At 44.6% G+C, this 72,089-nt stretch overlaps 1 protein-coding gene across 1 annotated transcript; it reads right to left on the bottom strand.

The window, feature by feature from the left end:
- Positions 1-25,381: 25,381 nt before the first annotated feature.
- Positions 25,382-32,290, bottom strand: LOC141105217 (homeobox protein zampogna-like). Its single transcript, XM_073595104.1, has 2 exons — positions 32,081-32,290; positions 25,382-28,042 (listed from the first exon to the last, which is right to left on the bottom strand). The coding sequence occupies exons 1-2, from the start codon at positions 32,259-32,261 to the stop codon at positions 27,633-27,635; spliced, it is 591 nt and encodes a 196-aa protein (XP_073451205.1). The 5' UTR covers positions 32,262-32,290; the 3' UTR covers positions 25,382-27,632.
- Between the last annotated feature and the right edge of the window lie 39,799 nt (positions 32,291-72,089).

Genomic DNA, 72,089 nt, shown 5'->3' with positions numbered 1-72,089 from the left:
AGATGAGCTCATCAGTCTGCCGCTTCTCCTTTCATTGTCAGTGAAGGGGGACCTGTATGTGAAAGTGAAACTGCAGCAAAGTTTAGCCCCCCTACCCTGATAGACAGGTCTATGGTGTGTGGCCGAGCTGTGTAAATCTCAGGACTGGGTAGACAGTAATTCAAATCCCTAATCAGTTCAGCTGTAAAATGACATTCACATGAAGTCTATGAAAACCCAACAACAGCAACGTTGTATATTGCAGCTTACCAGCCCTTCAATGTGGCGGCTGCATTTGTTTTCTTTTTTAAGCTCAATACTGATTATCTGCAAGTACAGAAACTTCCTGCTGATGTTGGTTGAACACTAAACTGTTCTCAGCACATCTGTGGACTACAGAACACCTCCCACTAGGTAACGGGGATGAGGAGGGGAGAGATGTTTTCCAGTCAGACTTCTAATACTTTTTGTCCTGATATGCCCATGATGTTCCCCTATAGAGACAGTACAGTGAGTGAGGGGTTGTCACCCTAGGACAGGAAGTGCGTTACTGGCAGGATCACCAGGTAAAAATAAAGGTTAAAAGCCCTCTCTCCATCTCCCCGTGCTAACTGTATGCCTTTCCTCAAGAGACTGCTCCAAGACACTGCTCCAAGGGACTAATCCAAAGAACTGCTCCAAAAAGGCTTCTCCAAGGGGACAGTCCAAGGAACAGCTCCAAGGGACTGTTACAAGTCACTGCTCCAAGAGACCACTCCAAGAGACCACTCCAAGAGACCACTCCAAGGGACCACTCCAAGAGACCACTCCAAGACACCACTCCAAGAGACCACTCCAAGAGACCACTCCAAGAGACCACTCCAAGGGACCACTCCAAGGGACCACTCCAAGAGACTACTCCAAGACACCACTCAAAGAGACCACTCCAAGGCACTGCTCCAAGAGACTGTTTCAAGAGACTGTTTCAAGGAACAAATCCAAAGAACTGCTCCAAAAGGCTTCCCCAAGGGGACGTTCCAAGAGACTGTTTTCCAAGGGACCACTGCAAGGGACTGTTACAAGGTCCTGTTCCAACAGACTGCGCCAAGGCACTGCTACAAGTCACCGCTCCAATTGACTGCTCCAAGGGACTGCTCCAAAAGGTTTCCCCCAAGGGGATATTCCAAGAGTCTGCTCCAGGGGACTAATCCAAATAACTGCTCCAAAAGGCTTCTCCAAGGGGACATTCCAAGGGACTGCTACAAGTCACTGCTCCAAGACACCACTCCAAGACACCACTCCATTGTCATGTTCTTCTCTGATATTTTTCACTGCAATGGTTTGTACTGCGATGTGCTACACTGTGACGTTTTGCTCTGTAATGTTCTACATTGTGATGTTCTGCACTGTGGTGTTGTATTTTGGGCAAAATAAATGTTTAAAAGCACAATAGAACTTTCAGTTTAAATCAGCAAAATAGATTTTAGGTGACCATAACAAAATAAGATCAAAGAATTATGGCTCTAATTTTCTTCAAAAAGCAGCCACAGCATGAGAAAGAAAGCCTATCCCCCGCCAGCATGTTGCAGAGAAGGACACTTGCTTGCTATGTGGAAGCAGTGGTCTCTCTGCAGAGGCAGAGCATACCTGAGACAATGTAAGGAGCCTTCTTCCCACTGACCACCAATGTAAGGGACATTCTTCTCACTGATCACCAATGTAAGGGACATTCTTCTCACTGATCACCAATGTAAGGGACATTCTTCTCACTGATCACCAATGTAAGGAACATTCTTCTCACTGATCACCAATGTAAGGAACATTCTTCCCACTGATCACCAATGTAAGGAACATTCTTCCCACTGATCACCAATGTAAGGAACAATCTTCCCACTGATCACCAATGTAAGGAACAATCTTCCCACTGATCACCAATGTAAGGAACATTCTTCTCACTGATCACCAATGTAAGGGACATTCTTCTCACTGATCACCAATGTTAGGGACATTCTTCTCACTGATCACCAATGTAAGGAACATTCTTCTCACTGATCACCAATGTAAGGGACATTCTTCTCACTGATCACCAATGTAAGGAACATTCTTCTCACTGATCACCAATGTAAGGAACATTCTTTCCACTGACCACCAATGTAAGGGACATTCTTCTCACTGATCACCAATGTAAGGGACATTCTTCTCACTGATCACCAATGTAAGGAACATTCTTCCCACTGATCACCAATGTAAGGAACATTCTTTCCTCTGACCACCAATGTAAGGGACATTCTTCTCACTGATCACCAATGTAAGGAACATTCTTCCCACTGATCACCAATGTAAGGAACATTCTTTCCTCTGACCACCAATGTAAGGGACATTCTTCCCACTGATCACCAATGTAAGGAACATTCTTTCCTCTGACCACCAATGTAAGGGACATTCTTCTCACTGATCACCAATGTAAGGAACATTCTTTCCACTGACCACCAATGTAAGGGACATTCTTCCCACTGATCACCAATGTAAGGAACATTCTTCTCACTGATCACCAATGTAAGGAACATTCTTCTCACTGATCACCAATGTAAGGGACATTCTTCTCACTGATCACCAATGTAAGGAACATTCTTCTCACTGATCACCAATGTAAGGAACATTCTTCTCACTGATCACCAATGTAAGGAACATTCTTCTCACTGATCACCAATGTAAGGAACATTCTTCTCACTGATCACCAATGTAAGGAACATTCTTCTCACTGATCACCAATGTAAGGAACATTCTTCCCACTGATCACCAATGTAAGGAACATTCTTCTCACTGATCACCAATGTAAGGAGCATTCTTCTCACTGATCACCAATGTAAGGAACATTCTTCTCACTGATCACCAATGTAAGGAGCATTCTTCTCACTGATCACCAATGTAAGGAACATTCTTCCCACTGATCACCAATGTAAGGAACATTCTTCTCACTGACCACCAGTAAATTGTGGCGGTTCTCTGAGAATGATTATAGGAGTTCCTCTGGGGTGAAAAGTTTGAGAAGGTTGATCTAACCTGTCCAGTCCCTATTTTTCTATATGGTCTAACACAGGCAGACTGCAATCTGGTATACACGGTGCCCTTCACTTTTTAATATAAACAAATAACTGAATTCTTTAGGTTTGGAATGCAGATCATATGAAGTCCATGTTTTGTCTTTGAAGATGTTGCCACTCGTTGTATGATCAGGAGCTGGTAATCTGTTGTTCCCGGGATAGTAACAAAGGTTTGTAGAACGCTGAGCACCGTGTACTTTCCTTATCAAATCACTCCGCATCAAGGATGCCAATAGAGTGAGTGGGACAAGCCTGGCATGACACCTGCAGCAAATAAAACGTTTTGTGCCCCTGGGAACCATACAGAGCATACTGGTCAGCCTGGCTTTTGGTTTCTACATCGTTTTTTTTTCCGGTTTAACCTCACAATGGGCATCTCTCACGTGTCCTAATGGAAACCTTGCTGGAACCGTCGCATGACAAAAGGTCACCACTCTGAGCTATTCACTTCTCTGTTTAAGCTTCAGCTACTGAGCTCTGGAAACAGCAGCTTTACAACAGGTGGATGGAGAGAGAGGAAAACATGTGAAAATCAGGCAAAAGCTCCACTTGCTGGCTAAAAATAGGAATGCAATACATTCAATTTACCTTATCAGATTTATAAAAATACATTTTTGAACTTAATAAATATATAAAGTATATACAAACCCTTATAAATATATAAAGAATATACTAATATTCCCCTTACACCCAATTACTAAAATTTCTTATAGGGATTGACATGTTAATGTCATCTCAGAGGTTGGTTTGAATGTTTTTAAAGCTGAAACTTTCCTTAAAGAATAACTGCCGGTATTGTTGTGATGATCCCTATTCTGGCACTTCCTGTTATTGGGTGACAACTGTCTCTCAACTGAGCGCCTATGTTGTCACCCTATCACACCAGTTTCCAGAGGCTGTGGTGATGCTCATTACAAAGGCGTGTTCTGCTGTTGTCACCATCCAGAGCAATGATGTGCCTCTGGTGGAGACTCCAGGTGTCATTGCACAGGTGAGCTTCACTGCTATCATTATCAGTCAGCTGACACTGGACTGTGTGCATGTAGCTGAAAAAGGCTGGGGGGTGATTGGAGGCATTGACATGAAAAAAGGATAAAAAGAAAAAAAAGACTAAAATAGTATTTTATGACAGTTACTTAGATACACATTACTGAATAAACTTAATGTCAGCCAGTTAGGATTTAGATCTATTTTTAGAATAAAGCTTGTCTTCCACTGGCCATCATAGGATATCATAGTCCACCGTGATCCACCATAGTCCAACATAGTCCAGCATAGTCCACGATAATCCACCATAGTCCAACATAGTATAGCACAATCCACCATAATCCACCATAGTCCATCACAGTCCACCATAGTCCATCACAGTCTATTATTTTTTACCATAGTCCATCACAGTCCACCACCATCCACCATAGTCCACCATAGTCCATCACAGTACAACATAGTCCATTATATTTCACCATAGTCCATCACAGTCCACCATAATCCACCCTAGTCCACCATAGTCCATCACAGTACACCATGGTCCATTACAGTCCATTATATTTCGCCATAGTCCATCACAGTCCACCATAATCCACCATAGTCCCCCATAGTCCATCACAGTCCACCATAGTCCATCATAGTCCATCTTAGTCCACCATAATCCACCATAGTCCATAATAGCCCACCATAGTCCACCTAGTTGATCATAGTTTACCATAGTCCATTATAGTCAATCATAGTCCACCATGATCCACCATAGTTCACCATAGTCTAGCACAAGGGTCTCAAACTGGCGGTCCTCCAGCTGTTGTGAAACTACAAGTCCCAATTATGGCTCTGTCTGTAGGAGTCATGCTTGTAACTGTCAGCCTTGCAATGCCTCATGGGACTTGTAGTTTTGCAACAGCTAGAGGGCTGCCAGTTTGAGACCCCTGACTAGCATAATCCACCATAGACCATCATAGTACATCACAGTCCATCACAGTACACCATAGTCCCAGCATAGTCCACCATAGACCATCATAGTCCATCATAATCCACCATAGTATACCATAGTACACCACAGTCCATCATAATCCATCATAGTCCCTCATAGCCCATACATAGTGCACCATAGTCAGTAGGTTCAGGGGGACAGTTTTTTTAATATGAAACCAAAATCAAGAACAGGAAGACATGACCTCAAACTAACTGTAGGAAAGTTCAAAACGAATTTGAGAAAGTATTATTTTACTGAAAGGGTAGTTGATACTTGGAATAAACTTTCAACAAAGGTAGTGAGACAGTAGATTACTTCAAACGTGCTTGGGATAAACATAGATCAATACTCACAAAAAAAACAAAAAAAACAGGCAAACTCGATGGACTACCCAGTCTTTTTTCTGCCGTCACCTTTCTATGTTCCTAATCCAGAATAAGTCCCCGGTCACACCGGTGCAACTTTTTAGTCACACCCTATTGTCTGCAATAGAAACGGTAAAATCAGTGAGACTCTGATTCCATCGGAGTCGCTCCAATTTTGAAAGTAGTTCCTGCTCTACTTTTTGCATGAAGATGCACAGACGTCTTTCAAGTCGCACCTGAAGTCGCACTGACATGTGACTTTGTAATCAGGAGCCTTAAAGTGAAGTCGCACGATTTCAAAGTCGGATTCAGTGTGACCGAATACTAATCCTCGTTTAATTCGGAAATACAAGTACAGACCTCTAAAAGACGCACTTCTCACTGACAGAACATAAAAAAATGCACCAGCCTGGGCGAGGCTGGACTGGAGAAAGTTCTCCTTCATGTCAGGTCCCCTCAGGAAGGCTGGCATGAGGATGGAATCTGGGAGAGGACTTCCCCTTTAACCGCTTAAGGACCAGCTGCCGCCATTATACTGCGGCAGGTTGGCTCTCCTGGGCGAATCGCCATAGGTGTACGTCGGCCGCTTTAAGAGCGATAGGGGGCGTGACGCCAGAGCCGTTGCTTTTGGCCGGCGGCCATGATGTCCGCTGGCCACCCACGATCGCTCCACAGAGAGCCAGAACAAGGATCTGTCAAGATCCCCGTTCTGGCAGGGGAGGAGAGACAGATCTGCTATTCCTAGTGATTAGGAACAGTGATCTCTCTCCTCCTCCAGTCAGTCCCCTCCCCCCACAATTAGAATCACCTCCCAGGGAACACACTTAACCCCTTGATCGCCCCCTAGTGTTAACCCCTTCCCTGCCAGTGACATTTACACAGTAATCAGTTCGTTTTTTTGAGCACTGAACGCTGTATAAATGTCAATTGTCCCAAAAATGTGTCAAAAGTGTCTGATCTGTCCGCAACATTGCAGCTCACCGCCATTACTAGTAAAAAAAAAATAATAAAAATGCCGTAAATTTATCCCCTATTTTGTAGACACTATAACTTTTGCGCAAGCCAATCAATATACGCTTACTGTGATTTTTTTTTACCAAAATTTTGTAGAATTTGTATTTATTTTTTTGGATGTTTATTCTAGCAAAAAGTAAAAAATATTGTTTTTTCTTTTTTTTTTAAATTGTCGGTCTTTTTTTTTTTTGTTTATAGCACAAAGAATAAAAACCGCAGAGGTGCTCAAATACCACCAAAAGAAATCTCTATTTGTGGAGGAACGCACGACCGCGCAATTGTCAGTTAAAGCGACGCAGTGCCGTATCGCAAAAAATGGCCTGGTCATTAAGGGGGCAAATCCTTTCCGGTCTTTAAGTGGTTAATAAATGATGTGTATTGCACAGTGTGGGGGTAATATACAAATAGAAATCTATTATGCAGTAATTCTTATTTTATTTCCATTTCTTTCTATACTCAATATGTCATAATATCTGACCCCCCCCCCCCCCCCCCCCCCCCGGGCTGGAATACATTGCTGGGAGTGCATGCAAATATAGGCAAAGAGCAAACAAATCCATTATGGTGGAATATTCCATCCAAGTCCTCCATTGTTCTCCCAATATAAAGTGAAATCCCAATATGTACTCCCATTGAGGACCTCTGTTCTAGTCCAGGTACAAGGACTGTTCATATTACAGATACAGGTATTGTGATGTCTGAACCTCCTCCATTGTTGTACCCTTATAAACCGAGGACCTCTGTTCTTGTCCCGGCACAGGGACTGTTCATGTTACAGATATAAGTATTATGATGTCCTCCATTGCTGTACAAATCCTCTGCAATCCTCGGATTATGTTATTTGTTATGTGAGGGATGAAGTTCTCCGGCTTCTTTACTAGGAGGCTCTCCTGGAATACGGCGGTGATTAGCGGCGATCCTCCATGTAAGACTTTGTGGTGAACGTGCATTAGGAGGAACAATAGGGATCATTATGAGCTTAGCCGGTCAGCGGTCCCTGGATCCGTAAAACCGCCTGAGGCTGCAGGAGAAATGTGAATGAACTTATCCCAATCCGTGTGATCCTCACCCTCGCAGAGCACGCTGCAATCTACACCCAACACATGGCGGCGGCTTTTGTTTTCTTTTTTTTTTGTTTATTTTCTCCTGGTGATCCTGCCACTAACACATTTCCTGTCACTCACTCTTGTTACTTGTTATCTTAGGACAAGGAAGTGTGTCAGGACTACAGAACTCCTCCCCATCCTCGTCTCCTTAACATAGAGGGAGGTGTTTTGCAGTCCACAGAGATAGCTGGGAACAATGTAACTGATTAGCGTACATTTCAGACACAGAGCACAGGAAGCTATCTGGCAGAATCAGCACTTGCCAAACAAATGTTTCAATGGACTATACAATATCTCACAAAAGTGAGTACACCCCTCACAATTTTGTAACTAACTTCATTCTATCTTTTCATGTGACAACACTGAAGAAATAACACTTTGCTACAATGTAAAGTAGTGAGTGTACAGCTTGTATAACAGTGTAAATTTGCTGTCCCCTCAAAATAACTCAACACACAGCCATTAATGTCTAAACCGCTGGCAACAAAAGTGAGTACACCCCTAAGTGAAAATGTCCAAATTGGGCCCAATTAGACATTTTCCCTCCCCGGTGTCATGTGACTCGTTAGTGCTACAAGGTCTCAGGTGTGAATGGGGAGCATGTGTGTTAAATTTGGTGTTATCGCTCTCACTCTCTCATACTGGTCACTGGAAGATCAACATGGCACCTCATGGTAAAGAACTTTCTGAGGATCTGAATAAAAGAATTGGGCTTTTTTGGCCAAATTGGGCCCAAAGTGTCAATATTCTGTGTGGCCACCATTATTTTCCAGCACTGCCTTAACCCTCTTGGGCATGGAGGTCACCAGAGCTTCACAGGTTGCCACTGGAGTCCTCTTCCACTCCTCCATGACGACATCACGGAGCTGGTGGATGTTAGAGACTTTGCGCTCCTCCACCTTCCGTTTGAGGATGCCCCACAGATGCTTAATAGGGTTTAGGTCTGGAGACATGCTTGGCAAGTCCATCATCTTTACCATCAGCTTCTTTAGCAAGGCAGTGGTCATCTTGGAGGTGTGTTTTGGGGTCGTTATGTTGGAATACTGCCCTGCAGCCCAGTCTCCGAAGGGAGGGGATCATGATCTGCTCCAGTATGTCACAGTACATGTTGGCATTCATGGTTCCTTCAATGAACTGTAGCTCCCCAGTGCCGGCAGCACTCATGCAGTCCCAGACCATGACACTCCCACCACCACGCTTGACTGTAGGGAAGACACACTTGTCTTTGTCCTCCTCACCTGGTTGCCCCCACACACGCTTGTCACCATCTGAACCAAATACGTTTATCTTGGTCTCATCAGACCACAGGACATGGTTCCAGTAATCCATGTCCTTAGTCTGCTTGTCTTCAGCAAACTGTTTGCGGCTTTCTTGTGCATCATCTTTAGAAGAGGCTTCCTTCTGGGACAACAGCCATGCAGACCAATTTGATGCAGTGTGCGGCGTATAGTCTGAGCACTGACAGGCTGACCCCCCACCCCTTCAACCTCTGCAGGAAGGCTGGCAGCACTCATATGTCTATTTCCCAAAGACAACCTCTGGATATGACGCTGAGCACGTGCACTCAAGTTCTTTGGTTGACCATGGTGAGGCCTGTTCTGAGTGGAACCTGTCCTGTTAAACCGCTGTATAGTCTTGGCCACCGTGCTGCAACTCAGTTTCAGGGTCTTGGCAATCTTCTTATAGCCTAGACCATCTTTATGTAGAGCAACAATTCTCTTTTTCAGATCCTCAGAGAGTTCTTTGCCACGAGGTGCCATGTTGAACTTCCAGTGACCAGTATGAGAGAGTGAGAGCGATAACACCAAATTTAACACACCTGCTCCCCATTCACACCTGAGACCTTGTAACACTAACAAGTCACATGACACCAGGGAGGGAAAATGGCTAATTGGGCCCAATTTGGACATTTTCACTTAGGGGTGTACTCACTTTTGTTGCCAGCGGTTTAGACATTAATGGCTGTCTGTTGAGTTATTTTGAGGGGACAGCAAATTTACACTGTTATACAAGCTGTACACTCACTACTTTACATTGTAGCAAAGTGTCATTTCTTCAGTGTTGTCACATGAAAAGATAGAATAAAATATTTACAAAAATGTGAGGGGTGTACTCACTTTTCTGTATATAACAGACTGCAAGGGAGGAAATAAAAGAAGATCATTGTCAGAGTGTACATACCTATAAATCAATGTCAGAGTGTATATATCTAAAAATCCATGTTGGGGTGTACATACATAATAAATTAATGTTGGGGGGTACATACCTATAAATAATTCTCGTAGTGCACATGCCTATAAATCAGTGTTGGGTTGTACATACCTATAAATCAATGTCGGGGTATACATACCTATAAATAAATGTTGGTATGTACATACCTGTAAAACAATGTGGGGTTGTACATACCTATGAAGCAATATCAGTAATTTACATACCCATAAATCTTTGTCAGTGTCTACATACTTATAAATCGATGTTGGGGTGTACATACCTATGAAGCAATGTCAGGTTGTAATTACCTTTTAAATAAATGTCAGGGTGTACATACCTATAAATGAATGTTAGGGTGTACATACCTATAAATGAATGTTGGGGTGTACATACCTATAAATGAATGTTGGGGTGTACATACCTATAAATGAATGTTGGGGTGTACATACCTATAAATGAATGTTGGGGTGTACATACCTATAGATGAATGTTGGGGTGTACATACCTATAAATGAATGTTGGGGTGTATATACCTATAAATGAATGTTGGGGTGTACATACCTATAAATGAATGTTGGGGTGTACATACCTATAAATGAATGTTGGGGTGTACATACCTATAAATGAATGTTGGGGTGTACATACCTATAGATGAATGTTGGGGTGTACATACCTATAAATGAATGTTGGGGTGTATATACCTATAAATGAATGTTGGGGTGTACATACCTATAAATGAATGTTGGGGTGTACATACCTATAAATTAATGTTGGGGTGTATATACCTATAAATGAATGTTGGGGTGTACATACCTATAAATCGATGTTGGGGTGTACATACCTATAAATCAATGTCAGGTTGTAATTACCTTTTAAATAAATGTCAGGGTGTACATACCTATAAATGAATGTTGGGGTGTACATACCTATAAATGAATGTTGGGGTGTACATACCTATAAATGAATGTTGGGGTGTACATACCTATAAATGAATGTTGGGGTGTATATACCTATAAATGAATGTTGGGGTGTACATACCTATAAATGAATGTTGTGGTGTGCATAGCTATAAATGAATGTTGGGGTGTGCATACCTATAAATGAATGTTGGGGTGTATATACCTATAAATGAATGTTGGGGTGTACATACCTATAAATGAATGTTGGGGTGCACATACCTATAAATGAATGTTGGGGTGTGCATACCTATAAATGAATGTTGGGGTGTATATACCTATAAATGAATGTTGGGGTGTACATACCTATAAATCAATGTTGGGGCGTACATACCTATAAATCAATGTCAGGTTGTAATTACCTTTTAAATAAATGTCAGGGTGTACATACCTATAAATGAATGTTAGGGTGTACATACCTATAAATGAATGTTGGGGTGTACATACCTATAAATGAATGTTGGGGTGTATATACCTATAAATGAATGTTGGGGTGTGCATACCTATAAATGAATGTTGGGGTGTATATACCTATAAATGAATGTTGGGGTGTATATACCTATAAATGAATGTTGGGGTGTACATACCTATAAATTAATGTTGGGGTGTACATACCTATAAATGAATGTTGGGGTGTATATACCTATAAATGAATGTTGGGGTGTGCATACCTATAAATGAATGTTGGGGTGTATATACCTATAAATGAATGTTGGGGTGTACATACCTATAAATGAATGTTGGGGTGCACATACCTATAAATGAATGTTGGGGTGTGCATACCTATAAATGAATGTTGGGGTGTATATACCTATAAATGAATGTTGGGGTGTATATACCTATAAATGAATGTTGGGGTGTACATACCTATAAATCAATGTCAGGTTGTAATTACCTTTTAAATAAATGTCAGGGTGTACATACCTATAAATGAATGTTGGGGTGTACATACCTATAAATGAATGTTGGGGTGTACATACCTATAAATGAATGTTGGGGTGTACATACCTATAAATGAATGTTGGGGTGTATATACCTATAAATGAATGTTGGGGTGTACATACCTATAAATGAATGTTGTGGTGTGCATAGCTATAAATGAATGTTGGGGTGTGCATACCTATAAATGAATGTTGGGGTGTACATACCTATAAATCAATGTCGGGGTGTACATACCTATAAATCAATGTTGGGGTGTACATACCTATAAATGAATGTTGGGGTGTATATACCTATAAATGAATGTTGGGGTGTACATACCTAAAAATGAATGTTGGGGTGTACATACCTATAAATGAATGTTGGGGTGTATATACCTATAAATCAATGTTGGGGTGTACATACCTATAAATCAATGTTGGGGTGTACATACCTATAAATCAATGTTGGGGTGTACATACCTATAAATGAATGTTGGGGTGTACATACCTATAAATGAATGTTGGGGTGTACATACCTATAAATGAATGTTGGGGTGTACATACCTATAAATGAATGTTGGGGTGTACATACCTATAAATGAATGTTGGGGTGTACATACCTATAAATGAATGTTGGGGTGTACATACCTATAAATGAATGTTGGGGTGTACATACCTATAAATGAATGTTGGGGTGTACATACCTATAAATGAATGTTGGGTGTATATACCTATAAATCAATGTCGGGGTGTACATACCTATAAATGAATGTTGGGGTGTACATACCTATAAATGAATGTTGGGGTGTATATACCTATAAATGAATGTCGGGGTGTACATACCTATAAATGAATGTTGGGGTGTACATACTTATAAATGAATGTTGGGGTGTATCTACCTATAAATGAATGTCGGGGTGTACATACCTATAAATGAGTGCTGTGTATATACCTATAAATCAATGTTGGGGTGTACATACCTATAAATCAATGTTGGGGTGTACATACCTATAAATCAATGTTGGGGTGTACATACCTATAAATCAATGTTGGGGTGTACATACCTATAAAGAAAGAAAACTGCGCTAAGTGTTCCAGCTGAACTCAGAAAACAAAACTACAATTGTTGCCAATACGGTGTTAACAATCTGTGCTCTGAAAAGAAAAACAAATACTAAAGACATCCTGTATGAATGATGGAAAAGACTAAATATTATGTTAACAATCAATTAAGAAACAAATGTGATACATCCAGTCAGAGGTGATTCTTCTACCATTAACCCCTTATGACGGTTGGCTAATAGTGTCCATCATAAGCAGTATTGGGCTCCATTCACAAAAGCAGATCCCGAGCAGTATTTAGGTGTCTGGACACATTTTCTCTGAATATGACAGGCGATCCTGAAGAGGGCTGCAAAAACAAGGCTCCATACAGAGGGCTGCATACAGAGGACTACAATCAGAGAGCTGCATACAGAAGGCTGCATACAGAGGGCTGCATACAGAGGGCTGCATACGAAGGGCTGCATACAGAAGGCTGCATACAGAGGGCTGCATACAGAGGGCTGCATACAAAGGCTGCATACAGATATGATATCATATGCCTGACTGTGTATCTTCCATTATAGATGTACTTTTCTTGATGAATTGCATCTACCTGTACATCGCTCAGTGTAAATGGGAGACAAAAAATAAAGCAGAAGGGGAAAGGGAGGTATGGGAAATTTTCTGTTTAACTTGTGCATCCCATAGTAACTGGATTTGAGGGTTGCATAGGCTGTCATACAGGAGACTTCAGTTGTACTTTCACTTCTATAAGCTTTATATTGGACCTTTCATCCTCCAAATGTCTGCATAGTCAGGGAGAAATAATTTCTTGTGTGGATGTCATGATCCTCCTACCTGGGGGTGTTATGGGGGGGTGTGGCAGGGTGCTATCCAATCATTTCTTGTGTATGAATATGTCATGGTCCTCCTATACCTGGGGGGGTGGTGGTTGGGGGGTGTAGTGGGGTGTTAAAGCCCAACTCCGGGCAGATAAAAAAAAAAAAAAATCCCTTGTAGTGTAGCTGTGCCTGCACTGTAAGGGTTAATAGTTATTTTTTTCCAGGGGAGAGTAGAAACCATTATATTTACCAGATCCTCCTCTCCCCCAGAGGGTGGCGCTCCAACACAATCCAGCGGTGGACTGTCCCTCTGCATCCTCATGTCCAGTGCAGGGCTATGGACCCAGTGTCTTGCCGAGAAAGTTCCCTCGGCGGATAAGGACCCCCTGTACTGCGCAGGCGCAGCGCCTGCGCAGTACGAACTACTATGAGCCGCCGGAGATAGCCGAAGCTCAAAATCTTCAATCAGCTGTACACGGCGCCTGCTCCCTAGGTCCAGGTTCCTTCCCCACCATACAAATGGACCTATGGGGGAATAAAAAAGAGCCGAGCGAAGCGAGGCCGTGCCCGAAGCGTGGCGAGCGAAGCGAGCCCGCGAGGGGCCCTCTTACAGGCGCCGTGTACAGCTGATTTTCACCTATTCACCTTCGGCTATTTCTGACGGATCCTACTGGGGGGTCCTTATCCGCCGAGCGGAACTTTCTCGGCAGAACACCGGCTCTGGTTTTGATGACATCAGGACCCTAGAACAATGGAGTGCGGGGGTGTGGAAGATGCGGGGAGGAGTGGAGGATCAGGTAGGTAAATTTCCTTTTCATAGGTGTTTGCAGCCTATTGCATTAGGGTGTGCACCCTAAAGCTCAAACACGTGTGTGTGTCTACATATAGAGGCCCCGGCACATTGATCTCCCAGCCGGAACAGTGAAAGAGAAGCATGTAAACACTTCTATGGCAGAGCCGGTAAGAAGGCGATCTTCCCCATCTTCCTGCTGGCCCAAAGAGCGATAATGCTAATGTGCATGGGGTGATTAGAGTGTGCCCAGGCACATCTGGCACGCCCTGTGTGCATGCCTATGCTCCTTTTATTGCTTCAATTGAACCTCCGAAGCTCCAAAATGCTGGAGGAGAAAAAAAATTTATGATTCTCTATGGAGAGGGATCACATCTCCACTCCAAGTCGCCTGAAGCCAACGGCCTGAAGCTCAAAAAAAGTTCTGGTGCTTTTTAGTAGCTCAAATCGGGCAGATTTGTGAATTTTTGACACATTGTTATTCCCATAGAAATTAATGGAATCGCGGTACTCGCGCGTTTTTGTGCGCATTTTGTCGCGCATATTTGCCCGATTTTCTGCTCAAATGATAAAATTTAAAAAAATAAAATGCTAATATAATATATGAATAAATAAATGTAAAATAAATACAAAAATAACAAAAATCATCATAAATAATAAATAAATAAAATAAATGAATATGTAATAATACAGAAATCATAATTAACCCCTACCCTTAAACAAATTATAAATACATAAATAATAATTATGATTATTATTATTAATAATAATAATGAAAAAAAAATAATACATAAACACCCAACCTCCAAAAAATAAATAAATTACTATAATAATAATAATCTATTTATTTATGTATTTATTTTGTGTTAGGGTAAGGGTGTTTAGCTATTTATTATTTTTTATTTTATTTTATTTTATTATTAAAGGTTAGAGGTTTAAGTTAGGAGTTCATTCATTATTTATTTATAATTACTTAGTATTCATTTATTGAATGTATTTATTATTAATTATTTGTGATTATTTTAATTTATTTGTGGATTTATTTTCCTTTTTTTTTTTTTCAAATATCATTTTTATTAGTTTAGAATTCAGGGAAATCAAAGTTCAATGACATAAAGTGATTGTGGACAATTCCACACAGAGACGTACAAGTGTCCTCAACAATTGGGTCAACTAAATGAAATATCAACATCTCAGTTAGTAATGCAAGGCATTACAATAGGCATGTCCATGAAAAGAAAAACATCTTCTTCTCATTTTGTTGGGTGTAAAACAGTGCAAAATCGCCACAGGATAAGCCCTGAACCACCCGATCCCATCAGTTTATTATATATTCAAAGAAACAGAAGAAAAGGAAAAAAAAGACTCTAATAAAGTAGGGAAAAGAAAATAGATTTTACATTTATTTTTTCATTTATTATTATTATTATTATTAGTAGTAGTAGTAGTAGTAGTAGTAGTAGTAGCAGTAGTAGTAGTTTTATCTCATAGATCAGGCTTTCTAAACCTTTTAACCCTAGAGAAACCCCAAAAATAATTTTCAAGTCTTGAGGAACCCTTACTAAAACCAAATCATCAGGGCTCAACAGGAACAATGCTCTTTACATTAGTGGTCAAAAGGTAGAATGTCCCCCTTAATGTGGTGTTTGGAATGCCCCCCTAAAGTGGTTGTAAACCCTTACAGACCACTTTAACCTACAGGTAAGCCTAGATTAAGGCTTACCTAGGTGCAAGAAATATCGATGTCTACGGCGCATGCGTGCCGTAGACAACGGCGCAGGCGCACTGAGCGTGACGTTAGTGAAGGCGATCAGGCCATCACTGACGCCTCCCGCGCGCATGCGCCAGAGTGACGTCATCGCTGCTCCGGCCAGTCACAGCGCCGGAGCAGCGATACCCGGAAGGAAGATGGACGCTTCGTTGAAGAGGGGACAGCGGGGACATAGCAGGCTCCTGGGTCAAGTAAGTGACACATAATGGGCTACTATGTGATGCATAGTAGCCCATTATGCTTTACTTTTGCAGGGAAACAAAGACAGCTAAAAAGATATTAGGTGTCATGCTGCTGGCCTTGCTAAGTGGTGCTGAACCTTGAACTCTGTAGGCATCATCAAATAGGTGGTTCATCAGCCACAGCTCAAGGAAAGGAACCCCTAGCAACCTCTGGAGGAACCCTGGTTGAGAATGGCTGTCCTAGATTGTAAGCTCTAGCGAGCAGGGCCCTCTGATTCCTCTTGTACCAAATTGTAATGTAACTGTAATGTCTGCCTTCATTTTGTTAAGCGTTGCGCAAACTGTTGGCGCTATATAAATCCTGTATAATAATAATAATAATTAACACCCTAAAAAAAAATTTAAAAAATAATAATATATAACCCAAACCCCTAATCCTAACCCTAACCCCAACTCCTAATCCTAACCCTAACCTAACCTTAATTCTAACCCTTTACCATAATGAAAAAAATAATAATATATGAATAATAATAAAAAAGAAAGAAAAGCTAATGCAAAAGCTAAAAAAGCTGAATTTGTTGCATCTGTTGCAATAATTGATGCAACAGATGATCGTTTTCTCTATTGGCTAACAAAAAAAATGCTGAAGCTCGAAAACGCTGTATAAAATGTCCAAGTAGTGCATAAAAAACGCGCCAAAAAACGTGCATTAAAAACCTGCGAAGAAAAGCCGGACAAACGCTCAAAGACGCTAAGCTCAGGTGTGAATGCAGCCTAAATGTTGACAATAGCAGAACATGTCTGTGCACTCTGCTAATAATCTCCCCTGGAAGACCATGTGACAATTCACTGAAGAACACACACATTATTGTGTATTTATCACCTGGCAATGAGTAAAATAACAATGGAGAGATCTCTGCACTGAACAGTAAGTTAAAAGTATACAATGTATCAGTGTGATGAGTATACAATGTATATCGGTGTGCTTATACAATGTATCAGTGTGGAAATGTTCTGTCCTGAGCTCAGGAATGGAAATAAATGGTAACATTTCACCAGAAGGAGATAGTTCTGTGAATGGAAGCACACTAGAATGCTTTCATAGTTTCATAGTATTTCTGTGTACCTGTATGTCTCTGGTGCAGTGTAAGGCCCCTTTCACACAGGCGCCTCCGTTTTGCGGGATCCACTTGCTGGGGGGGGGGAGCGGAATCGCTCCGCTGATCCTGGCTGAGCAGGTGGATGACAGGTCCGTGTCCGCTCACTGTGCTCATAGCTGAGACGGACACAGTCCCGCTTTCCTCTATGGGGAAGGGAAGGGGATCACCGCTCCAGGTGGAAATGTGGATACAGAACTCTCCTCGGAACTGGAACACCAGGTGCCGGCTAAGCATATAGCAACATGAGGCAAAAAGGAAGTTCTGGACAGCCGCACTCCGGAATATAGCCTTTATTTCTAAAAAGTCCAAAAGATACAAGCTACAGCAAAAAATGGGACAAACGAGCTGACGCGTTTCACACTTAACAGTGCTTAGGTGTCCGTTTATGAAGCAGTGATCAGCGGTGATCCCGAGGATCACCGCTGATCACAGTCCATAAACAGTTTATGAAACAGTGATAATCGGGGGAGAACATGTTTGAACTTGTTCTCCCTCCGATTATCTCTACACACGGAGAATCCTCATTGAATGACACAGAAAGGGCCAGTTTATGAAGCGGTGATCTCACCGCTTCACTGGTGATCTGAGTCAGAATTCACACTCCCAGGTTCACCAGCTCAGAGGTGGTGAATCTGGGAGTGAAGAGGAAATCTGGGGGGATCTGAGGGGGAAGGAGGAAGATTTTTAACTTCCTTATGCCTCGTTCAGACCCCCCAACACTGTAAGCATGTCCCCCTGTCATATTTATGTGTATACATATATATATATATACATATAATGTGTATATGTATATATATATATAATGTATGTGTATATACATGTATATATAATGTGTGTGTGTGTATACATATGTATATAATGTAGGGGGACTCATTATTTTATTAACAGTAATTCATGCCGTCTGTCCGTGTATTGAGCGGTGATAATTTATCACTGCTTAATAAACTGACATCTCTGTATTTCTGGTGCTGTAATCTCGTAAAGTCTCACGAGATTCCAGTATCAGGAGCCTTTCTCCACTGTTGAAAGCATTTGTAGATCTCTTCACTCCTCCGAAGGTGAAGCGATCTACAAAGCTTCATAAACTGGCACACAGAGGAGAAAAATCTTCACTGTGAATGCCGGAGAATGAAGCAGTGAATAGATTTCACTGCTTCATAAACGGACACCTATATCATAGCTTAGTCATGGCTTGTATCTGTTGGACTTTTTACAAATAAAGGCTATATTCCGGAGTGCGGCTGTCCAGAACTTCCTTTTTGCCTCATGCTCCTCTATGGGGAAATCGGATGGAAACAGAGCGCCTGTCCGTTTTCATCCGATCCGCCAGACGGATGGAACATAGGACCACCATACGTCTGGATTTTGCGGGCAGAATCAGGTCGGATAGCGCGGATGTCAGCGGACATATTTGGGGTATGTGCTAGGAGTGGTGATTTAAGGGAATCTGTTTTCAGAGGAGGGATGGGGAAGAGGATTTGTGCTAGGAAGGGGAGATTGGGGGAGTTTTGTGCTAGAAGAGGTGATATGGTAGAGAGGTGGGGGGGGGGGGGGGGGTGGAATTGTGCTAGTAGGGATGATTGAGGGGGTATTTGAGCTAGGAGAGGAAATTTGAGGGTGGGGGGGTTGTGCTTTGAGCAGGGATTGGGGGGGATTTGTACTGGGAGAGGGGACTTCTGCAGGGGGGGGGGATTTGTACTGAGAGGAGGGGAAATTTATGCTTATTTGTCGATTATGCAGATTAGTGCTCAGTTTTCAGCACTTGGGGGGCACATAATGCTCATGCATCTTAGGGGGGGGGACGCAGTTTGACATACACCCTGGGCTCTAGGTGACCTTGTCCTGGCACTGGGTAAGTAAAACTGCTTTTCCCCTCTCCTAGAACTAAATAAGCATTTAAGCCTTGCAGTAAGGGAGGAGCCCCACTACAAGGGGGAACTTTTACTCTCAGTGTTGTCATAGAAATATTTAGTCATTTTAAACATCTACCCAACTCAGCAAAGAGGGAGGCCATGGGGGGTTATGTACTAAAGAAGCAGCGCATGTTCACTCTGCAAACTTGTGGTGACTTCAGCCATTCAATAACCTGTCTGCAAAAATCATGTTTCTTTTTTTCCTCTTCCATGCATACGATTGGCTCTCCTCAGTGAACGCAGCTTTACCACATTCACTAAGCTGGGGGAAAATTTACTTTGCAAAGAGAAGAATCATTGCTGGGTAATCCATACTTGGCTATAAGATCCGAGATCATCACTGGGACAAGGCTCACTATAGGCGATCATTCAATGGATTGTTGTTTGTAAGTTGACCAAATAAACTTCGCAATATCCAGTTCAATATTATATATACAGGTGCATCTCATAAAATTAGAATATCATCAAAAAGGTAATTTATTTAAGTAATTCAATTCAAATAGTGAAACTCATATATTTTATATAGATGTGTTACACACAGAGTGATATATTTCAAGCATTACTTTCTTTTAATTTTGATGAATATGGCTTACAGCTTGTGAAAACCCAAAAATTCAATAGCTCAGAAAATGAGAATATTACATAGGACCAATACAAAAAAAAAAAAAAAAAGATTTTAAATACAGAAATGTTGGCTTAGTGAAACGTCTGTCCTTGTACAGTATAGTATGCACTCAATACTTGGTCGGGGCTCCTTTTGCATGAATTACTGCATCAGATAACATGGCTCTCCAAATCATCACTGACTGTGGAAACTTCACATTGGACCTCCTGCAACTCCGATTGTGTGCTTCTCCACTCTTCCTCCAGACTCAGGGACCTTTATTTCCAAATGAAATGCAAAATTTTCCACAGTCTGTGATGATTTGGGGAGCCGTGTCATCTGCTGGTGTTTCTCCACTGTGTTTTATCAGGTCCAAAGTCAGTGCAGCCCTCTACCAGGATATTCTAGAGCACTTCATGCTTCCCTCTGCTGACCAGCTTTATGGAGATGCCGATTTCATTTTTCAGCAGGACTTGGTACCTGCCCACACTGCCAAAAGTACCAATACCTGGTTTAATGATCATGGTATCACTGTGCTTGATTGGCCAGCAAACTCGCCTGACCTAAATCCCATAGAGAATCTGTGGGGTTTTGTCAAGAGGAAGATGAGAGACACCACACCCAACAATGCAGACAAGCTGAAGGCTGCTATCAAAGCAACCTGGGCTTCCATAACACCTCAGCAGTGCCACAGGCTGATCACTTCCACACCGCATTGATGCAGTAACTCATGCAAAAGGAGCCCCGACCAAGTATTGAGTGCATACTATACTGTACATGGACATACTTTTCACTAAGCCAACATTTCGGTATTACAAATCCTTTTTTTTTTTTTTGTATTGGTCTTCTGTAATATTCTAATTTTCTGAGATACTGAATTTTGGGTTGTCACTAGCTGTAAGCCATAATCATCAAAATAAAAGAAAGAAATGCTTAAAATATATCACTGTGTAACGCATCTATATAAAATATATGAGTTTCACTTTTTGAATTGAATGAAATAAATTAACTTTTTGATGATATTCTAATTTTATGCACCTGTATATATCATGAAAATAAGAAAAGGAAACATATTTCTGAATCATTCACAAAAGCACGTTTCTAAAATTGTTACATTATATTCTACAAATGTTTTTAAATTGTTTGCATTTTAGTTTTTTAAAGATTTGTGGAAGAAATAACTGAAAATAAACAATTTGCATGCCATGAGTGCCACGTTTCAAGTGTATCTTTCTTTCTTTCTTTTTTTTTTGTTTTGTTTATATGACACAAAACAAAAACAAATTAAAATAAATTATTTTAATTGTTATTCATTTATATCTAGCATGGGAACTAGTTGAATTAAATATAATCACGCCTATAATAATATAAATATGATATGACAAATGGCAAAATTTGCCTTTGTATTTAAGAGATTTCTAAATGTGTGAAGAAAATTGTCTTCTCTTCTTCTTCTATTCTTCCCTTCTATTCTACTTCTTCTATTGTTCCTCTCTTTTCTTTTCTTCTCTTCTCTTGTATTTTTTTCTTCTTCTCTTCTCTTCTTCTTCTATTTTTCCCTTCTATTCTACTTCTTCTCTTTTCTTTTCTTTTCTTCTCTTGTTCTTGTATTTTCTTCTTTTCTTCTTCTTCTATTCTTCCCTTCTATTCGTCTTCTCTTCTCTTGTTCTTTTCTTCTCTTTTCTTCTCTTCTCTTGTTCTTTTCTTCTCTTTTCTTCTCTTCTCTTGTTCTTGTCTTTTCCTCTTCTTCTCTTGTTCTTGTCTTTTCTTCTTCTTCTATTGCTCCCTTCTTCTCTTCTCTTGTTCATCTCTTCTCTTCCTCTTCCCTTTTCTCTTCTCTTCCTCTTCCCTTTCTCTTATCTTCCTCTTCCCTTTTCTCTTCTCTTCCTCTTCCCTTTCTCTTATCTTCCTCTTCCCTTTCTCTTCTCTCTCATTTCCTTTATCTGCTTGTAGTTTTCATGTTCTCCCTTTGCCTGCATAGGTTTTCTCCTTGTACTCCCTATTCCTCCCACATTCCACAGACATGCTGTTAGGTCGATTGGCTCCTGTTTAGAATGGCCCTAGATTGTGAGTTGTGGCCCTTAGATGAGGACAGAGACTGATGTGAATGTACAATCTGTGATTTGTTGTGAAACCTGCCAACATTGTATAAATATCTGGAATAATAGGGGGCAAAAAGGCAAATGTTCAAATGAACCAATCATATTCTGTGCTGATAAACTCACGCGTCTGATTGGTTTCTGTGGACAGCTCCCATGACTTGTATTACCCAATCTCTATTGTTACTGTAGAAGAATGATTTTTGATATAATTGTGTGTCCCCCAATCAGATTATCTGACAAGTAAAATCACAAATCATCCGCTTCTACAGAATTCCAGTAATTGTAGAAGATCCTGAGTGTCCCATGTGATCTCCCAGCACCCTGTATACAGCTATATACGCTGACCACCCAGAGGGGTGGGGGAGGGGTTAGTGGATGGAATTAAACCGTTTCCTTCCTGATTCTGGGGGGTGAACAAGGGGGGGGGGGGGGGGGGCATTGGAGGTGCTGGAAATACCTCCCACCCCCTCCTCACCAGATCCTGATCATTGCTCTCAGTCAGACTGTCCTCCCCATATCAGGTCTCATCAGTGTCCACTTCATCCAACACTCTCTCTGCTTTGCATTGGTTTTACTTTTAAATCTCATAACAGCAGAAATGAGGTAAAAATATTCCCATTTGCATCAATTTACCTAAAAGTCCCCCCCCCCCCCCCCCCCAACCCCATATGCAGCTTTCCTGTATGATGTGATTACAGATCCTGCAAAAATGATGGTGTGAGATATACACTGCTGAGATATAAACTACTGAGATATACACCGCTGAGATATAAACTGCTGAGATATAAACTGCTGAGATAAACTACTGAGATATAAACTGCTGAGATATAAACTGCTGAGATATAAACTGCTGAGATATACACTACTGAGATATAAACTGCTGAGATATAACTACTGAGATATAAACTGCTGAGATATAAACTGCTGAGATATACACTACTGAGATATAAACTGCTGAGATATAAACTGCTGAGATATACACTGCAGAGATATAAACTGCTGAGATATAAACTGCTGAGATATACACTGCAGAGATATAAACTACTGAGATATAAACTACTGAGATATAAACTGCTGAGATATAAACTGCTGAGATATACACTGCAGAGATATAAACTGCTGAGATATAAACTGCTGAGATATACACTGCAGATATATACACTGCAGAGATATAAACTGCAGAGATAAAATCCTCCAGCCTCCATATTTCCTGTCACAGCAGAGAGATCGATGATAGTCTGTTGCAAAAAGCTGGTAACAGAGGGGGATGGGAGTTGTAGTTCTACAGCTATATAATGTCACTTCCCATTTTTATACTTTCTATGGGGGGAGAGGAGCCGAATCCACCAATCAGAATGTAGAGCCAGTGAACACAGAAAGGACACAAAGATCCTTTCAACGTCCAATCATGGAGAAGAACGCTAAGATCGATATCCAATCAGAGGAATCCACATGATCGGACGATGGAAGCCGATCTTCACTTTATTCTGGGGGAACAATTCCGAAATCAGCTTCAGATATTCACATTTAAAAACCAGCGATAATCGTACGATCCCAGCATCGGCTGGATCCTCTTATATAAATTGGCTGGGCATATTATATATATATTTTTATTATATATTAGATTTCATTATATTGTATTAAATTTCATTATTTTATTTTATATTAGGTTACATTATATTAGATTACTTATACTATATTATAACATCTTATCTCATTATATTATATTATATTTCTTTACATTACATATTACTAAATTACATTATAAAATATAATATTATATTACATCACAGTATACTTTAATATTTTTCAGTAACTTACATTATATCTTAGATTATATTGTTATTATTATGTTATATTATATTACATTATATTATATTATTATTTTATATTACATTATATATTGTATCACATTATATTATATCACATTATATTATTTATAAAAAAAATGATATTACATTATATTATATTATATTCATAGGTTAATTACATTGGATTATTAATTTATAGTATATTATTTTATATCACTTTATATTATTTATATAAAATTATATTACATTATATTATATTATTTTACATTACATTGTATTATATCATATAGGTTATAATTTTATATTATATTATTTTATATCACATTATATTATTCATATACAATTATATTACATTATATTTTATTATTATTGTATATTACATTATCACCTTATTACCATATTATATTAAACGTATGGGTAAAACTTAAGTTACATTATATTATCTTAGATTATATTTTTATTTTATATTATAATATTTTTATAAAATTCTACAACATTATATTATATTATACTGCAATATATTTTATTATGTTTCAATAACTTTATATTATCTTAGACGATATTATTATTTCATATTATATTATTTTATATTACATCATATTAGTTATATACAAAAGATATTACCTATTATGTGTGTGTATATATATATATATATAATATATTTTTTAAATTATGTTTCATTAACTTATATTATATTATATCACAATTCTATATTGTCATATTATGATATATTATCCCTCCAGGGATAGATGTTATAATTGTGTTTTTGTCGATTGTCGCCCGATGGATGAAAACAATCTTTGATTTTGTCGCACAGTCCTGGTGGAATCCACGGCTGATCATGGCAGCTCCGCACCGATTAATATCGTTAGGAGGAGATCTCTGACAGATCGCACCAGGAGGAGGGCGATGTCACCCCACACTGGAAGGAATGATTTGCCGGTATATCGCCTCCTTCATACATCGCCCGATATCGGGAATGCAGGAATGCCATAACTGCAATTATATAACAGAAAAGGAGATCGGGTGTATGGAAGAATCGGTCACTAACAACACAATCAGGATTGATCGATACATTCTGGGAGGTGAGACTGTTCGATGCGGATCGATAAATGACTGTCTACCCGGATTGTCTCCATTATTATTTGTGAATTACAAACATTTTGTACAGAGAAGTCATTCCGATTATTTTATTTAATAGAAATCATCGGAATCGCCTCCTTTACCCCCCCCCCCCCCCCCCAAAAAAAAAAAAAAAAAAATTGCGATTGAAACAGAAAAAAATCGAATAAAGGAAATCTGTTTCTGTACACATCTAAAGAATCTTGGGAGATATATTATTTATAAATACAGATTGATGGATTCCCGATAATCCCTCTTCGGTTGTATTTAGTGAACGACCATTCAGCGATCTCCTCCGATCTGTGATGTAAATACATTTCAACAATAAGGAAATAATAAAAGTCAGTGAAAGTCGAGGAGCCGCTATACAAAGATACGATCCGGGGGATCGGGAATATCGGATTGTAAATCGATCAATAATAAAGGAAATAGATCGTAAATTGAAGAATAAATTTTTACTTCGGACTACAAAGCCAGAAATCAGTCATCCGTCTAATAAATTACAATGTATGGGGCGATCGGTCCGATATTTACAATAAGTGCACCGAGATCTGCAGGGGAAATCCAGCAGATTGTTCACAGTCACAACACACAGCACAATGCTGATACTACAACCTGATCAGTACAGGCACTGGGACCAGTATAGCCCAGTTTCTACTCCATCCTGCCCAATGCAAGGCAGGCACTGGGTCCCAGTATAGACCAGTCTGTACTTTTCCCTAACTAGTACAAGGCAGGCACTGGGACCAGTATAGATCAGTCTGTACTCCATACTGCCCAGTACAAGGCAGGCAATGGGACCAGTATAGATCAGTCTGTACTCCATACTGCCCAGTACAAGGCAGGCAATGGGACCAGTATAGATCAGTCTGTACTCCATACTGCCCAGTACAAGGCAGGCTCTGGGACCATTATAGACCAGTCTGTACTCTATCCTGTCCTGTACAAGGCAGGCACTGGGACCAGTATAGACCAGTACAAGGCAGGCAATGGGACCAGTATAGATCAGTCTGTACTCCATACTGCCCAGTACAAAGCAGGCGCTGGGACCAGTAAAGACCAGTCTGTACTCTATCCTGTCCCGTACAAGGCAGGCATTGTATAGTTCAGTCTGTAATTCATCCTGCCCAGTACAAGGTGGGCACTGGGACCAGTATAGATCAGTCTGTACTTCATCCTGCCCAGTACTAGGCAGGCTCTGGGACCAGTATAGACCAGTCTGTACTTCATTCTGCCCAGTACAAGGTGGGCACTGGGACCAGTATAGATCAGTCTGTACTCAATCCTGCCCAGTACTAGGCAGGCTCTGGGACCCAGTATAGGCCAGTCTGCACTCCTTCCTTCCCAGTACTAGGCAGGCTCTGGGACCAGTATAGACCCCTTTGTACTCCATCCTGCCCAATACAAGGTAGGCACTGGGACAGATTATAGACCAGTTTGTACTCCAGATTGCCCAATACAAGGTAGGCACTGGAACCCAGTATAGATCAGTCTGTACTCCATCCTGCCCAGTACAAGGCAGGCACTGGGTCTTATTATAGACCAGTCTGTACTCCATCCTGCCCAGTAGGAGGCAGGCACTGGGGTCCAGTATAGATCAGTCTGCACTCCACCATTATAAACCAGTCTGTACTCCTTCTTGCCCAGTAGGAGGCAGGCACTGGGATCCAGTACAGATCAGTCTGTGCTCCTCCATTATAGACCAGTCTGTACTCCATCTTGCCCAGTAGGAGGCAGGCACTGGGATCCAGTAAAGATCAGTCTGTACTCCACCATTATAAACCAGTCTGTACTCCTTCTTGCCCAGTAGGAGGCAGGCCCTGGGATCCAGCATAGATCAGTCTGTATGCCTCCATTATAGACCAGTCTGTACTCCATCCTGCTCAGTACACGGCAGGCACTGGGAACAATTATAGATCAGTCTGTACTCCATCCTGCCCAGTACAAGACAGGCACGGGGACCCAGTATAGATTATTCTGTACTCCTCCTGCCCAGTACAAAGCAGGCACTGGGACCCAGTATAGATTATTCTGTTCTCCTCCTGCCCAGTACAAAGCAGGCACTGGGACCCAGCATAGATCAGTCTGTATTCCTCCATTATAGACCAGTGTAGTCCATCCTGCCCAGTATAAGGCAGGCACTGATACCCAGTATAGATTAGTCTGTACTGCTCATGCCCAGTACAAAGCAGGCACTGGGACCCAGTATAGATCAGTCTGTACTACTCCATTATAGGCCAGTCTGTACTTCAACCTGCCCAGTACATTGCAGGCACTGGGACCCAGTATAGACCAGTCTGTACAAGGCAAACACTGGGACTCAGGCTATATCAGGTCCATCCACTCTACACATAAAGAGATGCCTAATTCAGAAGCATAGAGAATTGTTTCACTGGCTTGTGGTGTTCCCAGATGTACCCAGCACATGGATGGGCACAGGGTTCTTGTATTTGGTCTCAGCTCTATTGAGGATGACCCCCCCTTCCTCAGGGGAATATTTTAGGGTAGCACACAGGAGTCACCCCCACATATACTGGGGGGACAGAAGGACTGAGCAGGAACTATTTGCTGCCACTTCTATCTGAGGCCAAAAGGTAGGTGATCAGTATGGAGGGAGGAAGAGGAATGATGGCCAGAGTTCTTCTAACCCCCTTCAGCTTGAGTCAGAGGCAATGGGTTCCATGCTGAGGGCTAGATGTGGGGGGACCAGGCGGGTATCCGGTACAGGAGTGGGTAATATTGGTAGGCCTGGTATAGTGACAGCAGAGAGGGGCACAGGAACTCCTCTTGGCAGTATTGTCTCTGGTCATCCTTCACCAGGACCCTCACTGCCACCTGCCTGGCCGGGGCCTCCTGGGCTTTGCTTGCCTGCTGCTTGGCCATCATCTTCCTCTTGGTCTTGTATCGCCGGTTCTGGAACCAGATCTTAATCTGGGTGTCCGTGAGCTTTAAGGCCGCAGCCAGATCGGCCCTTTCTGGTCCCGAGAGATATCTTTGCAGACTGAACCTTCTCTCCAATTCATAGACCTGAGCATGGGAGAAGGCGGCCCTGGTCCTCTTCTTCCCAGACTTCTCCTCGGCCTTGGGCTCCATGGAATCACCTGGACAGAGAGAACAGATCATTAGTTCCAGGTCATTGTCCAGTTTCACCCATACATTGTACAATGCCAACCAGATCACCAACCATATATTGCACAATCGCAGCCAGATCATTAACCATACATTGTACAATACCACCCATACATTGTACAATACCAACCATACATTGTACAATCACAACCAGATTCCCAACCATTCATTGTACAATCATAACCAGACCACCAACCATACATTGTAAAATCCCAACCAGATCACAAACCATACATTGTACAATCCCAACCAGATCTCCATCAGGGCCACAATCAGGGGGGGACAGCCCATACACATGTAGGGGGCCCGGGCCCCAACCAACGAGTTGTTGCTGCTCTTTAGTAGCAAGTATAACTCGTTGGTATGGGCCCGGGCCCGGGCCCCTAAACCAATGACTTGTTGACTTACTTTATAGTAACAGCGAGGGCTTATTTCTGACAGAACGTTCCGGAACGGTGCTCCAGTACCTCTGCCAGAGACAATACGGGAGAGGCACTCTCTGCATACTAGTGCTTTAGCAGGGCGGCTGCAGAGTGCAGTCCAATGCAGCTCACTTAGTTCTGGATGCATCCTGAGAGAGTGGATGGCGGAGTGATATCCTCTGCTCTCCGCCTCTCACTGCAGACTGAATGCTGGTTTGGGTGCCAGTAGCAGCTCAGCTGTGTGGAAGAGCTGCACTGTGTGTAGCCTGACTGACTGCTCACTGTGGATTGGAGACAAGTTGTTAAACATCACATGTTTGGTAAATTGATTGACAATGTTTCTGGATGTGGGCCTGTGTGGTGACTGTCTCTTTGTTGGATTGGGCTGTCTCTTTGCTTGATGGTGGTGTCTCTTTGCTAGATTAGGCTGGCTCTTTGCTGAATACATGGGGATGTCTCTTTGCTGAATATATGGGGATGTCTCTTTGCTGGATAGGGATGTCTCTTTGCTGGATTGGGCTTTCATTTTGCTGGACTGGGATGTCTTTTCTGCTGGATTGGGCCATCTCTTTTCTGAATATATGGGGGGGGGGGGGGTTTGCTGAATATATGGGGCTGTTGGATTCTGTGGGATGGCCAGTGGGCGGGCCTTGTGAAATGTTGGTGGTCAGGGGGGGGGGGGGCAGGTCTAAAGCTGTGTAAGGGCCCCCAAATTTTCTGATGGGTGCCTTGCCATTGTACAATTCCAACCAGAGCACCAACCATACATTGTACAATGACACCCAGATCACCAACCACACATTGCACAATCCCAACAAGATCACCAACCATACATTGTACAATTCCTACCAGATCACCAACCATACACTGTACAGTCACAACAGGATCACCAACCATACATTGTACAATAATACCCAGATCAGCAACCATACATTGTACAATCACAGCCAGATCACCAACCACACCATGTACAATCACAACCAGATCACCAACCACACATTGTACAATCACAGCCAGATCACCAACCATACATTGTACAATACCAACCAGACCACCAACCATACATTGTACAATAATAACCAGACCACTAACCATACATTGTACAATCACAGCCAGATCACCAACCATACATTGTACAATACCAACCAGATCACCAACCATACATTGTACAATCACAGCCAGATCACCAACCACACATTGTACAATCACAGCCAGATCACCAACCATACATTGTACAATCCCAACAAGATCACCAACCATTTATTGTACAATCACAGCCAGATCACCAACCATACATTGTACAATCACAGCCAGATCACCAACCATACATTGTACAGTCACAACTGGATCACCAACCATACATTGTACAAAAATAACTAGACCACCAACCATACATTGTACAATCACAGCTAGATCATCAGTTCTAGACCATGGTCCAATGTCAGCTATACATTATATACCATCATCATCCAGATAATGAGATGTAGATGAGGGTCCAGTGGTACAATATATGGTACAGAACTTGTATGTCCCACAATTATCCTTAATCTCACCGACCCCCCCCCCCCATATCTCATATTTATATGGCAAGGGATTCGAGATCCATATGTCCGGATATGTATACTATGGGAGGAAAAATAGCAAAAACTGGAGCACACCAATCAGGTGCAGCTCTGCATATGGTAGCCAATTAGCTTCTCACTCCAGCTTGTTCAATTAATCCTTGACCTGGAAGCTGATTGGCTATCATGCACAGCAGCACCAGATTCTGCACTCTCCAGTTTTAGTAAATCAACTCCACAATAGTGTCTGTGTAATGAATATATATACAGGTAGTTTGGATATATACAGATATACAGATTGGTTGGATATATACAAATATACAGGTAGGTTGGATATATACAGATATACAGGTAGGTTGGATAGAGATATACAGGTAGGTTGGATATATACAGATATACAGGTAGGTTGGATATATACAGATATACAGATTGGTTAGATATATACAAATATACGGGTTGGGTATATATCTAACTAATACACATATATGAATTCTAATCAGTTAAATCGATATTTCGGTGTATACAGAAGATATAAACTACGAGGAGACGATAGACAATCTGACCGATAATTAGAGTTTTCAATGCAGTAAAAGTACTACAATTTAACCTCAATAAAAGTTTGTAAACAAAAAAATAAAATAAATAGATACTGAATATCGGAGAGAATATACAATGTATTCATCAGATATACAGGGAGAAGTCATTCTATACAATGACGATGTGATATATAATAAATATACGATGTATGGATTGTGTGATATCGCCATCGATTGAGAAATATTACAAATAGAAATGACATATTATCGATAGTCAGAGATGACAGAACGATCGTTATAGGTCTGTTTAATGTGGAATATTTCTATGATCGATATTTATTTATCAATCAGTCCGCATTTATCACCGTCTATAGAGATGAATATAAATGTGGATGGAGGAGAATATTCCACTCACATCGATCTATAGATCCCGAGGAGGATCGGCTGCAGGAGATTACAACGTGTATAGTGGAAGATGTATATTTTGAGATGTATTTTGTACGATCTATTGTATGTAAGGTAAAGATTCATATTTACTGGAAGATCTCTAGTAAAGCTTCACCTCGGCCGATGATCGATTATTGAGGCGAATATTCACAGAATTTATTGTACGAAGATTTTCAATCATTTTAGAAAATCGGCCTCAATGTGATGATTTGTATCAAAGATAATGGAATATGAACTGCATGTGATAGATATTCGGTAGACGGAGATATCGATTATTATTGGAGGAATATTATAGACAGGGAGATGAAGAGAACAATTATAATAATATTCATGCATGAAACATGAACTGCATGTGATAGATATTCATCATGATAAGGAGTGCAAAATAGATATACATAGAGGGGTGAGGTGTGTGTATATATATATATATATATATATATATATATATATAGTGAGGTGAATATAGATAGATAGATATATATATAGAGAGAGAGAGGTGTATAGTGAAGTGTATATAGATATATAGAGGAGTGTAGTGAGGTGTATATAGATATATATATATATATAGAGGGTGTAGTGAGGTGTATATTGATATATAGAGAGGTGTATAGTGAGGTGTATATAGATATATATAGAGGGTATAGTGAGGTGTATATAGATATATATATAGAGGACTATAGTGAGGTGTATATAGATATATATAGAGGGGTATATAGTGAGGTGTATATAGAGAATTATAGATGTACAGATATAGATGTATATACCGATAATAATTTGATGATCTATAACAGATGATATCGATGAAGGATACACCATTTCTATAAATTCGATGTGGAATAAATATAATCGATACTGATCGGTTGTAAATGATAGAATCAAATAGAAATGAAGAAATGAATGATGTTCTCCCCTCTTAGTGAATAGGGCGATGTCGTGTACCCATCGTTATGCGGGAATTAGATTTTCTTCCATGTTATTGGACTTTTTGCTCCATGTTAGTATATTGGCCCCTATGGGAGATCTATGAGGGCCCCTGGACTCACCCTCGGAGTGTGGCTCCTGGTCAGTGTACCAGTGGGGCCCCTCTGTGTCCTCCTGGGGCCCCCTGTCTGGACTCTGTAGATCGTTCTTGGACGTGTGGCAGTCCTCCTCGCAGTCCGCACAGTCCATGTTCAGGATGTCCCGGATGGTGAATGAAGCGCGAGATCCGCTCCTCTCCGACATTTCACCGCTCAGAGCTCCGATGTACTAAGATGACAGCGAGCAGAGAGTGCGAGAGACCAGAGCCCCGCCCCCTGCTCTACACTCAGCCAGTAAGAGGCTGCAGAAGGCACGGGGGCGGGGCTATCCCCTGCACACCTTTCCCAAATGTCACCCCCAATCACGTGACTTGGGGGGGGGGGGGGGGTGACACCTGATTTACAAAAGTGTATTCCGGAGAATTCATAGAAATCTGAGCTTTTCATTACATATCCCCTCCCCCTCTATCCTCATCATCATCCTTCCTCATCTTCATTACATTTCCCCCTCCCCCCTCTATCCTCATCATCATCTTCATTACATTTCCCCCTCCCCCCCTCTATCCTCATCATCATCTTCACCATCATCATCCTTCCTCATCCTCATTACATATCCCCCTCCCCCCTTCTATCCTCATCATCATCCTTCCTCATCTTCATTACATCCCCCCCCCCCTCTATCCTCATCATCATCTTTATTACATTTCCCCCTCCCCCTTCTATCCTCATCATCCTTCCTCATCTTCATTACATTTCCCCCTCCCCCTTCTATCCTCATCATCCTTCCTCATCTTCATTACATTTCCCCCCCCCTCTATCCTCATCATCATCTTCATTACATTTCCCCCTCCCCCTTCTATCCTCATCATCCTTCCTCATCTTCATTACATTTCTCCCTCCCCCCTCTATCCTCATCATCATCTTCACCATCATCATCCTTCCTCATCCTCATTACATATCCCCCTCCCCCCTCTCCTCATCATCATCTTCACTATCATTATCCTTCCTCATCCTCATTACATATCCCCCTCCCCCCTTCTATCCTCATCATCATCCTTCCTCATCCTCATTACATATCCCCCCCCCCATCCTCATCATCATCATCTTCACTATCATTATCCTTCCTCATCCTCATTACATATCCCCCTCCCCCTTCTATCCTCATCATCATCTTCACCATCATCATCCTTCCTCATCCTCATTACATATCCCCCTCCCCCCCTCTATCCTCATCATCATCCTTCCTCATCCTCATTACATATCCCCCTCCCCCCCTCTATCCTCATCATCATCTTCACTATAATCATCCTTCCTCATCCTCATTACATATCCCCCTCCCCCCTCTCCTCATCATCATCTTCACTATCATTATCCTTCCTCGTCCTCATTACATATCCCCCTCCCCCCTCTCCTCCTCATCATCTTCATTATCATTATCCTTCCTCATCCCCATTACATATCCCCCTCCCCCTCTCCTCATCATCATCTTCACTATCATTATCCTTCCTCATCCTCATTACATATCCCCCTCCCCCCTTCTATCCTCATCACCATCTTCACTATCATTATCCTTCCTCATCCTCATTACATATCCCCCTCCCCCCTCTATCCTCATCATCATCCTTCCTCATCCTCATTACATATCCCCCTCCCCCCTCTATCCTCATCATCTTCACTATCATTATCCTTCCTCATCCTCATTACATATCCCCCTCCCCCTTCTATCCTCATCATCATCTTCACCATCATCATCCTTCCTCATCCTCATTACATATCCCCCTTCTATCCTCATCATCATCTTCACTATCATCATCCTTCCTCATCCTCATTACATATCCCCCTCCCCCTTCTATCCTCATCATCATCCTTCCTCATCCTCATTACATATCCTCCCCCCCTTCTATCCTCATCATTATCATCTTCACGATCATCATCCTTCCTCATCCTCATTACATATCCCCCTCCCCCTTCTATCCTCATCATCTTCACGATCATCATCCTTCCTCATCCTCATTACATATCCCCTCCTCCTTCTATCCTCATCGTCCTTCCTCATCTTCATTACATATCCCCCTTCTATCCTTATTATCATCCTTCCTCATCCTCATTACATATCCTCCACCCCTTCTATCCTCATCATCATCATCTTCACGATCATCATCCTTCCTCATCCTCATTACATATCCCCCTCACCCTTCTATCCTCATCATCATCTTCACTATCATCATCCTTCCTCATCCTCATTACATATCCCCCTCCCCCCCTCTATCCTCATCATCATCCTTCCTCATCCTCATTACATATCCCCCTCCCCCCTTCTATCCTCATCATCATCCTTCCTCATCCTCATTACATATCCCCCTCCCCCTTCTATCTTCATCATCATCCTTCCTCATCCTCATTACATATCCCCCTCCCCCTTCTATCTTCATCATCATCCTTCCTCATCCTCATTACATATCCCCCTCCCCCTTCTATCCTCATCATCATCCTTCCTCATCCTCATTAGATATCCCCCTCCCCCCTTCTATCCTCATCATCATCCTTCCTCATCCTCATTACATATCCCCCCCTTCTATCCTCATTATCATCCTTCCTCATCCTCATTACATATCCCCCTCCCCCCTTCTATCCTCATCATCATCCTTCCTCATCCTCATTACATATCCCCCTCCCCCTTCTATCTTCATCATCATCCTTCCTCATCCTCATTACATATCCCCCTCCCCCTTCTATCTTCATCATCATCCTTCCTCATCCTCATTACATATCCCCCTCCCCCCTTCTATCCTCATCATCATCCTTCCTCATCCTCATTACATATCCCCCTCCCCTTCTATCTTCATCATCATCCTTCCTCATCCTCATTACATATCCCCTCCCCCCTTCTATCCTCATCATCATCCTTCCTCATCCTCATTACATATCCCCCTCCCCCTTCTATCTTCATCATCATCCTTCCTCATCCTCATTACATACCCCCCTCCCCTTCTATCTTCATCACCATCCTTCCTCATCCTCATTACATATCCCCCTCCCCCCTTCTATCTTCATCACCATCCTTCCTCATCCTCATTACATATCCCCCCCCTTCTATCTTCATCAACATCCTTCCTCATCCTCATTACATATCCCCCTCCCCCTTCTATATATCCTCTTCATCAGTGGCGGCTGGTGGTAAAAAAAAATTTGGGGGGTGCAAACAAACTGAAAAATTCTGAACAAAAAACATCAACTGCAGCCTCACTGTGCCCATCAAACACATCCACTGAAGTTATTACTACAAGGTCTCAGGTGTGAATGGGGAGCAGGTGTGTTAAATTTGGTGTTATCGCTCTCAATCTCTCATACTGGTCACTGGAAGTTCAACATGGCACCTCATGGCAAAGAACTCTCTGAGGATCTGAAAAAAAGAATTGTTGCTCTACATAAAGATGGCCTAGGCTATAAGAAACTTGCCAAGACCCTGAAACTGAGCTGCAGCACGGTGACCAAGACCATACAGTGGTTTAACAGGACAGGTTCCACCAGGGTTGACCCATGCATTGTGGGCGCACGGGCGCCGCCCCCCCAGTCCCTGCCGCTGCCTCTCTATCCATGCGCCCGGCCCCTTTCAGCGTGGGAGCGGGTGTTTTTTTTTTTTTGTTAAGCACTTGGGCTTCAAAAAAGGGTGGGCTCGGGGCACAGAGAGTGCGCCCTGATCCCACCCTGTTGTGTGACCATACCAAATGAATTTTCACTATTTTTACACCACAGTGCCTCCCCACCAATCAGGAGGCAGGTCAGTGAGACCTGTTTCCCGATTGGCCAAAGCGCCAAGATTCCTGATTTGGCGGAAGAGACACTCAGGGGAGGAAGCTGGAGGATCGGACTCCTCCGCCGCCACTGCTGTCCACACTGAGACACAGGAGGAGAGGACCCAACAGCCCGGTAAGTGCCGGACCTCCTCCCATGAGAGGGGGGGTAGTACTGCCCATGTGCGTGCCCCGCGCCGCCTGGGGGGCAGGGGGAGTCAGAGGTTGTCTTGGGAAATAGACATATGAGTGTCAGTGCTCAGACCATACGCCGCACACTGCATCAAATTGGTCTGCATGGTAGTACTGCCGGTGTGCATACAGCAAAGAAATAGAAATGGACATTAAATGTTTTGTGGCCAAATTCTCCATGCTGTCTAATGTTTGCTGCCTGTCTCCTGCTTGTAGTCTTATTATTTTTTCCTGCTCTAGTGACTTCTGTGACTATAGATAGCCCAGAGGTTTGGAGATCTGCATAAGGCTCAGAAGGACTTATCACTATGCAGTGCTGTCAGTCCTATCGGGGATGCTGCTCTATATACCCTGATCTGTGAGACTGATCTATATACTCTGTCCTGTGATGCTGATCTATATACCCTGATCTGTGAGACTGATCTATATACTCTGTCCTGTGATGCTGATCTATATACTCTGTCCTGTGAGGCTGATCTATATACTCTGTCCTGTGGGACTGATCTATATACTCTGTCCTTTGAGGCTGATCCATATATACTCTGTCCTGTGGGACTGATCTATATACTCTGTCCTTTGAGGCTGATCTATATACTCTGTCCTGTGAGGCTGATCTATATATACTCTGTCCTGTGAGGCTGATCTATATACCCTGATCTGTGGGACTAATCTATATACTCTGTCCTGTGAGGCTGATCTATATATACTCTGTCCTGTGAGGCTGATCTATATACCCTGATCTGTGGGACTGATCTATATACTCTGTCCTGTGAGGCTGATCTATATACTCTGTCCTGTGAGGCTGATCTATATACTCTGTCCTTTGAGGCTGATCTATATACTCTGTCCTGTGAGGCTGATCTATATACCCTGATCTGTGGGACTGATCTATATACTCTGTCCTGTGAGGCTGATCTATATACTCTGTCCTGTGAGGCTGATCTATATACTCTGTCCTTTGAGGCTGATCCATATATACTCTGTCCTGTGGGACTGATCTATATACTCTGTCCTTTGAGGCTGATCTATATACTCTGTCCTGTGAGGCTGATCTATATATACTCTGTCCTGTGAGGCTGATCTATATACCCTGATCTGTGAGACTGATCTATATACTCTGTCCTGTGAGGCTGATCTATATACCCTGATCTGTGGGACTGATCTATATACTCTGTCCTGTGAGGCTGATCTATATATACTCTGTCCTGTGAGGCTGATCTATATACCCTGATCTGTGAGACTGATCTATATACTCTGTCCTGTGAGGCTGATCTATATACTCTGTCCTGTGAGGCTGATCTATATATACTCTGTCCTGTGAGGCTGATCTATATACTCTGTCCTGTGAGGCCAATCTATATACTCTGTCCTGTGAGGCTGATCTATATACTCTATCCTGTGATGCTGATCTATATACCCTGATCTGTGATGCTGATCTATATACCCTGATCTGTGATGCTGATCTATATACCCTGATCTGTAATGCTGATCTATATACCGTATCTGTAATGCTGATCTATATACTATTGGTATTGCTGATCTATATACCGTATCTGTAAATCTGTAATGCTGACCTATATACCTTATCTGTAAAGCTGACCTATATACCCTGATCTGTGATGCTGATCTATATACTCTATCCTGTGATGCTGATCTATATACCCTGATCTGTGATGCTGATCTATATACTCTATCCTGTGATGCTGATCTATATACCCTGATCTGTAATGCTGATCTATATACTCTATCCTGTGACGCTGATCTATATACCCTGGTCTGTGATGCTGATCTATATACCCTGATCAATGATGCTGATCTATATACCATATTGGTAATGCTGATCTATATACTATCGGTAATGCTGATCTATATACCGTATCTGTAATGCAGACCTATATACCCTGACCTGTGATGATGATCTATATACCCTGATCTGTGATGCTGGCTGATCTATATACCGTATCGGTAATGCTGATCTATACACTATCGGTAATGCTGATCTATATACCGTATCTGTAATGAAAACCTATATAGCCTGATCTGTGATGCTGAGCTGTATACTTTGTCCTGTGATGCTGAGCTGTATACTCCTGACACTATGGGTGGAAGCAAGTGGAATACAGGGGACAGAGTGGGTGGAGGCTATAAGGGGTGGGGCTTATGAGAAGTGGGAAGGGTAAACAAGGAAGGGCGGGGTCTGGCGCCCCCTCATCCTAAAATTTCACCAGTCGCCACTGGGTTCCACTCAGAACAGGCCTCGCCATGGTCGACCAAAGAAGTTGAGTGAACATGCTCAGCGTCATATCCAGAGGTTATCTTTGGGAAATAGACGTATGAGTGCTGCCAGCATTTCTGCAGAGGTTGTAGGGGTGGGGGGTCAGCCTGTCAGTGCTCAGACCATACGCCGCACACTGCATCAAATTGGTCTGCATGGCTGTTGTCCCAGAAGGAAGCCTCTTCTAAAGATGATGCACAAGAAAGCCCACAAACAGTTTGCTGAAGACAAGCAGACTAAGGACATGGATTACTGGAACCATGTCCTGTGGTCTGATGAGAGCTAGATAAACTTATTTGGTTCAGATGGTGTCAAGTGTGTGTGGCGGCAACCAGGGGAGGAGTACAAACAGGGCTGTGTTTTGGCCCAGGCCGACAAAGCCTAGGATGGCACTTTGTGGGGGGCGGCAAAAAAAGCCACCCCCCCCCCGCATGAGAATAAACACCCTACCCGTCTTCCCGATTCCCGGCTTCCGCGGCCGCCTCCCACACACATGCAGCTCATGGCGGCTGGCTTGCTGTAGCAGTGCCGCTGTGTATGGGCATGCTTGGCAGAGGGTGGGGGGGTTTGACTCACGCCCCCATAAGCAGCCGGTGACTGGCGGAGGTGGAGCCTTATGCTCCACCTACCCTCCTCTGCATGGCTTTCCTTCAGTGAATCTTCTCCTTGGCACCAGGGCGGGGTCTGGCTGTGACGTCAGGAGGAAGAGGAGGAGAGAGAGAGGAGCACGAGGGAAGCCACCAGGACAGCAGGTAAAATCATTGAATAAATTATATCAGTATTATGGGCACAGTGGCAGCATTTGATGGGCACAGTGGTGGTATTTGATGGGTACAGTGGTGGCATTTGATGGCACAATGGCTATATTTGATGGGCACAGTGACTGCGTTTGATGGCACAGTGGCTGTGTTTGATGGGCACAATGCCTGCATTTGATGGGGCACAGTGGCTACAATTGATGGGCACAGTGGCTGCGTTTGATGGGCACAGTGGCTACAATTGATGAGAGAGAGGAGCATGAGGGAAACCCCCAGGACAGCAGATAAAATTATTAAATAAATTATATCAGTGTTATGAGCACAGTGGCAGCATTTGATGGGTACAGTGGTGGCATTTGTTGGCACAATGGCTATATTTGATGGGCACAGTGGCAGCATTTGATGGGTACAGTGGTGGCATTTGTTGGCACAATGGCTATATTTGATGGGCACAGTGGCTGCGTTTGATGGGGCACAGTGAGGCTGCAATTAATGCCTTTTTTTCTGAATTTTTTAGTTTGTTTGCCCCCCCCCCCCCAAAAAAAAGATTTTGAGCACCAGCCGCCACTGGCATGTGCAAAGTGCTCCGTGCATGCTAAAATCAATGCAAACCCATTAAACAGTCCACATTTAGTGAAAGTGCATTAATATGCAGATGATATTGCAATAAAGTGCTCCATCAATGCTGAAATCAATGCAAACTCATTAAAGAGGAGTCCCGCCCCCCACCCCATGAAAACATTAAAACTCAGCAGCTACAAATACTGTAGCTGCTGACTTTTAATATTGGGACACTTACCTGTTTGGTAATCCCGCGATGTCAACACCTCAGCCGATTTTCGGATTGGCTCTCGGGTTTTGCCACCATGATTCATAGTAAGGGAAACCGGCCGGTTCCCTACTGCACATGTGCAAAGCGAGTTGCACTTTCTGAATGGCCTAGTGGAGGAAGGAGGAGGGGAGCCGACTTCAGAGGGGCAGCGCAGTCTCCCGGAAGTGGGGAAGGGTGCCAAATGAGCCTAAAGAGGAAGGGGTGTGGTTTACAGATGATAGGGTGGGCCCTAAACAGGAAGAGGTGTGGCCTCGGCAGGAAGGGGTGGGTCATATTTAAATTAGGGGGGTTGCATGAGTTTAGTCAGGCCTAGGGCAGCACAGCAAATTCACCACTGAGTAGAAAGACAAGTGTGTCTTGTCTACAGTCAAGCATGGTGTTGGGAGTGTCATGGTCTGGGGCTGTATGAGTGCTGCCGGCACTGGGGAGCTACAGATCATTGAGGGAACCATGAATGCCAACATGTACTGTGACATACTGAAGCAGAGCATGATCCCCTCCCTTCAGAGACTGGGCCGCAGGGCAGTATTCCAACATGATAATGACCCCAAACACACCTCCAAGACGACCACTGCCTTGCTAAAGAAGCTGGGTTTGCATTGATTTTAGCATGCACGGAGCACTTTGCACATGCCAGTGGCGGCTGGTGCTCAAAATCTTTTTTTGGGGGGGGGCAAAATTCAGAAAAAAAGGCATTAATTGCAGCCTCACTGTGCCCCATCAAACGCAGCCACTGTTCCATCAAACGCAGCCACTGTGCCCATCTGGACTGGTCAAGCATGTCTCCAGACCTAAACCCTATTGAGCATCTGTGGGACATCCTCAAACGGAAGGTGGAGGAGCACAAGGTCTCTAACATCCACCACTCCGTGATGTCGTCATGGAGGAGGGGAAGAGGACTCCGGTGACAACCTGTGAAGCTCTGGTGACCTCCATGCCCAAGAGGGTTAAGGCAGTGCTGGAAAATAATGGTGGCCACACAAACTATTGACACTTTGGGCCCAATTTGGACATTTTCACTTAGGGGTGTACTCACTTTTGTTGCCAGCGGTTTAGACATTAATGGCTGTGTGTTGAGTTATTTTGAGGGGACAGCAAATTTACACTGTTATACAAGCTGTACACTCACTACTTTACATTGTAGACAAGTGTCATTTCTTCAGTGTTGTCACATGAAAAGATAGAAAATATATTTTTGAGGTGGGGGGATCCTGGGTGAGTTTCCACACTTTTCTTTTCAGGACTTGACCCCTGTTACTTCCCATCACCCCTCATCACTCCTCATTACTCCTCATAAGTCCTCTTCACTCCCCATTACTCCTCATCACCCCTCATCCCTCCCCATCACCCCTCAACTCCCCATCACCCCTCATTACTTCTGATCACTCCCCATCATCCCTCATTACTCCTCACTGCCCTTCATCACTCATTACCCCTCCTCACTCCCCATCACCCCTCATAACTCCCCATCACCCCTCATCACCCATCATCACCCCTTATTACTTATCATCACTCCCCATCACCCCTCATTACTCCTCATCAGTCCTCATCTCTCCCCATTACTCCTCATCACCCCTCATCCCTCCCCATCACCCCTCATAACTCCCCATCACCCCTCATCACCCATCATCACCCCTTATTCTCATCACCCCTCATTACTCCTCATCAGTGCTCATCACTCCCCATTACTCCTCATCACCTCTCATCCTTCCCCATCACCCCTCATAACTCCCCATCACCCCTCATTACTCCTCATCAGTCCTCATCACTCCTCATTACTCCTCATCACCCCTCATCCCTCCCCATCACCCCTCATAACTCCCCATCACCCCTCATTACTCCTCATCAGTCCTCATCACTCCTCATTACTCCTCATCACCCCTCATCCCTCCCCATCACCCCTCATAACTCCCCATCACCCATCATCACCCCTTATTACTTCTCATCACTCCCCATCACCCCACATTACTCCTCATCAATCCCCATCACCCCTCATTACTCCTCATCAGTCCTCATCACCCCTCATTACTCCCCATCATCCCTCATTACTCCTCACCGCCATTCATCACACATTACCCCTCCTCACTCCCCATCACCCCTCCATCCCTCCTTTGCACTTAAAAGTGTTCAGATCGCCAAAATCTGCGATTCTGAATACTGTATTTTTAAAAAAAAATCTGCGCCATTGGCAGCCGAGTAAACCGGAAGTGGCGCCGTGACTTCGCTTCTGGGATTTTACCTCGGAGACCCGATTGGAGACAAATCCGGCTTTGTCCGGGTCTCAGCCTAGGCGGCGGACGCACCGAATGGTGGCTCGAGTCTCCCGGGGATGGGAGGCCCGGGAAGTGCGGCAGAAGGCGGCGGGGGGGGGGGGCGACGTCCCCTCTCGCTCCTTTAGAATAACGCTTCGGTTGTTTTCACGAACAAGCCAACCGCTGGCTCTAAAAAAACGGTACTGGGGTACTGGGTGACGGTATAACCCCCTTTGAGCCATGAATGCAAATTTGCGTGCGGTCGGCACGGAGGGGTTAATCCAATTCAATATCTTCAAAATTCTGCAGCCAGAATCCTGACCAGGTCTGGTAGGAGCGATCCTATCCTGGAGTCCTTGCAATGGCTACTCGTCAGGGTTCCCATAGACTTTATGATCCCCCGGCTCACATATAAGGCTCTTCATGGCTTGGCACCCCATTATCTGTCTGATCCTTTATCAAAATACTCCCCCCCCCCACCCTCGTAATCAGCGCTCCTGTGTGTCCTGTGTGTCCCCCCTACTCACCTACACTTAATGGGGGGCACCCCAAAACTCTGCAATTCACTTCCAAAGAACATCAGAGAGTCGTCTTCTCTAAACTCATTCATATCAAGTCTAAAATCATTTCTCTTCGACCACTTCAGCTCCGGAAGGTTCTACCCCCCCTTCATGGCCAGGCCATTTTTTTGCCATACGGCACTGCGTTACTTTAACTGACAATTGCGCGGTCCTGCGACACTATACCGACGTCCTTTATTTCTCCACAAATAGAGATTTCTTTTGGTGGTATTTGATCACCTCTGCGGTTTTTATTTTTAGCGCTATAAACAATTAAAAAAAAAAAAACCCATATTTTTTTACTTTCTGCTATAAAACACATCCAATAAAAAAATTTATAAAATCTAATTTCTTCATCAATTTAGGCGGATATGTATTCTGCTACAGATTTTTGGTAAAAAAAATCCCAATAAGCGTATAGTGATTGGTTTGCGCAAAAGGTCTACCGTCCACAAACTATGGGATAGATTTATGGACTTTTTATTTTTTTTACTAATAATGGCGGCGATCAGCGATTTTTAGCGGGACTGCGACATTGCGGCAGACAAATCTGACACTAAGTGACACTTTTTGGGGACCAGGCACAATATTACAGTGATCAGTGCTAAAAAAAATGCACTGTCACTGTACTAATGACACTGGCAGGGAAGGGGTTAACATCAGGGGCGATCAAAGGGTTAAATGTGTTCCTAGGGAGTGCTTTCTAACTGTGTGGGGGGGGAGGTGCTTTAACTGGGGGAAGACAAAGATCCGTGTTCCTGCTTAGCAGAAACACAAGATCTCCATCTTCCCCTCTCACAGAATGCCACAGTTTGCCTTAAATAGGCAGACCGCCGTTCTGCCTCTCCTGAGAATGATCAGCGTTTCCAAGTGGACATTGCGTCTGCCGGACCCTCTGATTGGCTTCCGCTGTGTCCCATCAGTGATCAGTGCTAAAAAAAATATACACTGTCACTGTACCAATGACACTGGGAGAAGAGGTTAACATCAGGGGTGATCAAAGGGTTAAATGTGTTCCCTGGGAGTGCTGGCTAACTGTGTTGGGGATGGTTGCACTGTAGGAAGACAGAGACCCAGTTGCTGCTTAGCAGAAACACAAGATCTCCATCTTCCTCACCAGCAGAACGGCGATCTCCCTTGTTTACATAGGCAGACCACTGTTCTGCCTCTCTCTGAATGATCGCCGGGTCTGCTAATTGGTTCCTGTTGTGTCCAATCACAGCGGGAGCGGGTCTCTGGCGGCACACACTTGCACCCCAGAGCCCTTGAAAAAAATCATGTACAGGTATGTGATTTTATGCTTAAGGGCCGCCCTGCCGCAGTAAATATAGATGGGGCGATCCTTAACCATTATTAAGACTATTGCATTAGGGTGTGCACCCCAGAGCACAAACACACCTACGTTTATATCAGTAGAGCAGTGGATGATGTCAGTAAGGCAGTGGACGGTGTCAGTAGAGCAATGGACGGTGTCAGTAGAGCAGTGGACGGTGCCAGTAGGGCAGTGGACGGTGTCAGTAGAGCAGTGGACGGTGTCAGTAGAGCAGTGGGCGGTGTCAGTAGAGCAGTGGGCGGTGTCAGTAGATCAGTGGACGCTGTCAGTAGAGCAATGGACGGTGCCAGTAGGGCAGTGGAGGGTGTCAGTAGAGCAGTGGAGGGTGTCAGTAGAGCAGTGGACGGTGTCAGTAGAGCAGTGGATGGTGTCAGTAGGGCAGTGGACGGTGTCAGTAGAGCAGTGGACGGTGTCAGTAGAGCAGTGGATGGTGTCAGTAGAGCAGTGGATGGTGTCAGTAGAGCAGTGGACGGTGTCAGTAGAGCAGTGGAAGGTGTCAGTAGAGCAGTGGACGGTGTCAGTAGAGCAGTGGATGATGTCAGTAAGGCAGTGGAAGGTGTCAGTAGAGCAGTGGATGGTGTCAGTAGAGCAGTGGATGGTGTCAGTAGAGCAGTGGACGGTGTCAGTAGAGCAGTGGAAGGTGTCAGTAGAGCAGTGGACGGTGTCAGTAGAGCAGTGGATGATGTCAGTAAGGCAGTTGAAGGTGTCAGTAGAGCAGTGGGCGGTGTCAGTAGAGCAGTGGGCGGTGTCAGTAGAGCAGTGGATGGTGTCAGTAGAGCAGTGGATGGTGTCAGTAGAGCAGTGGACGGTGTCAGTAGAGCAGTGGAAGGTGTCAGTAGAGCAGTGGACGGTGTCAGTAGAGCAGTGGATGATGTCAGTAAGGCAGTGGAAGGTGTCAGTAGAGCAGTGGGCGGTGTCAGTAGAGCAGTGGGCGGTGTCAGTAGAGCAGTGGAAGGTGTCAGTAGAGCAGTGGACTGTGTCAGTAGAGCAGTGGACGGTGTCAGTAGAGCAGTGGATGATGTCAGTAAGGCAGTGCAAGGTGTCAGTAGAGCAGTGGACGGTGTCAGTAGAGTAGTGGGCGGTGTCAGTAGAGTAGTGGGCGGTGTCAGTAGAGCAGTGGGCGGTGTCAGTAGAGCAATGGACGGTGCCAGTAGGGCAGAGGACGGTGTCAGTAGAGCAGTGGAGGGTGTCAGTAGAGCAGTGGACGGTGTCAGTAGGGTAGTGGGCGGTGTCAGTAGAGCAGTGGGCGGTGTCAGTAGAGCAGTGGGCGGTGTCAGTAGAGCAGTGGGCGGTGTCAGTAGAGCAGTGGAAGGTGTCAGTAGAGCAGTGGATGATGTCAGTAAGGCAGTGGACGGTGTCAGTAGAGCAGTGGAAGGTGTCAGTAGAGCAGTGGACGGTGTCAGTAGAGCAGTGGATGATGTCAGTAAGGCAGTGGACGGTGTCAGTAGTGCAGTGGACGGTGTCAGTAGGGCAGTGGACGGTGTAAGTAGAGCAGTGGACGGTGTCAGTAGAGCAGTGGAAGGTGTCAGTAGAGCAGTGGAAGGTGTCAGTAGAGCAGTGGACGGTGTCAGTAGAGCAGTGGACGGTGTCAGTTGAGCAATGGACGGTGCCAGTAGGGCAGTGGATGGTGTCAGTAGAGCAGTGGACAGTGTCAGTAGAGCAGTGGAAGGTGTCAGTAGAGCAGTGGGCGGTGTCAGTAGGGCAGTGGACGGTGTCAGTAGAGCAGTGGATGGTGTCAGTAGAGCAGTGGATGGTGTCAGTAGAGCAGAGGACGGTGTCAGTAGGGCAGTGGACGGTGTCAGTAGAGCAGTGGATGATGTCAGTAAGGCAGTGGACGGTGTCAGTAGTGCAGTGGACGGTGTCAGTAGGGCAGTGGACGGTGTAAGTAGAGCAGTGGACGGTGTCAGTAGAGCAGTGGAAGGTGTCAGTAGAGCAGTGGACGGTGTCAGTAGAGCAGTGGATGGTGTCAGTAGAGCAGTGGATGGTGTCAGTAGAGCAGTGGACGGTGTCAGTAGAGCAGTGGAAGGTGTCAGTAGAGCAGTGGACGGTGTCAGTAGAGCAGTGGATGGTGTCAGTAGAGCAGTGGATGGTGTCAGTAGAGCAGAGGACGGTGTCAGTAGGGCAGTGGACGGTGTCAGTAGAGCAGTGGATGATGTCAGTAAGGCAGTGGACGGTGTCAGTAGTGCAGTGGACGGTGTCAGTAGGGCAGTGGACGGTGTAAGTAGAGCAGTGGACGGTGTCAGTAGAGCAGTGGAAGGTGTCAGTAGAGCAGTGGACGGTGTCAGTAGAGCAGTGGATGGTGTCAGTAGAGCAGTGGATGGTGTCAGTAGAGCAGTGGACGGTGTCAGTAGAGCAGTGGAAGGTGTCAGTAGAGCAGTGGACGGTGTCAGTAGAGCAGTGGATGATGTCAGTAAGGCAGTGGAAGGTGTCAGTAGAGCAGTGGGCAGTGTCAGTAGAGCAGTGGGCGGTGTCAGTAGAGCAGTGGAAGGTGTCAGTAGAGCAGTGGACTGTGTCAGTAGAGCAGTGGACGGTGTCAGTAGAGCAGTGGATGATGTCAGTAAGGCAGTGCAAGGTGTCAGTAGAGCAGTGGACGGTGTCAGTAGAGTAGTGGGCGGTGTCAGTAGAGTAGTGGGCGGTGTCAGTAGAGCAGTGGGCGGTGTCAGTAGAGCAATGGACGGTGCCAGTAGGGCAGAGGACGGTGTCAGTAGAGCAGTGGAGGGTGTCAGTAGAGCAGTGGACGGTGTCAGTAGGGTAGTGGGCGGTGTCAGTAGAGCAGTGGGCGGTGTCAGTAGAGCAGTGGGCGGTGTCAGTAGAGCAGTGGAAGGTGTCAGTAGAGCAGTGGATGATGTCAGTAAGGCAGTGGACGGTGTCAGTAGAGCAGTGGAAGGTGTCAGTAGAGCAGTGGACGGTGTCAGTAGAGCAGTGGATGATGTCAGTAAGGCAGTGGACGGTGTCAGTAGTGCATTGGACGGTGTCAGTAGGGCAGTGGACGGTGTAAGTAGAGCAGTGGACGGTGTCAGTAGAGCAGTGGAAGGTGTCAGTAGAGCAGTGGAAGGTGTCAGTAGAGCAGTGGACGGTGTCAGTAGAGCAGTGGACGGTGTCAGTTGAGCAATGGACGGTGCCAGTAGGGCAGTGGATGGTGTCAGTAGAGCAGTGGACAGTGTCAGTAGAGCAGTGGAAGGTGTCAGTAGAGCAGTGGGCGGTGTCAGTAGGGCAGTGGACGGTGTCAGTAGAGCAGTGGATGGTGTCAGTAGAGCAGTGGATGGTGTCAGTAGAGCAGAGGACGGTGTCAGTAGGGCAGTGGATGATGTCAGTAAGGCAGTGGACGGTGTCAGTAGTGCAGTGGACGGTGTCAGTAGGGCAGTGGACGGTGTAAGTAGAGCAGTGGACGGTGTCAGTAGAGCAGTGGAAGGTGTCAGTAGAGCAGTGGAAGGTGTCAGTAGAGCAGTGGACGGTGTCAGTAGAGCAGTGGACGGTGTCAGTTGAGCAATGGACGGTGCCAGTAGGGCAGTGGATGGTGTCAGTAGAGCAGTGGAAGGTGTCAGTAGAGCAGTGGGCGGTGTCAGTAGGGCAGTGGACGGTGTCAGTAGAGCAGTGGATGGTGTCAGTAGAGCAGTGGATGGTGTCAGTAAAGCAGAGGACGGTGTCAGTAGGGCAGTGGACGGTGTCAGTAGAGCAGTGGACGGTGTCAGTAGAGCAGTGGACGGTGTCAGTAGGGCAGTGGACGGTGTCAGTAGGGCAGTGGATGGTGTCAGTAGAGCAGTGGATGGTGTCAGTAGAGCAGTGGGCAGTGTCAGTAGAGCAGTGGACGGTGTCAGTAGAGCAGTGGACGGTGTCAGTAGAGCAGTGGATGGTATCAGTAGAGCAGTGGACCAGTGGAGGGATTGCAGAGAGGTGTGGAGGACACTGAGCGGGTAGTAAGCTGGAGGAGTCTGGCAGCAGACTGGAAGGGGGATGGTCTGGCTGAGTGATAACTGTAGAGATTCCCCCATCCAGGCTCACAGTAGGGATGGAGGACTCTCCCGCTGCAGTCTGTTTTATTCTGATCTCCTGAGCTGCTGCCTGTCATAAAACCTGAACCCAAATGAATGAAGATGTTATCCAACCAACAATTTCCACCCAGCTAAAACTGAAAAACCAATCATGAGGTCACTATGACATCACCCCCGTGTCTGTCCTGTGATTATATGATTAGCCTTCCTACAATCCTCAGGTGTATCATTCCATGGGGGGAGGGGGCCTCAAAATGGAATATTCGTCTTTACTTGGTCCACGCTGACAGAAAATAACACTTTGTATCCGGCGCTTCATCTCCAGGAGATCCGCATGGAGGCCGAGCCGTGCCGAATACCGACCCCAAACATTGTCTCAGCAACACGTCTCCAGATCACAGAGCGAAGGTCCTGAATGAAGATGTGTTGTGTTCAGAGGAAGGACAGCACTCTGCTCTCTGCTCCTTCCAATAAGAAACCTCAGATTTTCCACTGCTGCCTACTCTGCCACTGCAACATCCGTGGAAGAAAGCGATCTCCATCTCTCTATTATTATTATCTCACTGCAAAGAGTTGCTCGTTCTCCACCAGAAAAGATTGGAAGGAATTCAACAAAGCTGCCGCCTCACTTTTCTGGCTTTAATACGTTGCGCCAAATCCAAAAACACCTGCAACAGTTGTAGCCCTGCCGGCGACTCTTCCACCAAATTCTGGGACTTCTAATTCCTCGTCTACATTGTGACGCAAAATTCAAAATGAAATCCTGACAGTTTGTGTATGAGGGAAGGGGAGCGAATGAAGAGCAACTCTCTTCTGGTGTACGGAGCGAGTGACTGGCTGTCAGATACCATGAAATCAGGCCGAGACAGAAGTACAGTTAAATCACACTTGTTTAATAATAAAAGTAAAAAGAACAAACGTGATCAAAACATAGCCAGAGTTCAGGAACCGGAATGGTTAGTCAGCCAAGCCAGAAGTCAGGGATCAATGTAGTGGAACAGCAAGCAGGATCTGGAGCCAGAAGGGATGTCGGCAAAGCAAGTCTTTAAACAGGACCGCAGGGGATACTCTCTGTGATGTTGACCAAGGCGAAGGCAGAGCTTCTCTGGACTGGACGGCTTAAGTAGGCAGGACTAACGAGCAGGATATCATCAACAGCTGAGTAACTGTAGAGAGATAGGAGCTGGCAATTAGCCGACAGCTGAGCGGCCAGCTCTGAGAAGGAAGGGCACCGGCGCAGACAGATATTTTGAATGTGTCACTTTAGACACGTGCAATGCGTTTCGTTATGAATTTATATTATGTGCGACGCGTTTCGTTACAAATCAAAGCTAGTTCTTTGGAGATTCCTACGTATCTGAATCCCTGATAGTAATAAATTTCAATGAATCTGAAATAAATTATAACAAAAGAACAAATTCATTCACTTTAATTGTTTCATTCGATATTTTGTTAATGTTTGAAGCATATGAAATAACGTAACGAATGATAGGAAATGATTCGGATCAATTTGGTTCTTCTGTTTTCATCACTATAAAGAATTCCGTACATCTGACATGGAGACATATGACAGTGAATCCAGGGAGGGTAGAAAAGTCAGATAAGACGATTCCTAATTCTTGTGTTTGGATTAGAATCTCTGAATCCCAACGAATGAATCCCAAATTCATTTCTGTCCATTTGTTGTGGTACGATTCGAAGTAGACATGCGCAGAACGGAAAAAGAAAATTGTTTAGTTTTGTGTCGGATAGATTCGTTATGTTACTAATTTCGTTTGGTTATGGAATTCGTTTAGTTTTGTTTCGGAATTCGTTGTGTTTCGAATTCTGTGTGAAGGAATAGCTGGTTGTTAAGCCTCCTACACACGATCGGATTTTCCGACGGGAAATGTTCGATGACAGGTTGTTGGCGGAAAATCCGACCGTTTGTACGCGTCATCAGACAATTGTTGTCGGATTTTCCGCGGACAAATGTTGGATGGCAGGTTTTAAAATTTTCCGCGGACAAATGTGTGTTGTCGGATTTTCCGAGCGGATGTACACAAGTCCGTCAGACAAAAGTCCAAAGTACAAACACGCATGCTGGGAAGCAAGGACAATCCAGAAGTGGTCGGTCTTGTAAACTAGCCTTCGTAATGGAGAATTAACATTCGTGACGCGGCAAATTATGAAATCTCCAGCAGCGCACAATTCTCTTCTTCTTTAATGGGATAATAATGAAGCTGCTTTGCTGGTGATACTAATGGAGTTATTGCAAACAAATTTTCAAAGGATTTTTTTTTTCTAGTGATATCAAGAATAATATTATTATGCTTTTTTTTTAATTATTATTTGGGCAAGATACCACAACACCATTATCCCGTAGTTTTGCCTCATGCACACAGGCTGTTAAAATAACGTTATGAAAACGCCAGTATCTTTGCAGTGATTTTTTTAAACTTTTTTCAGCTTTTTTCAACGTTTTTGCAATAGCGTTTTTCCACGTTAGCGTTTTTTAGCGTTTTTTTTTTCACATTTTTTTTTTCAATGGATCAAAAACGTTAAAAAACGTTGGTGAATGACATTGTTGAGCGTTTTTGAGCGTTTATCAGCATTAGAGCGTTTTTACAGCTGAAAAACGTCTCTCAGAACCCACTGGTCCTGGGTTTTTTTACAGCTTAAAAACGCCTATGCCATTTGCAGCTCAAAAACACCTAGGTGGGCATGAAGCCATAGACTAACATAGGCAGGCCTTTTTAAGCTGCAAAAAAAGCTCAAAAAAGCAGCTGTAAAAACGTCCGTGTGCATGAGGCCTAAGATCAAAGATACAACTATTTTGGTGTCCCTTGTCAATTTTACCTTTATAAAATGTAACTGCCGACTCCCAAACTGTCATTTGAAGTAAAACACATAGCCAAGTATTATTCTACACTATTTTTTTTATTGTGCATTAAAAAAATAAAACAAATAAAATTAGACATGATATCTGCCAATAGAACTTAACCAAAAAGTGCATTCTATGCAACCAAAAATATAGAAAATATACCAAATCAAATCATTATTATTCAACCAAAAAATAAAATAAAAGCCTCGTGCATGTGTCCTGCTTCTTAATATAGGGGGTCACCAATGCTAAGAGTTGGTGAAAGCAGGGGTCCGTCATCAGGAGATAATTCCGAAAATCATCCGGATTATTCTCCTGGAGCTCCCGCAGCAAAGGCATATGACATAATCGGTCACCATTAATAAAGCAACCAATTTTTGGTCCAAGAAATACTCCTCCTCCTGTTCCTGGACTGGACTTGGGTCAAAGCAATAACTCCAAGGCCAATAAGAAACAACAGGTTATCTCCTCCGAATCCGCAACATGTCTGGTTGACGAACGGCCGTTCAGAAACTAACTGAAAAGCGCAAAATGAAAAGCGCGAATCAACACTCACCAAACTTCTACTAACATGAAATTAGCAGAAGAAGCCCAAAGGGTGGCGCTAAAGAGCTGAAAAACCACGTAATACCTCACGACGTTCGTGTTTGTTGGCTGACAATTCCTTGCTGTTTGTATGCAAGACAAAATCCAGGCACACGCCTTCGGACAAAAGTTTGAGGTGTCATCTGCGGAAAATCCGATCGTGTGTACGAGGCTTAAAGCAGCTGTCCAGGAAGCCGGCCGCCCGCGCTCCTTAACAACCATGTGTCATCATCTGTCGGCGGGGCTTCCCCACTGACAGATGAATGTAAAAATAAAGAATGCCGGCATCGCCCAGCAATGGAAAAGTGTTTTAAAAAATGGCGTAGCCCCCGCCCCCCCGTCCATACCAGGCCCTTCGGGTCTGGTATGGATTTTAACCACTTGCCGACCAGCTCACATACATATACCACGTCAGATTGGCAGCGCTGTGAGCATCGCCGTACCTGTACGGCGGCTTGCGCAGGCGCAGTTGCGGCGCGTGCCACTGGCGGCGCACCCTCGCTCCTGCTGCACGCTGCAGGAGAGCGTGCCCGCAGGTCGGGCGGGCTCGATGTCCGCCGGCGACCCGCGATCGCCTAATACAGAGGCAGAACGGGGATCTGCCAGTGTAAACAAGCGGATCCCCGTTCTGACAGATGACATGTCAGAGATCTTCTGCTCCCAGTGATCGGGAACAGCGATCTCTGTCATGTCGCAGGCAGCCCATCCCCCCTACAGTTAGAACACACCCAGGGAACACACTTAACCCCTTGATCGCCCCCTAGTGTTAACTGCTTCCCTGCCAGTCTCATTTATACTTTGATCAGTGCACTTTTTTTTTAGCACTGATCAATGTAATAATGTCACTGGTTCCCCAAAAAGTGTAATTTGGGGGTTAGATTTGTCCGCTGCAATGTCGCAGTCCCGCTAAAAATCACAGATCGCTGCCATTAGCAGTAAAAACAATAAAAAGAAAAAGAAAAGTCCCTAAATCAATCCAATAGTTTGTAGACGTGTTACTTTTGTTCAAACCAATCAATATACACCTATTGCGATTTTTTTTTTACCAAAAATATGTAGAGGAATATATATTAGCCGAAACTGATGAATAAATGTTTTTTTTTTTTTTTTTTTTTTTGGGGGGATATTTATTATAGCAAAAAGTTAAAAAAAAAAAAGTTTTTCTTTTCAAAATTGCTGCTCTTTGTTTGTTTATAGCGCAAAAAATAAAAACCGCAGAGGTGATCAAATACCACCAAAAAAAAGCTCTATTTATGGGAAAAAAAGGACGTCAATTTTGTTGGGGTACAACGTCCCACGACCGCGCAATTGTCAGTTAAAGTGACGCAGTGCTGAATCGCAAAAAACGACCTGGTCATTAAAGCGGAGTTCCACCCAAAAATGGAACTTCCGCTTTAAGTGAAGGTGACCCCCCCCTGACATGTCACATTTGGCATGTCATTTTTTTTTTTGGAGAGGGGGGGGAGCGCACACCCTCTTTTTTAGGGGCATCCAGCTCCCACTTCCTCCCGGGGCACCGCGGAACCGGAAGGAAGTTCACCTCTCCCCCCCTCCCTCCGTGCTATCCTCTGGGACACGTCACAGGCCCCAGAAGATTGCCCAGCCAATCACAGCACGCAGCGCGGCTCGCGCACAGTCACAATGCCGGTGTTCTGACATATACTGTCCTCCTATCAGATAGTGTCCGCTCCGTACTGCGCATGCGCAGTACGGAGCAGAAGGAGATGCCGAAAGTGTCCGAAGTTGATCAGCTGACCATCAGCTCTACACGGCGCTTCGGCACTTGTTAGCGATGGCAGTGTAAGAGGGCCCCTCGCGGGCTCGCTTCGCTCGCCACGCTTCGGGCACGGCCTCGCTGCGCTCGGCAACTATTTATTCTCACTCTATGTCCACTTGGATAGTAGGGAATGAACCTGGACATAGGGTGAGAATAACAGCGCAGGCGCCGTGTACAGCTGATGATCAGCTGTTAAACTTCGGAGACTTTCAGCGTCTCGTTTGTCCTCCGTACTGCGCCTGCGCAGTACAGGGCGGACACTATATGATAGGGGACTGTATTTGACAAGACACCGGCGCCGAGGAGAGGAGGGGAGAGGGGAGGGGCTTCGTTCGCCCGCATCACTGGACCGCAGGACAGGTGAGTGTCCGATTATTAAAAGTCAGCAGCCAAGCTTTTTGTAACTGCTGACCTTTATATGGGTGGAACTCCGCTTTATGGGGGCAAATCCTTAAAGCTGAAGTGGTTAAAAGGGAACCCCACGTCTGGAGGGACTGTATTGTGGTCCTTTATATCCTTATCACATTGTCCTCACAGTAGGGACTGTATGGTCTGGTGGTCCTTTATAGAAGAACATTGTGTAAATGAAGACCCTTATGACTGGTGATCAGAGAACATGCTTTGTGTTGCAGCGCCCTCTACTGGTGTACAGAGTATAGTCCCAGTCCTTGGGATCTCTGGTCTGTGTGGTCAGTGGGGACTTCACTCCAAGACTGGAAGGACGATGAACGTTCCGGACGGAGAGATTCCATCTGATGGTAGTTATGACTTTCTGTTCCGTCTTCTCCATTCGTGAGTCCCAGCTATGTACAGGGACCACCACAACCAGTCCTTATTATCACCTATCTGACTTCAGTCCTTATTATATCAGTTATCAATCCTTATCATCACCTATCATTATATTGAACATTAGTTCTGTATTGATGATCTGTACATTGTGTGTAGGGACTGTCCTCAGTCCCATGTTATATCTGATCTGTACATTGTGTGTAGGGACCGTCCTCAGTCCTATGTTATATCTGATCTGTACATTGTGTGTAGGGACCATCCTCAGTCCTATGTTATATCTGATCTGTACATTGTGTGTAGGGACCATCCTCAGTCCTATGTTATATCTGATCTGTACATTGTGTGTAGGGACCATCCTCAGTCCTATGTTATATCTGATCTGTACATTGTGTGTAGGGACTGTCCTCAGTCCTATGTTATATCTGATCTGTACATTGTGTGTAGGGACTGTCCTCAGTCCTATGTTATATCTGATCTGTACATTGTGTGTAGGGACCATCCTCAGTCCTATGTTATATATGATCTGTACATTGTGCGTAGGGACCGTCCTCAGTCCTATGTTATATATGATCTGTACATTGTGTGTAGGGACTGTCCTCAGTCCTATGTTATATATGATCTGTACATTGTGTGTAGGGACCGTCCTCAGTCCTATGTTATATCTGATCTGTACATTGTGCGTAGGGACCGTCCTCAGTCCTATGTTATATATGATCTGTACATTGTGTGTAGGGACTGTCCTCAGTCCTATGTTATATCTGATCTGTACATTGTGTGTAGGGACCATCCTCGGTCCGCTCAGAACTGTCTATGTCTTCGGGGAATGTCAGTCCCACCGTGGACCAGTCTGAATACTGATGGGACAGAGACAGTCCTGATTTAATTTGGTTTATTGATTATTGATTACAGATATTTACACATCAGTCCCAGCTGCCAAGGACATTTCCAGGGACAGAGACTTCCAGGGACAGAGACGTTCAGGGACATTTCCAGGGACAGAGACGTTCAGGGACAGAGACTTTCAGGGACATTTCCAGGGACAGAGACATTCAGGGACAGAGACTTTCAGGGATATTTCCAGGGACAGAGACGTTCAGGGACAGAGACTTTCAGGGACATTTCCAGGGACAGAGACATTCAGGGACAGAGACTTTCAGGGACATTTCCAGGGACAGAGACATTCAGGGACAGAGACTTTCAGGGACATTTCCAGGGACAGAGACGTTCAGGGACAGAGACTTTCAGGGACATTTCCAGGGACAGAGATGTTCAGGGACATTTCCAGGGACAGAGACGTTCAGGGACAGAGACTTTCAGGGACATTTCCAGGGACAGAGACGTTCAGGGACATCTCCAGGGACAGAGATGTTTAGAGACAGAGACTTTCAGGGACATTTCCAGGGACAGAGACGTTCAGGGACAGAGACTTTCAGGGACATTTCCAGGGACAGAGATGTTCAGGGACATTTCCAGGGACAGAGACGTTCAGGGACAGAGACTTTCAGGGACATTTCCAGGGACAGAGACGTTCAGGGACATCTCCAGGGACAGAGATGTTTAGAGACAGAGACTTTCAGGGACATTTCCAGGGACAGAGACGTTCAGGGACATTTCCAGGGACAGAGACGTTCAGGGACAGAGACTTTCAGGGACATTTCCAGGGACAGAGACGTTCAGGGACATTTCCAGGGACAGAGACGTTCAGGGACAGAGACTTTCAGGGACATTTCCAGGAACAGAGACGTTCAGGGACATCTCCAGGGACAGAGATGTTTAGAGACAGAGACTTTCAGGGACATTTCCAGGGACAGAGACGTTCAGGGACATTTTCAGGGACAGAGACTTTCAGGGACATTTCCAGGAACAGAGACGTTTGGGGACCCGTCCAGGGACATAGACGTAAGGGACAGTCCCTGAGATCTCCGGAGGGAATGCACCTTTTGCACTGTGACATTGAAGAGGTGTCGCAGTGACTCAGCAGGGGGCGTGTCAGTCCTCTGCAGAGAGACCACTGCTTCCACACAGAGAGCCAGGCTCCTCCTCCTCACCATGCTGGCCGGGGACAGGCTGTGTTCTCAGCTGTGGCTGTTATCTGAAGGGACGGAATTCTTTGTGTTGGGGACATCCAACGTCATAGAATGTAGAGACACTCGCGCTCCATTGATGGGTTGTTGTTGGATCTCCATCCTGGGACATTGATCTTCATCTGATGATTGGTATTGATCAGCGATCGATATGTGAGGAGAAGAAGACAGGAAATCACTTCTCTTTGTTGCACTCCCGCCATCGCTGAGTAGTCAGCTGTGGAAAATCATCAAGAAATGGGGAATTCTGTGTCTCAACATTTCATTAGATGATCCATCCGGGCCGATGGAGGGATGAATGGATGGATGGAGGGATGGATAGATGAATGGATGGATGGAGGGATGAAAAGGTAAATTGGTGGATGAATAGATAATGAATAGATGGATGGATGGATGGATGGAGGGATGAATGGATGAGGGGAGGCGGGATGGATGGATCAATGGGTGGCTGGAGGGATGAATAGATGAATGGATGGATGGATGGATGGATGGATGGATGGATGGATGGATGGATGGGAGGATGGCTTGATGGAGGGATGGATGGATGGAAGAATGGATGGATGGATGGAGGGATGGATGGATGGATGGATGGAGGGAGGGATGGATGGATGGAGGGATGGATGGAGGGATGGATGGTGGGATAGATGGAGGGATGGAGGGGAGGTTGGTTTGATGGAGGGATGGATGGATGGAGGAATGGATGGATGGAGGGATGGATGGAGGGAGGGATGGATGGATGGATGGGAGGATGGCTTGATGGAGGGATGGATGGATGGAAGAATGGATGGTGGGATGGATGGATGTAGGGAGAAGGGATGGATGGATGGATGGATGAATGGATGGATGGATGGATGTAGGGAGAAGGGATGGATGGATGGATGGATGGAGGGGAGGATGGCTTGATGGAGGGATGGATGGATGGATGGAAGAATGGATGGTGGGATGGATGGAGGGGTAGATGGATGGATGAAGGGATGGGTGGATGGATGGAGGGATGGATGGTGGGATGGATGGATGAGTGGATTGATGGATGGATGGTGGGATAGATGAATAGATGGATGGATGTAGGGAGAAGGGATGGATGGATAGATGGAGGGATGATTGGTTGGATGAATGGAGGGATGGATCGAGGGATGGATGGATGAATAGATGGATGGAGGGATGGATGGATGTAGGGAGAAGGGATGGAGGGATGAATGGATGGATGGATGGATGGATGGATGGATGGAGGGAAGGATGGATGGATGGATGTAGGGAGAAGGGATGGATGGATGGATGGATGGAGGGATGAATGGATGGATGGATGGATGTAGGGAGAAGGGATGGATGGAGGGATGAATGGATGGATGGATGTAGGGAGAAGGGATGGATGAATGGATGGATGTAGGGAGAAGGGATGGATGAATGGATGGATGGATGGAAGGATGGATGGAGGGAGAAGGGGTGGATGGATGGATGGATGGAGGGATGAATGGATGGATGGATGTAGGGAGAAGGGATGGATGGATGGATGGAAGGATGGAGGGATGATTGGAGGAGTGGATGGATGATGGATGGATGGAGGGATGGATGGATGGATGGATGAATGGTTGGATGGAGGGATGGATAGAGGGATGGATGGAGGGATGGATGGATGGAGGGATGGATGGATTGATGGATGGATGGATGGATGGATTGATGGATGGAGGGATGAATGGATGGAGGGATGGAGGGATGGGTGGATGGATTGTTGGATGGAGGGATGGATTGATGGATGGATGGATGGATGGATGAATTGATGGATGGATGGAGGGATGGATGGATGGATGGATGGATGGATGGAGGGATGGATGGATGGATGGAGGGATGGATGTATGGATGGATAGATGGATGGATGGAGGGATGGATGGATGGATGGATGGATGGATGGAGGGATGGATTGATGGATGGATGGAGGAATGGATGGATGGAGGGATGGATGGTGGGATAGATGGAGGGATGGAGGGGAGGTTGGTTTGATGGAGGGATGGATGGATGGAGGAATGGATGGATGGATGGAGGGAGGGAGGGATGGATAGATGGATGGATGGGAGGATGGCTTGATGGAGGGATGGATGGATGGAAGAATGGATGGTGGGATGGATGGATGTAGGGAGAAGGGATGGATGGATGGATGGATGGATGAATGGATGGATGGATGGATGTAGGGAGAAGGGATGGATGGATGGATGGGAGGATGGCTTGATGGAGGGATGGATGGATGGAAGAATGGATGGTGGGATGGATGGAGGGGTAGATGGATGGATGGAGGGATGGGTGGATGGAGGGATGGATGGATGGAGGGATGGAGGGATGGATGGATGGAGGGATGGATGGATGGATGGAGGGATGGATGGATGGATGGATGGAGGGATGGATGGATGGATGGATGGATGGAGGGATGGATGGATGGAGGAATGGATGGATGGAGGGATGGATGAATGGATGGAGGGATGGATGGATGGATGGAGGGATGGATGGAGGGATGGATGGATGGATGGATGGATGGATTGATGGATGGATGGAGGAATGGATGGATGGAGGGATGGATGGTGGGATAGATGGAGGGATGGAGGGGAGGTTGGTTTGATGGAGGGATGGATGGATGGAGGAATGGATGAATGGAGGGAGGGATGGATGGATGGAGGGAGGGAGGGATGGATGGATGGATGGGAGGATGGCTTGATGGAGGGATGGATGGATGGAAGAATGGATGGTGGGATGGATGGATGTAGGGAGAAGGGATGGATGGATGGATGGATGGATGGATGGATGGAGGGATGAATGGATGGATGGATGGATGTAGGGAGAAGGGATGGATGGATGGATGGGAGGATGGCTTGATGGAGGGATGGATGGATGGAAGAATGGATGGTGGGATGGATGGAGGGGTAGATGGATGGATGGAGGGATGGGTGGATGGAGGGATGGAGGGATGGAGGGATGGATGGATGGAGGGATGGATGGATGGATGGAGGGATGGAGGGATGGAGGGATGGATGGAGGGATGGATGGATGGATGGAGGGATGGATGGATGGATGGATGGATGGAGGGATGGATGGAGGGATGGAGGGGAGGTTGGTTTGATGGAGGGATGGATGGATGGATGGATGGATGGAGGGATGGATTGATGGATGGATGGAGGAATGGCTGGATGGAGGGATGGATGGTGGGATAGATGGAGGGATGGAGGGGAGGTTGGTTTGATGGAGGGATGGATGGATGGAGGAATGTAGGGAGAAGGTATGGATGGATGGATGGAGGGGAGGATGGCTTGATGGAGGGATGGATGGATGGAAGAATGGATGGTGGGATGGATGGAGGGGTAGATGGATGGATGGAGGGATGGGTGGATGGATGGAGGGATGGATGGAGGAATGGATGGAGGGATGAAGGGATGGATGGTGGGATGGATGGATGGATGAATGGAGGGATGGATGGATGAGTGGATTGATGGATGGATGGTGGGATGGATGAATAGATGGATGGATGTAGGGAGAAGGGATGGATGGATAGATGGAGGGATGATTGGTTGGATGAATGGAGGGATGGATCGAGGGATGGATGGATGAATAGATGGATGGAGGGATGGATGGATGTAGGGAGAAGGGATGGAGGGATGAATGGATGGATGGATGGATGGATGGATGGAGGGAAGGATGGATGGATGGATGGAAGGATGGATGGATGGATGGATGGATGGATGTAGGGAGAAGGGATGGATGGATGGATGGATAGAGGGATGAATGGATGGATGGATGGATGTAGGGAGAAGGGATGGATGGAGGGATGAATGGATGGATGGATGGATGGATGGATGTAGGGAGAAGGGATGAATGAATGGATGGATGGATGGAAGGATGGATGGATGGATGGAGGGAGAAGGGATGGATGGATGGAGGGATGAATGGATGGATGGATGTAGGGAGAAGGGATGGATGGATGGGAGGATGGATGGATGGATGGATGGATGTAGGGAGAAGGGATGGATGGATGGAAGGATGGATGGATGGAGGGATGATTGGAGGAGTGGATGGATGGATGATGGATGGATGGAGGGATGGATGGATGGATGGATGAATGGTTGGATGGAGGGATGGATAGAGGGATGGATGGAGGGATGGATGGATGGATTGATGGAGGGATGAATGGATGGAGGGATGGGTGGATGGATTGATGGATGGAGGGATGGATTGATGGATGGATGGATGGATGGATGGAGGGATGGATAGATGGAGGGATGGATGGATGGATGGATGGAGGGATGGAGGGATGGATGGATGGAGGGATGGATGGATGGATGGATGGAGGGATGGATTGATGGATGGATGGAGGAATGGATGGATGGATGGAGGGATGGATGGATGGATGGATGGATGGAGGGATGGAGGGATGGATTGATGGATGGATGGAGGAATGGATGGATGGAGGGATGGATGGAGGGATAAATGGATGGAGGGATGGATGGATGGATGGATGGATGAATTGATGGATGGAGGGATAAATGGATGGATAGATGGATGGAGGGATGGATGGATGGATGGATGGATGGAGGGATGGATTGATAAAGGGATGAATTGATGGATGGAGGGATGAATGGATGGAGGGATGGAGGGATGGAGGGATGGAGGGATGGATGGAGGGATGGATGGATGGATGGAGGGATGGATGGATGGATGGATGGATGGAGGGATGGATGGAGGGATGGAGGGGAGGTTGGTTTGATGGAGGGATGGATGGATGGATGGATGGATGGAGGGATGGATTGATGGATGGATGGAGGAATGGCTGGATGGAGGGATGGATGGTGGGATAGATGGAGGGATGGAGGGGAGGTTGGTTTGATGGAGGGATGGATGGATGGAGGAATGTAGGGAGAAGGTATGGATGGATGGATGGAGGGGAGGATGGCTTGATGGAGGGATGGATGGATGGAAGAATGGATGGTGGGATGGATGGAGGGGTAGATGGATGGATGGAGGGATGGGTGGATGGATGGAGGGATGGATGGAGGAATGGATGGAGGGATGAAGGGATGGATGGTGGGATGGATGGATGGATGAATGGAGGGATGGATGGATGAGTGGATTGATGGATGGATGGTGGGATGGATGAATAGATGGATGGATGTAGGGAGAAGGGATGGATGGATAGATGGAGGGATGATTGGTTGGATGAATGGAGGGATGGATCGAGGGATGGATGGATGAATAGATGGATGGAGGGATGGATGGATGTAGGGAGAAGGGATGGAGGGATGAATGGATGGATGGATGGATGGATGGATGGATGGAGGGAAGGATGGATGGATGGATGGAAGGATGGATGGATGGATGGATGTAGGGAGAAGGGATGGATGGATGGATGGATGGAGGGATGAATGGATGGATGGATGGATGTAGGGAGAAGGGATGGATGGAGGGATGAATGGATGGATGGATGGATGGATGTAGGGAGAAGGGATGAATGAATGGATGGATGGATGGATGGATGGAAGGATGGATGGATGGAGGGAGAAGGGATGGATGGATGGAGGGATGAATGGATGGATGGATGTAGGGAGAAGGGATGGATGGATGGGAGGATGGATGGATGGATGGATGTAGGGAGAAGGGATGGATGGATGGAAGGATGGATGGATGGAGGGATGATTGGAGGAGTGGATGGATGGATGATGGATGGATGGAGGGATGGATGGATGGATGGATGAATGGTTGGATGGAGGGATGGATAGAGGGATGGATGGAGGGATGGATGGATGGATTGATGGAGGGATGAATGGATGGAGGGATGGGTGGATGGATTGATGGATGGAGGGATGGATTGATGGATGGATGGATGGATGGAGGGATGGATAGATGGAGGGATGGATGGATGGATGGAGGGATGGAGGGATGGATGGATGGAGGGATGGATGGATGGATGGAGGGATGGATTGATGGATGGATGGAGGAATGGATGGATGGATGGAGGGATGGATGGATGGATGGATGCATGGAGGGATGGAGGGATGGATTGATGGATGGATGGAGGAATGGATGGATGGAGGGATGGATGGAGGGATAAATGGATGGAGGGATGGATGGATGGATGAATTGATGGATGGAGGGATAAATGGATGGATAGATGGATGGAGGGATGGATGGATGGATGGATGGAGGGATGGATTGATAAAGGGATGAATTGATGGATGGAGGGATGAATGGATGGAGGGATGGAGGGATGGAGGGATGGATGGATGGATGGAGGGATGGATGGATGGATGGATGGATGGATGGATGGATGAATTGATGGATGGAGGGATAAATGGATGGATAGATGGATGGATGGATGGATGGATGGAGGGATAAATGGATGGATAGATGGATGGAGGGATGGATGGATGGATGGATGGAGGGATGGATTGATAAAGGGATGAATTGATGGATGGAGGGATGAATGGATAGATGGATGGAGGGATGGATGGATGGATGGATGGAGGGATGGATTGATAAAGGGATGAATTGATGGATGGAGGGATGAATGGATGGAGGGATGGAGGGATGGAGGGATGGATGGATGGATGGAGGGATGGAGGGATGGATGGATGGATGGATGGATGGATGAATTGATGGATGGAGGGATAAATGGATGGATAGATGGATGGATGGATGGATGGATGGATGGAGGGATAAATGGATGGATAGATGGATGGAGGGATGGATGGATGGATGGATGGATGGAGGGATGGATTGATAAAGGGATGAATTGATGGATGGAGGGATGAATGGATAGATGGATGGAGGGATGGATGGATGGATGGATGGAGGGATGGATTGATAAAGGGATGAATTGATGGATGGAGGGATGGATGAATTGATGGATGGAGGGATAAATGGATGGATAGATGGATGGATGGATGGATGGATGGAGGGATAAATGGATGGATAGATGGATGGATGGAGCCGGGGGGGAGTGTCAGATGAGAAGTCTGTGAGTGAGAAGCTGTGCAGATCATTCTCAGGTCGGGGGTGGGGTGGAGGGTGAATGGAGGACATGCTGAGTCTTTTAGTTCTTCTTCCTTTGCTGGATGTTCTTTAGATTTTGCAGCTGTCTTGCTGTGGGGAATGGGGGTGATAGGGGTGAGAGGGGGATGGGGGGAATAGGTAAAGGGGGGGATGGGGTTGAGGCATGATGGGGGTGGGGGTGAGAAGAGGACGGGGTTGTGGGGGAATGGGGGAGGGAGGATAGGCAATGGAGGTGGCGACGGGAGAGGGGAAGAAGTAAATGGAGTGAGGGGGGATGGGGGATGATGTAAAGGGGGTGAGGGGGGATGGGGGATGAAGTAAAGGGGGTGAGGGGGGATGGGGATGAAGTAAAGGGGGTGAGGGGGATGGGGAATTAAGTAAAGGGGGTGAGGGGGGATGGGGAATGAAGGAAAGGGGGTGAGGGGGGATGGGGGATGAAGAAAAGGGGGTGAGGGGGGATGGGGATGAAGAAAAGGGGGTGAGGGGGGATGGGGGATGAAGAAAAGGGGGTGAGGGGGGATGGGGGATGAAGAAAAGGGGGTGAGAGGGATGGGGAATTAAGTAAAGGGGGTGAGGGGGGATGGGGAATGAAGGAAAGGGGGTGAGGGGGGATGGGGGATGAAGAAAAGGGGGTGAGGGGGGATGGGGGATGAAGAAAAGGGGGTGAGGGGGGATGGGGATGAAGTAAAGGGGGTGAGGGGGATGGGGAATTAAGTAAAGGGGGTGAGGGGGGATGGGGAATGAAGGAAAGGGGGTGAGGGGGGATGGGGGATGAAGAAAAGGGGGTGAGGGGGGATGGGGGATGAAGAAAAGGGGGTGAGGGGGGATGGGGATGAAGAAAAGGGGGTGAGGGGGGATGGGGGATGAAGAAAAGGGGGTGAGGGGGGATGGGGGATGAAGAAAAGGGGGTGAGGGGGGATGGGGATGAAGTAAAGGGGGTGAGGGGGGATGGGGATGAAGAAAAGGGGGTGAGGGGGGATGGGGGATGAAGAAAAGGGGGTGAGGGGGGATGGGGATGAAGTAAAGGGGGTGAGGGGGAATGGGGGATGAAGGAAAGGGGGTGAGGGGGGATGGGAATGAAGTAAAGTTTATGGGGATGAAGTAAAGGGGGTATGGGGGATGAAGAAAAGGGGTGAGGGGGGATGGGGGATGAAGTAAAGGGGGTGAGAGGGATGAAGTGAAAGGGGGTGAGGGAGGATGGGGATGAAGTAAAGTCTATGGGGATGAAGTCTCCCGCTGTCAGAATAGAATAGCACAGCGGCAGAGATCCCCCATCACACATCGATCGTCTTGATGGGAATTTGTCAGATCTGCCGGATTTATGAAGGATGGGGAGTAGGAGGATCTGATCACATGACTCCTATGATAGCCTGTGATTGGCTGAATACACCATCTGTCATGAAGGGGTTAATGCCGCTCCGTCATCATCCCTTCATTTACTAATTGGTGATAAGTCCCCAGCCGGGTGTTTATCTCATCCCTTCCCTGCAAATTCTCAGTGATAAGCTCAGAGAAAGTCATCTATAAAAGTCATATCAGTCCCTGAATGTGACCCGGTATCAGTCCCTGTACAGCAGAGCTCAGACTGGGGGAAGGAGAAGCAGCACAAGGAGTGCATCCGTTCATGTTCTGACAAGAAGCATGCCGACAGGGGGAGAGAGCAGAGTGCCGGGGAGGTGTGCTCATCACTGAGCTGCTTCTCCTTTCACTTTCCAGTCATATGCTGGGGGCGGGTCAAGAAAAACCTGGGCTCAGATGAAGTGATTTGAATGATGCCGGCCATCAGACTGAGGACATCTAGTGGCAGAAAAAAAATGACTGGTAGATCGGATCTCAGGTCATTCCTCCCATGAAGGTGAGATCTACATAACAACACAAAGAAAGACCTCGATGATGATGATGATGATGATGATGATGATGAGGATGAGGATGATGAATATGTCAATGAGGGTGATAATGATGATGGTGACATGATGATGATGATGGATGAATGATGATAATGATGATGGTGGTAATGAGGATGATAATGATGGTGATGGCGATGATGATGATGATGATGAATGATGATAATGATGGTGATGGTGATGATGATGATAGTGGTGATGATGATGATGATGAATGATGATAATGATGATGGTGGTAATGAGGATGATAATGATGGTGATGGCGATGATGATGATGATGATGATGAATGATGATCCCTCTTCCCAGCAGTATTGCTGGGATAATGACTAAATAATAATGACTAAAAACACCAGAAATGTCCCCAACACACCAATCCATGTAATCACATAGAGGGGGACACATGGAAGACGGGATTGCGGTGTAAATCAGCTCCTAGTAGATGAACTCTCTCGTATCTTCAGGAATATTTTCCCACTTTCCTGAGTTCTGATTGGTTGTCTCATTGATGTCATTTCATGTTTAATAAACAATAAATGTTTCTGCTGATATGACCAATGGGTGGTGTGATCCCCATATGTGACACTAGGTGGCACTGTCCCCATAGGCAATTTGTACCCCAGCTGGGGAATCTCTTCGCAGTGAATAGAGAAGCAGATCATCCCATCCACATCCATCTGCAGATCATCTCAACCTCATCCATCTGCAGATCATCTCATCCACATCCATCTGCAGATCATCTCATCCATCTGCAGACCATCTCATCCACATCCATCTGCAGATCATCTCATCCACATCCATCTGCAGATCATCTCATCCACATCCATCTGCAGATCATCTCATCCACATCCATCTGCAGACCATCTCATCCACATCCATCTGCAGATCATCTCATCCATCTGCAGACCATCTCATCCACATCCATCTGCAGATCATCCCATCCACATCCATCTGCAGACCATCTCATCCACATCCATCTGCAGATCATCCCATCCACATCCATCTGCAGATCATCCCATCCACATCCATCTGCAGACCATCTCATCCACATCCATTGTGCTGTCATTTTGCAGATCAATGATTGGCTGTCCCATCTAACCGATAACCCCGATTCTACTGATCTGCAGAAAGGAGACGATATAAGCCGGTGTTGTGCACACACCTTACAATCTACTCCGGGTTAAAGAATTATCCCCCCTCTGCATTATAATAATAACTGTAATATTACTAGTAGTAGAAATGTTATTATTATTTTTATTAGTAGTATTAGTAGTAGTGGTACTTATATGATGATGATTATTATTAGTAGAAATAGTAAAATTATGATAAGTATTATTAATATTACTATTAGTGGTAGTAGTAATAGTAGTAGTTATATTATGATGATGATTACCATTATTGGTAGAAATAGTAACATAATGATAGGTATTATTATTATTATTAATAATAATAATAATAATAATAGTAATAGTAGTAGTAGTCGAAATTATTATTAGTAGTAGTAGAAATAGTAAAATTATGACAGGTATTATTATTAATATTAGTAGTAGTAGTAGTAATTAATATTATTAGTAGTAGTGATAGTAGTAGTGATGTTATGATTATTATTAGTAGAAATTGTAAAATTATGACAGGTATTATTAATAATAATAATAATAATAATAATAATTGTAGTATTACTAGTAGTAGTAGAAATGTTAGGATTATTATTAGTAGTAGTAGCTATATTATGATGATGATATTATTAGTATAAATAGTGAAATTATGATAAGTATTATTAATATTATTATTATTATTAGTAGTAGTAGTAATAGTTTTATTATGATGATTATTATTCGTAGAAATAGTAAAATTCTGACAGGTATTATTATTATTAATAATAATAATAATCATCATAATTGTATTATTATTAGTAGTAGAAATGTTATGATTATTATTAGTAGTAGTAGTTATATTATGATGATTATTAGAAATAGTTAAATTATAAGTATTATTAATATTATTATTAGTGGTAGTAGAAGTAGTAATAGTAGTAGTTATATTATGATGATGATTATTATTATTGGTAGAAATAGTAAGGTGATGATAGGTATTATTATTATTATTATTAATAATAATAATAATAATAATAATAATAATAGTAGTAGTAGAAATGTTATGATTATTATTAGTAGTAGTTATATTATGATTATTATTATCAGTAGTAGAAATAGTAAAATTATGACAGGCATTATTAGTAAATATTAACAATAATAATTGTAGTATTACCAGTAGTAGTAGAAATGTTGTGATTATTATTAGTAGTAGTAGCTATATTATGATGATGATTATTATTCGTAGAAATAGTAAAATTATGATAGGTATTATTATTATTAATATTATTATTAATAATAATAATAATTGTATTATTGGTAGTAGTAGAAATGTTATTATTATTATTAGTAGTAGTAGTTATATTATGATGATTATTATTATTCGTAGAAATAGTAAAATTATAAGTATTATAAATATTATTATTAGTGTTAGTAGTAGTAGTAATAGTAGTAGTTATATTATGATGATGATTATTATTATTGGTAGGATTCGTAAAATGATGATAGGTATTATTATTATTATTATTAATATTATTATTATTAATAATATTAGTAATAGTAGAAATGTTATGATTATTAGTAGTAGTAGTTATATTATGATTATTTTTAGAGATAGAAATAGTGTGAAACTATGATACGTATTATTATTATTAGTAGTAGTAGTAGTATTAATAATAATATTTCTAGCATTAGTAGTTGAAATTGTATGATTATTATTATTAGTAGTAGAAATGTTATGATAATTATTAATATTATAATTTGTAGTAGTAGTAGTAGAAATAATATGATTGTTATTAGTAGTAGTAGAAATATTATTATTCGTAGTAGTAGTTACAAATCATACCCCTTTCCTGCCATGAAGAATAAACTCTATCATGTGACCCACAGCCAAGGCAGTAATCACATGACCTCCCTCTACTCCTCCCATTGTGGTATTTTCATGTCATTTATGCCCTTTAATAATTAGAATAATTCATATTCTCTGATTTAGTGTCACCTCATTACTGAGCCTTGACCTTCTCTAACTTGATGGCTAAATTTCACCAATCGCCGCCTGTCTGTCCAATCACAGTACCTTTCCGGGCCACTGCTGCAGTCTCATTGGATGCTGGATTTGGCAGTGGGCGGGGCTTAGCCATAAAGTCGGAGGATATCAGGCCTTTTAATCAAAGTGAAACTAAGTCAGAGAGGAGCACAGAGGAAGCTTTTGCTGGTGTAATAAAGGTACCAATGAGCATTGTGTGGTGTCAGCCCCTCAGCAGAGCTTTGACTTCAAACTTCCAGATGGAGCCGAGGTTCAATGATCCATTGTGCTCAGGCAGACAGGCCATGTCTGATAGGTCTGCATTGAGATAAAAGAAATATGAGAAAGAGGAATCTGTGAATGCAATGAGCACCTATGGCCCCTCCCATATATATATATATATATATATATATATATATATATATATATAGAAGCAAGGATACAGCAAGGGAGATGCATATATATACTCTTTATAGGAGGTTAATAAGCCGTGGGTCCTGGGATGGGAATACGTCCAGCTCAGCACTTCCTCCTCCTCCATACACTGCCAGAGCCCCTCCTCCGCCATCTGATTAATATGTTTCTATCCCGGGTTTTCCATGGTAGCTGCAGCAAACATCGAATTGTTTTCCTGGTCCCAGCAGCCAATTCGGAGCCGGGATCCACTATAAATCTCCCGGCGTTGTCTCCGGCTCTGGGAACTCAGACATGTTTACTTATTTATTTCATACACGGATGAGAGGAATGAAAGCTTCTCTGATGGTCAATAGATGGAAGGGGATCTGCGTTGGTGGATGAGGCTCCTCACCGACTACATATAACAACCTTGTCATGTGTTTACACAACCGTCCATTGGAATGCGGCCTCCAGGACTTGTTATCTCTGATATCATCCTTGTTATGGTTCTTATGAGGACAGAACCAATCTGATATTTGGGGGGGGGGGGGTAGCTGATATTCCGCATCTTTATGGTGGGTCAGTCATATCATTTGTACAAGAGCTTCGTGGCTGGACAAGGGTCCTTTGGGACATAGGGACCCATTTATAATGGATGTGGGTCAGCTGGACAGTGTGGGACCTCTTACTGTCACATAGACATGGACATGACTTCTATCTACTTGTCATCGGATAAGTGTTTTTACTTAGCCGGTACTTACATAAAGGGCCCAAAAACTGGTCATGCACAGGGCCCTTTGGTGATATGTTCAGTTTGTTAGTCACTATAATGTGTATGGTAGCACCCTTCACGTGTGAGGAACAATAGCCAGGACGCATTATCATAAAGCTATATACAATAGAGTCACCGAAGTGGACAACTGGCATCAGTAGCTGCCACATTACATATGGACTGGCAAGATCTTCAGTGTGCATAAAGCTTCAAGAACCATCAAAAGACATGTAGAACTTCCAGAGCCGCCACACCACATGTGGGACCTGCTGATCCTACATAATTTACTGAGTCATCAACTTCCTTGGTGTGCATTGAGCTTCAAGACCAATCACAAGGCATGTAGAACGTCCAGAGCCTCCACGCCACATGTGGGACCTCCTAACCTTACACAATTTACTGAAACATGAAGATCTTTTTGTGTTTTTTTGGAACTTCTTGATCGACCACAATGCTTGTAGATCATCCAGAACCTTCACCCTACGTGTGGGACCTCCTAACCTTGCAACATTTATTGAGTCATCAACTTCCTGAGTGTGCATAGAGCTTCACAATCCACCACAAGGCATGTAGAACGTCCAAAGTCTCCTCACCACATGTGGGACCTCCTAACCTTACATCATTTATTGAGTCGTTGAGTTCTTCAGTGTGCATAGACCTTCACAATCCACCACAAGGCATGTAGAATGTCCAGAGCCTCCTCACCACATGTAGGACATCATGACCTTACACAATTTAGAGAGACATGAAGATCTTCGGTGTTTATGGAACTTCTAGATGCACCACAATAGATGTAGATCATCCAGAACCTTCACCCTATGTATGGGACCTCCTAATCTTACAAAACGTATTGAGTCATCAACTTCCTTAATGTGCACAGAGTTTCACAATCCACCACAAATGTAGAATGTCCAGAGCCTCCTCACCACACTCGATGACTCAGTAAATTGTGTAAGGTCATGATGTCTCAAGTGTGGTGAGAAGGGTCTGGGCGTTCTACATGCCTTGTGGTGCGTCTTCAAGCTCCATGCACACAGTAGATGACTCAGTAAATTGTTTAAGGTCATGATGTCTTAACTTCCTCAGTGTGCATGGAGCTTCAAGAGCCACCACAAGGCATGTAGAATGTCCAGAGCCTCTTCACCACATGTGGGAACTCCAGGCTTTACACTATTTACTGAGACATGAAAATCTTCAGTGTTTATGGAGCTTCAGCATCCACCACAATACATACAGAACACCAAGAGCCTCCATATCACACATGGAGCCTCCTGACTTTTCACAATTTATTGAGTCTTCAAGATCTATCTCGTTGCAAGGGGGTCATAAAGAGCTTTTATGCCACGTACACACGACCGGTTTTGCCGTCGGAATAAACACCAAAGGTTTCTCTGACGGAACTCCGACGGAATTCCGCTCAAGCAGTCTTGTATACACACGGTAACGCCAAAGTCCGACCGTCCAGAATGAGGTGACGTACAACACGTACGTCAGGACTAGAAAAAGGAAGTTCAATAGCCAGTAGCCAATAGCTTCCGTCTCGTACTTGCTTCAGAGCATGCGTCGTTTTTGGTCCGTCGGAACAGCATGCAGACGAGCGGTTTTCCCGATAGGAATCGGTTCCGTCGGAAATATTTAGAACATGTTCCATTTCTAGGTCCCTCAGAATTTTCAAAAAAAAAAAGTCAGATGAGGCCTACACACGATCGGAATAGACAATGAAAAGCTTCCGTCTGACTTTTTCTGTCGGACATTCCGCTCGTGTGTACGCAGCTTTACAGTTTTGATGGGGCATTGCCATGAGTAGCCTCTCTCTCTCTCTCTCTCTCTCTCTATATAAAATATCAGTTTTTAAATGACAACTCAAAGCAGTTGTAGTTTTCCTGTAAAGGATCATTTGTTTTGGGTACATTGTCATGGATTTCTGTTCTGTACTTTCCAATAGAGGCAAAATAGGCATAATGGAAGACCATGGAAGGGCCAAGTTGCCTGGGATGACCCCCTTCCCTCTAGTTTGGAGATGAGGACCAATGATGAAGCGTAAAGATCTGAGCTGAGATAGAGGAGCCTCCGATCCCATTATTGGGTTTATTTAGCTCTGGCATGGCACTGAGCCACCCAGCAATCTGAGGAACGTCAGAGAGCGATGCTAAATACTTCCCCTGTGCTCCTCTTATAATGGGATGAATCAGAGGCCGGGTGTGGGGCCTTCTGCTCCTCTCACCTCACATCTGCCGACTCTATTGCAGGCAACATCACTTAACAAGATTATCACTTGTAATAAAGCACCAGGACTAACAACAGGGACTGGAATGGGCGATTCTTTTCAGGGCCGAGTCACATTCATCCAAACGGCAAACTAATTGGGCAACTTTGTAGCAGACATTGAATGTAACCCTTTTCTGCCGGTCTGGTGGAGAGGCAATTAAAGCGATGCTGCTGTGTAGAGCGGCAATAGATGGGAGATATTAGTACATTACAGGAAAGACAGGAGGAGAGGTGAGGGGTTTGGGTATCAGAGATCAGGCATGAGGTTCACATTCACCATTACCATGAGTTCGAGAGCCAGGGTTCCAGCAAATGAATGTGCAGATTCACCCAGGAGAATTATTTATACCATAATGCATTGCATGCCCTGTGAATAATGTCCAGAGGATTTAAAGGGCCAGTAAGGGGGATTTTGGTTAAGACAGCCCCCTCATTATCACAAGGGGGTGGGGGGGGGGTGAACCAA

This window comes from Aquarana catesbeiana, linkage group LG08 (genome assembly GCF_042186555.1).
Source record: "Aquarana catesbeiana isolate 2022-GZ linkage group LG08, ASM4218655v1, whole genome shotgun sequence".
NCBI classification, from domain to species: domain Eukaryota; kingdom Metazoa; phylum Chordata; class Amphibia; order Anura; family Ranidae; genus Aquarana; species Aquarana catesbeiana.
This window is presented reverse-complemented; position numbering and strand designations above follow the sequence as displayed.

Excerpts from the sequence above, each read along its gene's own strand:
- LOC141105217 (XM_073595104.1), bottom strand. The coding sequence starts at position 32,261 with ATGTCGGAGAGGAGCGGATCTCGCGCTTCATTCACCATCCGGGACATC. Across the intron at positions 28,043-32,080 it reads CCAGGAGCCACACTCCGAGG|GTGATTCCATGGAGCCCAAG; the intron begins GTGAGTCCAGGG and ends CTCTCTGTCCAG.